This window comes from Coenobita brevimanus, chromosome 81 (assembly GCF_032717465.1).
Source record: "Coenobita brevimanus isolate Jiangsu-jjx chromosome 81, ASM3271746v2, whole genome shotgun sequence".
NCBI classification, from domain to species: Eukaryota; Metazoa; Arthropoda; class Malacostraca; order Decapoda; family Coenobitidae; genus Coenobita; species Coenobita brevimanus.
This window is the reverse complement of record NC_137034.1, coordinates 17639123-17711211: the sequence shown is the minus strand read 5'-3', so window position 1 is coordinate 17711211 and position 72089 is coordinate 17639123. Positions and strand designations below refer to the sequence as shown.

The following is a 72089-nucleotide window of genomic DNA, read 5'->3' as shown; positions in this document are numbered from 1 at the left end:
ACTCACATACAACCCACTGTGCCACCATTGCAGTGCATCCCTCCACACCACACCACACTAACATCATGCACTTCATTGTACCCATACAGACAGTCCCTAAACATATCCATTGAATATATATATATATATATATATATATATATATATATATATATATATATATATATATATATATATATATATATATATATATATATATATATATCAAAAGGCCCAGCTGAAGTGTCCGGTTGCCTGCTGTTCACTGGGTTCACGTCCAGATAAGCCTGGTCTTACAATAACAACAACAACAACAATAGTACTTGGGACAACAGGAGGGTTTAAGGGAAGAGGGAGGTTATGTAGGTAGGTGGAAGTGCCTGATATGTCACGGAGAAGGAAGTGGTGCAGCAAACAAAATGTAACATCACCCATGAAAATGAATTTAGGAACGTCGCTCCTCATTATGTTTGGTATTTTTGAATCGAAATGTTCTAGCCGAGATAATACTGTATGGTATATATTTTTTTTTTACATAACAGTCGGAATAGAAAATAGTTTATCATTACTGAAATAGATCTGTCAGAACAGAAATTATAAACTTTTGCTCCTGTGTTTCAGATAGTTAAAGCAAGTAATGAAACTTTACTTTAACCACTTTCGGTTGCAGTTGATGTCTTTACATTCAGATAACCTTACCCTTAATTACCTTCTTTTCTCTTGCTCCTTTACACTACCGTAAGTTTAGTCAACACTTTTCATCTTTGTGATTATGTAATACTTCTTTTATACACATAAAAGAACTTAGAGAAATACTAACACTATGTCGACGCCACACCTAGAAGGGGATAATAAGAATCTGGGACCATATTTTTATTGTATCGTAGTCAATTTTTAGGATATTCAAATGTCCACAGCAATTATTTATTATCAGGTATCACTGTGTTCTATCGGATATATTACTTCAATAATCAGTCCAATCTGATTGTGATATGTTTAGTAGCTACTGTATGAGTATATGAGTATAGATAAAAGTATAAAGGAAAAATGTAATAAACACCTTGGTCTTAAGAAAGTTTATGAATGTTCCCCTGGCTTTTTATCCGTTGTTATTGTTGTTACAAAGTGAACTGTTGTAAAAAGTCTATCAGGCACTCAGGAAAGTGTTCAAAATTACATGTCCAGAAGGTTTCAGAAAGACAGGGTGAAGTGATAGATAATGTGTATGGTACTGGACCTAGCATCCGGGCATTATCCTAGGTAGGAGGGTAGCATCTTTCATGCTGATTCTCCAGCCTGCTACAAAGTTGCAGGGACAGTGAGTTTCAAAGGTGAGGCGGCTGTAGGAGCCATTTCCTACTCAGCTTCATTGATCTCGCATTCCTTCTCCTCATACAGTTGGCTACATCCCTCCTTTTTCCTCCCGCCACGTTTTTATGATCTAATTCTCCTTCCTTTCCTTAATTATCCATCCTATTATTTCCTGTCTTTCAACATTCTTTTCAGTTATTGTTCTATAACATTCACGGATCATGTCGTTCGACGTGCTTTGTGTACCTGAAAACGGTGGTCTGCGTGGCTCTCATACGTAGGTTGTAAACAAAGGAAGAAAGATGACCATGGCTCAGTTTCTTGTGCATGAGACTCCTTCAAGATCCATTGCTTGCCATGAATACTTGATTTTACTGATCTTTTTACCCCTGGACAATTATGTACTTAAGGAAGGCCAGTCGCAGTGAGGGTGTTGTTTGCGTACCACCAACTGAACTGTAAAAACACTAACTGGACACTTTCAGAGTTTTTAGTGATAATACGAGCCACCATCACGTGCGCGTCGTCAGCAACATCTTGGTTTAAGACGTCACCAAGCATAACATCCGATTTTGAGTGGAGATAGAGGTGAAGAGTCAGTGTCAAATGATGGCTCCACAAGATTGTCAGTTTTGACGTCTGCAGCAAGGTGTCACCGGTAAATGCACACAGTTTGGCTTAAGGTGAGCTTGTTTCTTCTAGTTTTCTTGGCAGCAGGTGTATGTTCACTGTTGCAGGGTTCTGGCCATGCCATTGCCCGTGGTGTAAAGTAGTGGTAGTTACTCGCTGGGGGGCGAAAGTGGGTACAGCCGCACGCATGATGTCAGCTGGACCCGAATCCAGTGACGGACCAACCTCAGTTCAAGGTTGGCACTCAGTCAAGCTAAATCAACCCAGTTTTCTATCATAATTTCTCTGTTTTACCTGGCATATGCCAACCAGTTGTGATGTCTTTCGGTGCTCATTACACTCGCGGAAAAAAAACAAAAGGAGATTTTCCTTTATCGTTTCCCCAGGAATGAGGAACTCTGGCAGAAATAGATTCGTCTGTGTGGAAGACAATATAAGATCAACGCAGGTAAAGCAAGGATATGTAATAAGCATTTCAAACCACGTGCCTTTGCATGGAATCTTGAACATGAATTACGTCATCTGCCAGTACTGCAGAGGCAGAAAATGCTTAAAGATGATGCACATTCAACATTGCCTGTATCACAGAGTAAAACCCTCATTTTTTTAGTATCTGATTAGTTATGAACAAAATTATGCTTGTTCCTCCTTGAAAATAAAGGGAATTATGAAGATATAGAGATACACAGTCGTATGTTGTGGTTGTAGTGGTAGATTCATATGGTGTGATGACATGTGATAGTTACGTTACTATGTTATGTGTATACAAATTACAGTATATGTTTTGATGGTGTGTGTAAAAGAGGTATACTGTGATGGTATATGAAAAGAGTTGTTTGTTGTGATGGCTCGTTGGCGTTGCTAGTAGTTATTTCTGATATGAGTGAGACTAGTTACATTAGTGTATGAAATGAGCAACAAATAATGCATTAAAACAAATGTCATAAAATGACTAAATGTCATAAAAGACTTTGTGGTTCCTTTTGGTTGAGTTATATATATAGACTTATGGACGAGCGGTGTTTATATCTTGGAGTAGCTTCCCATTTGTCATGTAGTATGGGACTATTTTTATTTGTCTTGGAAATATTAACAAGTCTTTCACACGGAGCGGAGTATAGAGTCCAGTCCCGCTAGCTATCTCTCTGTCTCTCTCTCTTTGTCTCTCTCTCTCAAGTTGCCAAGCCCTTCCTTTTTCTGACCTGCCTGTTCTAAGGCTTGTCTCCTTCTGAGCTCTCTTTCCTAAATTCTGGTGTAGCAGGGGTGTGTCACGTGTGTTCCTTGTGAGTGGAAAATTCTAGCAGCCTGTGTGTGAGTATGTGTGTATGTGTGTGTATGGTCACTAGGTCTTTGTTCACGGTTGGACTGCTGACAACTAACTGCATCATCATCTGTCGTCAGCTTTTCCTCAGTGTAACTTGCAAGCTCATTTCCTTTTCCCAGGCTCGCATAGGGCTGTCTATCTATCTATTTATCTATCTATCTATTATTATTTGTAATTATAATACACAAAGATGGACAAGTTGTGGTGGTGTGTGATATGAGTTACATATTTTTACATAAATGGTGGGTGACAGAGTGACTTGGAGGCGTTTTGTCTGTGGCCACCCTTTGCGGGATTAGGGCGTCGGGCTATAGATAGATAGATAGTGCTTAAGTTGTATCTTATTATGTATGGTATAAGTTATAGGCTGTGATGATTTATGGAATAAGCCATTGTTATGTACAGTTATGTTATCAAATAGTATAAAATTGTTGTTCATGCTTGGGTTCGCGTTCATTGGTTTGTGGTAAGTCGGATCCTCAGTGCCTCGAACGTTAACTCGTGGAGCGTCGCGATACAGTTATGTTTCTTTGTGTGGATGTGAGCCGGCCCGAATGTGTGTGTGTGTGTGTGTGTGTGTGTGTGTGTGTGTGTGTGTGTGTGTGTGTGTGTGTGTGTGTGTGTGTGTGTGTGTGTGTGTGTGTGTGTGTGTGTGTGTGTGTGTGTGTGTGTGTGTGTGTGTGTGTGTGTGTGTGTGTGTGTGTGTGTGTGTGTGTGTGTGTGTGTGTGTGTGTGTGTGTGTGTGTGTGTGTGTGTGTGTGTGTGTGTGTGTGTGTGTGTGTGTGTGTGTGTGTGTGTGTGTGTGTGTGTGTGTGTGTGTGTGTGTGTGTGTGTGTGTGTGTGTGTGTGTGTGTGTGTGTGTGTGTGTGTGTGTGTGTGTGTGTGTGTGTGTGTGTGTGTGTGTGTGTGTGTGTGTGTGTGTGTGTGTGTGTGTGTGTGTGTGTGTGTGTGTGTGTGTGTGTGTGTGTGTGTGTGTGTGTGTGTGTGTGTGTGTGTGTGTGTGTGTGTGTGTGTGTGTGTGTGTGTGTGTGTGTGTGTGTGTGTGTGTGTGTGTGTGTGTGTGTGTGTGTGTGTGTGTGTGTGTGTGTGTGTGTGTGTGTGTGTGTGTGTGTGTGTGTGCGTGTGTGTGTGTGTGTGTGTGTGTGTGTGTGTGTGTGTGTGTGTGTGTGTGTGTGTGTGTGTGTGTGTGTGTGTGTGTGTGTGTGTGTGTGTGTGTGTGTGTGTGTGTGTGTGTGTGTGTGTGTGTGTGTGTGCGCGCGTGCGTGCGTGCGTGTGTGTGTGTTTTCAAGTAATTCCCCAAATATCAAACGCTATGAAAACATGTAAAAATGAGAGAAAATGAATTTACTTTGAGCTTGTAATCAATTAAGAGAGAGCCACTGAAACACAATTCATACAACAAACCTTTCTTCAAATTTCATTCACGGTCCAGTGGTGAAAAAATTTTTTTGTTCGGCAAAAAAATTAATTATGTTTGTATTACTACGCTGAACGAGGGTTTTCAGTAACGAACATGTGCAGTAATTATTCATATTGATAAAAAAAAATGAACATGATAATATTTATTTCATTGGTACCTTCGCTTTGAGGGGAGAGAGAGAGAGAGAGAGAGAGAGCAAAACATTCACGTAAGGTAAGGATAAGGGTAATGTAAAACAAGAGCAATCAGTAAACTGTCTTTATTTCCTAGCATTTTTATTTCCTCGTGTCTGTTTCCTAGTGTCTATTTGCTAGTGCCTTATCTGCTAGTGTCTATTTCCTAGCATCTTTACTTATTCATGTCTTTATTTCCTCGTGTCTCCGTCCTAGTGTCTTTATTTGCTGTGCCTTATCTGCTAGTGTCTTTATTTCCTAGCTTCTTTATTTTTTCGTGTCTATTTCCTAGTGTATTTGCTAGTGTGGTAGGTAATGACGACCATTATCCACTCACTTGATGTAGAGCTGCCTACATCTTCCTTCACCTTTATCATTCTTTTTCTGTGTCTGCCCTCCTCTTCTCCTGTCTCCCATTTTTCCTGTCACTTTTTATATCTCCTTTTATCTCTTCGGGTGACTTTACATTGAGTGACAAGCAAAATTGTTTCTCTTAACCCAAGAAACAATTTACAAAGCTGAGTGGTAACCATATAACCGTCTTATACGTGTTCCCTACTTTTCAACAAGTGGGTTGGTGGAGGGTTAGTACCCCTTCCAGTAAAACAACTAACTCAAAGACTAACGACCACCCTTTACGGGATTATGGCGTCTGGCTATAAGTAGATAATCTTTATTTCCTAGTGTATTTCCTCGTACCTATTTCCTAGAGTCTTTATTTCTTAGTGTCTTTACTTCTTGACAAGAAGACAATATTTTGAAATATTGTCGTACTGGGCACAGATTGTTCTTTTCTTTTTTGTTCTTAAAAGTAAAATAACATGGCATCTCTCTCTCTCTCTCTCTCTCTCTCTCTCTCTCTCTCTCTCTCTCGCTCGCTCGCTCGCTCTCTGAAGGTTATCAACTCTCCCTGCTCAAGAAAAAAGTTTACTATAGCCATACTAATGCACCTGAACGTGTCCACATCAACGATTATATTATATCACAACTGTTACTTTAAACACAGGCACCAACTTGGGGCGCACACGTGGTCACGCTGTGTGCTTTGGGTAGAGAAGCTGCGGCGTCCACCAGCAAACCAAACTTCACCAAATTTTAATTTTGCAGTGAGACGATTAATAACGGCCCTTAGGCAACCTAATGCATCTCTCAACACCGCAGAAGATTGCCCTGCGGTAGCAGTAATATAAAATGTAAGACGTCACCGTTTTATAGGGGTTAAGTAATCTGATGCTTGGGTCTTATCTGCCCAACAAACTCACCCGGCTGCAGCTTGGACATTTTTCCAAAGTTCGTTACTGGCAGCCAAAAGGTTAACTCACTTCCTTACCCTTTACTGCCCAAGTTCCCTTCACTCCCTCTGGCTCTCTTTTCTCCATCTCTCCCACAGTTTCCTCCATTGATTCTTTGTGTTCTTCATTTTGTTCTTCCTGTCCATATGAACTAAGATTCCGTATTATTCCCTATTCATGGTCGTTAGTTACAGTACCCTTCTCGTCTATCTTCTTGCACCATTCTCGTTCCTTCTCGTCTCTCTTCTTGCACCATTCTCGTCCCGCTTCTTGCACTATTCTTCATCTCTCTTCTTGCACCATTCTCTTCTCTTCTTGAATCATTCTCGTCTCTCTTCTTGCACCATTCTTGTTTCTCTTCTTGCACTATTCTAGTCTCTCTTTTTGCACCATTCTCATCTCTCTTCTTGCAGCATAATAATAATAATAATAATAATAATAATAATAATAATAATAATAATGGTAGTAGTAGTAGTAGTAGTAGTAGTAGTAATAATAATAATAATAATAATAATAATAATAATAATAATTAATAATAATAATAATAATAATAATAATAATAATAATAATAAAAAAAAATAATAATAATAATTAGAATGGCACTCAGTAGAGAGCATACCTCCGCCAAGGTCGAACATACAGTTCCTTTTAATTCAGTCAAGTCTAATCCAATATGGAAAAAGACTACCCCCCTATAAATGCATATTTAAATCCACTAGATCCGGAATTTTATATGGATCCGCTCCAAACTGTGCACATTCGTAGATACCAACATCCTAAATAAGCCTGTTTTTTTTTTTTTTTTTTTTTCAAGATCCATGAAATATTCACTGAAAAAATTACGAAACTGTCGAAAAGCGCCCTATCACGCAATGTTTAAGAAAGTGAAAAAAAAAAAAAATCCTGGATCTGCACCTTTATACGAATCCGCACTAAAATTTAATGGCGTCTACTCTGGGCTAAGGCCCATTCCTGTACCGAGTTTCGTGTAAATCCGCCCAGTAGGTTTTGTGTAATCTTGCTCACAAACCAACCAACCAACAAACAAACGGAAAGGGGTGAAAACATAACCTCCTTGGCGGAGGTAATAATAATAATGATAATAATAATAATAATAATAATAATAATAATAATAATAATAATAACGATAATAATAATAGTGATAATAATAACCATCCATCCATCATCCAATCCTATGCCGCCCCATGAGAAGTGTAGGAGCCCAGGGCTAGGCAAGTTGGTCCTGACAGTTAAGATGAAAGTGACCAGCCTCACTCATTCCTGAGAGGCATTACGTGAGCAATAAACCACAACCACCCCTTGGATATAAACCTACACAGGCTCAATCCGATTGGAGCACCTTAATTACCCACTAAACCAACGGTGCCATAATTTGGTTATATGGTTACCACAAAAGTGTAGTAAACAGTTTCCTGGTGTACAGGAAACCATTTGGTTTGTCACTCAGGTTAGAGCCACCCATAGGCAGAAGGAAGAGGAAAGAGTGAAGGAAAGAAAGACAGAGGAGGGAGTGTAAAATCACCCGTAGGCAGAAGGAAGAAGAAAAAATGAAAGAAAGACTGAAGAGGAAGGAGGGAAGAGAGGAAATAGTAACTGAAAATAATAATAATAGTACTAGTAATAATAATAATAATAATAATAATAATAATAATAATAATAATAATAACCCGAATGGCACTCAGTAGAGCGCATACCTCCGCCAACGCCCTATCTCGCAATGTTAAAGTGAAAAAAAAAAAAAAATGGATCCGCACCTTTATCCGGATCCGCACCAAAATTTAGGTTAATGAGTGTATTCTGGGCCAAGGCCCATTCTTCTACCAAGTGTCGTGGAAATCCGTCCAGTAGTTTTCGTGCAGTCTTGCTCACAATCCAAGAAACAAACAAACAAACAAACGGACAAGGGTGAAAACATAACCTCCTCGGAGGAGGTAATAATAATAATAATATTATTATTATTATTAATAATAATAATAATAATAATAATAATAATAATAATAATAATAATAATGAGGATGATAATTCCTGCCAGGATTCAGCATACAGTACACGGGAGACTAAAATGTCGATAATTCCTGTCACAGTGCAATGCTCATAACTGCAGTAATATCCCAGACAAACTCGTGATGTAGTTAATAAATCCCCGTGCAACAAACTGCTGCAATACTCGCTTTACATTCCTAAATATTATTCTTACACACCACCCACATGTAAAGTTCCTGTCAATAATTCCATTACACGTCTGAAGTCTCCAAGTAATGAAGATATCCCAGTCCACTTTATTAATTTATTTATTTAGTTTAAGAAAATAATGACATTAGTTTAGACTCGATTTCATGGCAGTGTAAACAGACTATTGACCAAACATGTGTACAGAAGATAAACACCTACTCTCTCTCTTTTACCTCTTTGCTACTAAGGGGCTCTCTTAAATTACAGAAAATCATCTGATATTAACAAAAATGAAGTAAAGCTTATGTCGTCTTCCTTTCCCTACGAGGGATTTAATAACACTTTTTTTTTCAAAGGTTCTTTGCCTCAGGTGAATATTTTGCTTAAAGGTTGCAAGAATATTTAAGAAAAACTGTATAATTTTGTAGGGGTTAAAAAAGTATACTTCTGTCCTCTTCAAAAGCAGAGCAATTTCAAATCCCAATTGATACTGTGTAGATGGACAAAGGAGAAAAAGCTGTCATTGGACTGAAGAGCCTACTATTGCATTTTACGTATAATAACTATTTCTCTTAGGCCGTCTCAGCATTTATTTACCTGACCTGTCCTGTCCTGCACCATCTTTCCCTGTCCTGCCCTGTCCCCTACCACCTTTACCTGCCCTGCCCTGTCCTGCACCACCTTTACCTGCCCTGCCCTGTCCTGCACAACATTTACCTGCCCTGCCCTGTCCTGCACCACCTCTTCCTGTCCTGCCCTGTCCTGCACAACATTTACCTGTCCTGTTTTGTCCTCCTCCACCTTTTCCTGTCCTGCCCTGTCCCCCACCACTTATACCTGCCCTGCCCTGTCCTACGCCACCTTTACCTTCCCTGTCCTCTTCACCACCTTTTCCAGTCATGTCCTCCACCACCTTTACTTGCCCTTCCCTGTCCTCCATCATCTTTACCTGCTCTGACCCCGAATGTACCCGTTTCCCCACTTGGACCTATTTACTCCATGGACCTATTTATTCCATGGGCCTATTTACTCCATGGACCTATTTACACCATGGACCTATTTACCCATTGGACCTATTTACTCCATGGACCTATTTACCAATTGGACCTATTTACACCATGGACCAATTTACATCATGGATCTATTTACTCCATGGACCTATTTACACCATGGACCTATTTACGCCATGGACCTATTTACTACATGGACCTTTTTCACCATGGACCTATTTACACCATGGTCTTTACATCATGGATCTATTTACTCCATGGACCTGTTCCCCAGTGAGCCATATTCTTCACCACCAATTTACCCACCCACCAACCACCCCACATACCCACCCACACACTTGGTAATAGAATGGCGACCTGAAATTTCCTCTCCCCCTCTCCACTTTGTACACACCCACACACACACACACACACACACACACACACACACACAAAGAGAGAGAGAGAGAGAGAGAGAGAGAGAGAGAGAGAGAGAGAGTTAATGACATGTGAAGGACGAAAGAAGATGGTAACGAGTGACAGAGGAAAAAGGAAGGAGACGGGAAGAAAGAGCATGGAAGGATGAAGAATGAACATAGAATGATGAAGGAAGAAAGGAAGAACAAGGATGGAAGGAAGGAGAAAAAGGAAGGGAGGAGGGAGGCAGGAAAGGAAAGAGAGGGTGATGGCGAGAGGTAGTCATTACAGATTTGGACATCTGGTGTGGACTGAGTTACTGCCTCATGAAACATGCAAAGGTCAAGCAGGAGGATGGCAAGGAGGGAGGAGGTGAGATAGGGAGGAAAAGAGGAAGTGGAACAGGGAAGGAAGAAGGGAGGATGGGGGCAAGAGGGAGGCAGGAAAGACGGGCAGGGTGAGAGGGAAGACAATGAGAACTGACGAGGAGGTAGGACAGTGAGATGTCAGTGACTGCTGTAGGTAGGAGCAGAAGTAGACGAGTTGTAAGCATAGGGAATGAGGAAATTCGGGAGACTATACTCTTTTTATTTTAACTTGGCATAAAATTTCCATCTCTCCACCTTGACTGCTGTGTTCTTAACCACAGATTAACACAAAAATATGGTACTAGTCACAAAGAGGTGCTGTGGAACGGATGTGGAGCCGTAGTACCGTCATTTTTTCTACCACTGAGGTACGTGAAATAGGCTCCAAAAGGGCGAGAATAAGGTCAGCTTAAAGCAAAAGCAGTACTGTATAGCAGATACGAGAAGGTGACTAGGGGAGAGGAGGTGTGGCAGGAATACAAGTGGACAGTGAGGTAGGTGGTGGACAGGCATGTAAGGTATAAGAGCATGAGGCTAGAGTGTTGTGGGCAAGAATGTTGAACGTGGGTGACTATCGTTCACCCAAGCTTCCAGAAGCTTATTACGGATTATTCATAGTTCAAGACCATCATCCCGAAAAAGGCCTCAGACCACTTGACAGCCAGGCAATACATCATGTCAAAACCACACGTAAAATAGGTATGTTCGTCTCCAGATTTACATTGGCGCTGCACACAGTACTGTAATATTCCGTTATATTACTAGGATTCATTTGATTTGGGGACATATTTTTACGTTACACCTTTGTAGCTTCCTCTATAAGTCAAGCGATTCATGTGAAAATTTGTACTGTTTCAGTTTAAAAGTGACAACGGTGAAGGACAAATAGTCCAATAGGAGTTAATTGAACCATTCATTACGGTGACGTCTGTAATTCTATTCTTACCTCGAGGTTATTTTCTGCACCCTTGAGCGAACCTCTCGTAGTGAAGAGGCTAGAAGCAAGTTCCTTGGTGATAATAATACTGGAGATGATGATGATGATCCATTCTGCTGCTATAAAAATCTATTAAGTTGGGTAAAACCTCTCGTACTCAAAGGGTCACATCTCTGAGTCAGCATTTAGAATTGTGTGTGTGTGTGTGTGTGTGTGTGTGTGTGTGTGTGTGTGTGTGTGTGTGTGTGTGTGTGTGTGTGTGTGTCAATCTTTGTCTGCCAGTCTGTCTTTATATTTCTTTCTGTCTGACTTTGTGTCTGTCTGTCTCTCTGTTTGTGTCTTTCTGTCTCTGTTGTTTTGTGTCAGTTTTTGTTTGTCTTTATCATTGTTTTTGTCTGTCTGTCAGTCTGTCTCTTTTTCTGCCTCTCTGCCAGTCAGTTTATGGGGATAGGAGGAAGACAATCGAAATGGAGAGTGAGAGGGAAAAGACACAGGAAAGAGAGGCAGGTAGCATTAGTAGGAATAGAGGGTGTAAGATAGGAAAGGTCAAAGGAAAACGTGTACTTCGGAGATAGGAAAGGCTCGGGACGAAGGCTGGAAACTGGGAAAAGTGAAGATACAGTAAATGATGGATGAGAGAAAATAGTGCAATGACATACTGTAGAAGAGATGACTAAAAGGCAGGGGATATATAAGGTATTGAATTTACACACACACACACACACACACACACACACACACACACGAGAGAGAGAGAGAGAGAGAGAGAGAGAGAGAGAGAGAGAGAGAGCAAGGCTTCACGTGTTATGTAGACTCAGTAATCATCTACAACTCACTGATGGTGAAAGGCTAAGATCTTTAATCTGGTCGGTTAAGGAAACTCTCTAACACCGTAAATGATTAATTTACTTATTACGCCTTAGTCTCTTCAATTATGTTACGTAAATCCTTCTATTGTCGCCGTACTCTGCATAAATAACGCACAAAATCATATTAGCCTGCCATATCTAAAAATAAGTCGCTAAAGATTAAGTGTTAGGGAGGTTCCTTAACCGCCTTGATTACGAACCATAATGTTACGCTACATTGCCACTGACGCCTTCACGTCCTTCATCATATATAATTAACTCCAGGTTATTTGACCCACCAAAAGAATTTATCACTCCAAGAGATTAAAACGTAACTCCCTAGAGTTTGACAGCCTGTACCTTTCCATCTCGCTGAGCAAGTAATCACCAGGGGTGATCGTGTTCTAGGAGACTCCTTAATATCGCTACCCTAACGATTTGTTTTCTAAACTGCCCTCTAACATCTACGTTTCTTTGCTTCTTATATCCTTTTACTCTCAGCACAAAATGCATGAATAAAACACAAAATTCTAGTCATGGAGAAGAATCAGAAACGAATCGGTAAGGAAGAGGTGTTAGTCTGTTAGTAAGCTTCCTAATCGCACCAGAATACCGCCCCAGGAGTCACGGGAGCAGTGCAGCACGATTTATTTGTTTAATTGTTTATTCATTTTATAACTGGATCACAGATTTTGTTTTCCATGACCTTCATCATTTTCTTTTTGTATTGATATGGCTTTCATCAATTGAATGGAATATGCTGGGGGCCCAGAATTTTCTTTTTTACTTATGCATAGCCTTCATTAATGTGCACAGTATTCAAAATGGGCAGGTATTTTATGTCAGGGCTGGAAAAAAATATACATTTGTCTCTATCCTCAACTATGATATTATTTACTTTCTATATCGTTAGGATTAATAATGACGCTTGTTAAACATGTGATGAGTTGTTTACACACTCACACACACACACACACACACACACACACGCACGGATAAACTATGTTTATATATATATATATATATATATATATATATATATATATATATATATATATATATATTGCCAGACGCCTCAATCCCGTTTGGGGTGCCACAAACAAATCGCCTCCATGTCGCCCTTTCCCCCGCCATTTCACTGCCCTGCTCCCAACTCACACCCACCTCTCTCATATACCTCTCCACCCCATCCCTCCATCTCATCCTCGGCCTCCCTCTCCCTCTTCCCCCCTCCACCTCACTCACATACACTCTCTTCGTCAGACTCTCACCCTCCATCCTCTCCACATAGCCAAACCACCTCAGTGTGTTCCTCATAACGCTTCCTATCACATCCACATCCACACCACAACTCTCCTTTATATCCTCATTCGTCAGCCTGTCTCTCCATGTGACTCCACAGGCTCCTCTTAAATAACTCATTTTCACTGCTCTCACTCTTGACTTGTATCCTTCCAACAACGTCCAAGCTTCACTTCCATAAGTTAGAGTTGGTATCACAATACTGTCATGTAGTAACTTTTTCAATTCCATGCTCACTTCCCTGTTTCTTATTACTGCTTTCAAAGAACCAGCAACCTTTCTTCCCTGCTGTACCCTTTCAAGCACTTCACCCTCCAAACCTCCATCCTTACTCATCACGCTACCCAAGTACTTAAACGTACTCACATTTTCGAATTCCTCACCATCCAACCTCGCTGTACATTCACTGACTTCACTTCTCTCAAAGACCATCACTTTACTCTTCCCTACATTCACCTTTAGATTCCGTTTCTTACACACTCTCCCAAACTCATCCATCAAGCCTTGCAGCTCCCCTTCGTCTTCACTCAACAACACAGTATCATCTGCAAACAACAGTACAGGGAGTTTCCAAACACTATCCTCTCTCACCAGGGCCACTCCAACATCCACTACCCTACCTTGTACCTCTCTCATTACCTCATCCATGTACATTTTGAACAACCATGGAGACATGACACATCCCTGTTTCAACCCAACCTTCAAAGAGAAAAATTCACTTAGTTCACCATCCACACGCACGGCAGCCTTAGCACCATCATACATACTCTTCACAGCATTCGACAACTTCCCATCTACTCCATATTTTATTAATACTTTCCACAATCCTTGTCTATTCACCCTGTCATATGCTTTCTCCAAATCCATGAAAGCCGCATACAACTTCTTTCCCTTCTCTAGAAACTTTTCCACTAAAGATCTAAGAATGAATGTCTGATCTACACAACCTCTTCCCTTCCTAAAGCCTCCCTGTTCTTCTCCAACTATTTCCTCTGTTCGTTCTCTAACTCTGTCAATAAGTATCCTACCATACACTTTTCCTATTATACTAAGAAGACAAATGCCCCTGTGATTACCACACACTTCTTTTTCCCCTTTTCCTTTGTACAAGGGAATAATTATACCTGACTTCCAATCCTCCGGGACTCTACCTTCCTCCCAGGCCAATCTGCACATCTTCCACATCCATTCTACTACTATCTCTCCCCCATGCTTCAGCATTTCACCACACACTCCATCAATTCCTGGGGCTTTCCCCAATTTAACTTTTTTCATTGCTTCCACAAATTCTATCCTACTGATTTCTTCCTGTCTTCTCACCTCCCCCCTTCTCCCAGCCATTCTCCAGCCACTTATACTCGCATTACTTCCATCCTGTATAGAGAGAGAGAGAGAGAGAGAGAGAGAGAGAGAGAGAGAGAGAGAGAGAGAGAGAGAGAGAGAGAGAGAGAGAGAGAGAGCATTTTTTTAACGATATGTTTGTTTGCTTTACAAGGATGCAGTTCTTACTAGTTTGGTGGAAACATTGTTACATCCACTGACTCTAAGAAGAATGTGTGATACATCCACCCAGCAACATGTCAATAGATAGATAGGTAGATAAACAGATGATAGTTAGATAGGTAGGTATAGACAGATAGATATTGATACACACAGGTGGATAGATAGGTAGGTAAGTAAGTACTGTATAGGTAGATAGATGGGAATAGATAGGTAGATAGATACAGTTAGATAGGGAGGTAGAAACAGATAGATAGGAATAGACAGAATGGTAGATAGATACAGAGAGAAATATAGGCGATACCTGGCTGGGTAGATAAATAGATAAAATATACTAGAGAGAACTAAAGCTTATTGTCGGGATGATGAAGGAGAGGGAAAGTAGGTGAATCAGTTTGTAGGTTCGTTCGTTCTTTCGTTCGTTTAAAGTTTTCTGCACCTATAGTGCAGGCCGGGCCATATATTGGCCCGGTCAGTGGGGTGTGGGTTGACTTTAAAAATATTATCTCATCATAAAATTAATAAGGTACAGTTTACACCATTGTTACGAACATTATCGATGTTGTGGTATGTTCTCAATACACATATATTCATCCCAGAACAGAGAATACCATAATTTGGTATGTTTGAATACAGAATTTACTTATTTATCAAAATGAATTATATGCTCTTGGGCAGGACAGCTTCTCCTCACTCAACAGCTTGTTGTGGACGGGTATGGCACGGTTTGTCTCGAGAAGGAGGAGAGGAGGAGGTTCTAACCACGTGTTTTTTTTTTTTATGCGAGGAAGAACGAACCAAAGGCCATGAGCCCGCAGTAACAGTTCCCTCCAAGAGAAAAACAAAATACAATAGAGAGCCAAATTCAAGATCCGATCATTTTGAGATGCCTGGACACACTGCGTTTGAAAGACTGGAGATCATAGGCAGCAGGAAATACAGACAGAGGGAGACAGTTCCAGAGCTGACCTGTTGCATAAATGAAAGACTGGGAGTAACGGTTAACTCTTGCATTAGAGAGTTGAACAGAAAAGGGATGAGAGTTTGCTGCCAGACGGGTGCTACGCGCCCGTCGTAGAGGAATGCAAGCAGACAGTTCAGAGGAGCAGTGACCATTAAAGTAGCGATAGAAAAGAGATAAAGATGCAACAGTGCGGTGAAGAGACAGAGGTTGAAGGGAGTCAGTTAGAGGAGGAGAGTTAATGAGACGAAAAGCCTTTGACTCCACCCTATTGAGAAGAGCTGTATGTGGGGAGCCTCCCCACACATGAGAGTTGTACTCCACACAGGGGCGGATAAAACCCCTGTATAGAGTCAACAATTGTGCAGGGGTAAAGAAAGAGCGGAGTCGGCTTAGCACACCCAATCTCTTGGAAGCAGATTTTACAAGAGATGTAATATGATCTTTCCAAGATAAGTCCCGAGTAAATGAAACCCAAAGCATGTTCAAGGATGATGCAGGATTAAGCTGAATATTATTAAACATTAGTGGGTATACTGTGGAAGATTTTGTCGGGTTGATAGGTGTAAGAACTGAGTCTTAGATGCATTAAAAACAATCATATTATTTTTACCCCAGTCAGAGATACGAACCAAGTCAGACATTAGGTGTGCCATAGCCTCATCCCTTGTTTGTTGAAGTAACTGTTGAGATGGGCGTTGCGGGAACCGAATGGAAAGGTGAAGGGTGGAGTCATCAGCGTATGAGTGGATAGGGTTAGATGTACAGCTTAGAAGATCATTGATGAATAAAAGGAAGAGAGTTGGTGATAGGACAGAGCCCTGAGGAACACCACTGTTGATAGATCTAGGAGAAGAACGATGGCCGTCTACAACAGCGGCTATAGAACGACCAGAAAGGAAGCTAGCGATGAAGGCACAGATAGAAGAATAGAAACCGTAGGAGGGTAGTTTGGAAATAAAAGATTTATGCCAGACTCGATCGCAAGCCTTTGAGATGTCAAGTGCAATGGCAAAGCTTTCGCCAAAATCCCGAAAGCAGGATGACCAGGAGTCTGAAAGGTAGGTGAGAACAAGGTCCAAGGAGAGAAGGTCTGTCCAGCCCGGGCGAGAATTCCACCTGGTTGGCGCATGACGTCACGTGGGAGACAGCTACTCACTCCACTCCACTCAGTCACTTAGTTTCCCTAGGCCGCAATGGTGGAGAGCTCGGTGTTCCCATATATTTATCTACTAGGACAGTTATCAGAAGATGCCACTTAACTGTGCAGTATTTGGATGCTGTTCAGTCACCAGAAAAGACAGTGACATCAAATTCTTCAGGTTCCCTCAAGATGAAGACACTAGAAAGAAATGGGTCCAGCTGTGTAAGAGACAAGACCTGGTTAACACAAAGCAAGCCCGTGTCTGCAGTCTACATTTTGAGCAAAGTTCGTTCAAAAGATTACTGAAATACGAAGTACTCAAGCTACCGATCCCACCACAAATGGGAGCTAGTTATGATCATCCTTCTCCTGTAAGTGTTAAGCACAGAGTGAGAACATTCCTCTTAGGAAGAAACATTGCTTTGGTTGGTAGGAATCATAACTTTGTTGCAGAGTGCACAGAAAGAAATCTATCTCAGGGTTCATTTTCTGCACAGGAAGGTGATAATGACAGCTCAGGTGATGAGTCCCTAGAACGTGAGTTATGTCTGTCAGCCATGATATTTTCCTCCCTGGAAATAGAGGACACTAGTAGAACAGATAATGAACCAGACCAACCACTCATACAGGATTTTGAGCATGAGGTTGAGAAGGAAGGTTTAGTGTATGTTGCAGGATACATTGCTAGAAAGTTTCCTCAGTATGAATACTTAGCTGCTGAAAACAACACCAGTGGTACGTGGACAGAATTTGTGAGTAGAGAAAAAGGAAAATTAATTGTCCCCAGTGATGCATTTCAGAAACAGCTGAAAGTTATGGAAAACCTGTTTCAGTGCTATCACGGGAAACAGTTAAAAGCAGGGAAAGGAGCCATATCTAAAGTTGCCAAAGACATTGCCAATTTTGTTTCACTGCCAGAGGAGGTGATAGTATTCTTTGTTCGGTGTCGTACGTTTTTTAGAATAAGAGCATTAAATGCTGACGCAAATAAAATACGACAACACAATAAGAAAGCAAAGAAACTGGCAAAGTAATATTCATGTACAGTGAAGTGCATATGAATTTGTATTCATGTGTGTGCGGATGTTTGTATACAGTATGCAGTATGTATATCAATACGGTATATACAGTTTATATGTTTTTGTTCTTTAAATACTTGTTCTGTTATCACATGAATTTTAATATTTTTATGGGAATATAAACAAATAGACACATTATTTTCACCATCCCTTTCAGCAATTCATATGATGATATATACCGCTTTTGACTAAAACGAGAAGACAGATGATTTGCATGCCTATAAATAAATACATTATAAAAAAAGATATCATTTTTTTATTAGCAGTACTAGTAGAAATGTTAATTTTACAATGAAAACACTTTAACCATAATATGATCAGCTAAAAGTTCTGGTGGCGAAGCTATAGAACATTACATTGCCTCAGAAAAACAGCAGTATACCCTAAAAGAAAACGGAAGTCACCTTCGGCCGCCCGTTTATCTCCCACCTGACGTCATCAGAATGTGCGCATGAAGAGACCTTCTATCCTTGGACCTTGGGTGAGAAGATCGCCAGTGGAGCGTCCCAGACGGAACCCATACTGACGATCGGAAAGAAGGTTGTGAGAGGAAAGATGCCTTGCAGAGACCGGTTTTAGAGCAACTGTTGTATTGTGAAGGAGAGAGAGAGAGAGAGAGAGAGAGAGAGAGAGAGAGAGAGAGAAAGGAGGAGGAGGAGGAGGAGGAGGAGGAGGTTTTAACGAAAGATGCTGCAGAGACCGATTTTAGGGCTATCTGTGGTATTCTTACGAAAATCATTTTAGATCAGACTGTGGTATTATTTGCCTTTGGTGGGAGTTTTTAGGATCTGTACATTCTTCTACTGTGGATGGGGCTGTACATTTCTGTTTGCTGGTTAGATCACTTCCACAGCGCCTGTCTCATTGGATTTAGTTAGTGAACTGTAACATCTTATATATCGGGATCTTTTAATGATTCAGAGATACGGTAACTAACACACATATGACCTCATCGTGCTGAAGGGATTGTTAAGAGATGGATACCCTCAATTGTGAGACATAAAAAGAGGGATTAGTGACGTTGAAGGAAAGGGAAAATAAAGAAGAGCCTACCAAGAAAACGAGAATTATATATGAGACGACTGAGGCTAAAAGAATGTCAGGGAGTGGACGGTAGAAGGTGGGGAGGAGGGGTGGAGAGGCTGGTGGAGGAGAAAGGGTAGAGAGGATGGTGGAAGAGGAGGGGAGGAGGAATGGAAAGACTTGTGGAGAAGGGATGAACGGGCTAGTGGAGGAGGAGGGGTGGAAGGAATGGTGAAAGAGCAGTGGTGGAGGAGACACTGGTGAGGGAGGGATGGAGAAGCTGGAGGAGGCGGAGGAGAATGAGGAGTAAAGGAAATGATGGAAGAGGAAGAGTGGAGGGATTCTTGGAGGAGGAATTGAGAGAGCTGGTGGAGAAAGGGTGGAGAAGCTGGTGGAAAAGATGTGGAGGGGGTGGTGGAGGAGGAATGGTGGAGTGGCTGTCTGTTGTGAGGTGTCTGCCAATAAACGCTTCCAGGCAAAGAATATTTCTTTCAGGACTAAAGATAGATGGTCTATGGTGCCACTATTGCTTCGGTCTCTCTCTCTCTCTCTCTCTCTCTCTCTCTCTCTCTCTCTCTCTCTCTCTCTCTCTCTCTCTCTCTCTCATAGTTTTGAATACAGAGGCATATATCATTTAATATTAAGACTGCAGCACCTAGAAAGATTGCTGAGGATTATGTGATCTGTGTATCAGTCTAATGCTCTCATGTTAACATAATTTTCCTCCTTTCTCTGTCTCCCCTTTCTGTCTTTCTCTTTCTTGGATATCAGTGACACCGGCTGTGCAGAAACTGATGGTGCCAGATATGAACACATAAACTGAATAGGCCTGGATGTGTCACATCAGCAAGTGTGGTGGATATTGTGCAATGCGGCAGGGTGGGGCGGGGTGTGCTGGTGTGATGGCAGGGGTGGCCAGGGTGACAAAGGTGGCAGAGTCTGTAGATTCTGGTGGTAGACACAGTGGTATCGCTGTTGCCCCAGATTCATATCAGTGTGAACCCAGAGGACTGCAGAATGAAGCTGCCCTCTTCCTACAATCCACCATCCTGCTTTAATGGGATAAAGAGGGAGCTGAGGGACGTTTGTATAACCAGGTAGTGGAGAAGCTCAATTATATCAATGCCACCACAAGAAGGCGTCCTTCTCCAGCACAGGAGGGTGGTAAGGGCAGTAGTAAGTGTTGACAATTAGGGGGAGATGGTAAAAATTTATGGTAATTGTGATGGCACATGAAGCAGGTGGTGACACTGAGGGTGGCAAGGGTAGAAGTACGGGGTGTAGATATTGGGATGGTGGTGGAGAGGGAAGCCTTCACGAGGTGGCACCGATATAGCCGGGTGATGGAGCTGCCCTCCCTTCCCACTGAAAGGGGGATGGTGGACTGCAGGAGAGGTACATTTCCAACGTGCTATCCTTTGGGTTCACATTCAGATGGACCTTGGATTTAAACAACAACAACAACAACTACTACTACTACTACCACTGCTGCTGCTGCTGCTGCTGCTGCTGCTGCTACCACTGCTGCTGCTGCTGCTGCTGCTGCTGCTGCTACCACTGCTGCTGCTGCTGCTGCTGCTACCACTGCTGCTGCTGCTGCTGCTGCTGCTGCTGCTGCTGCTGCTACCACTGCTGCTGCTGCTGCTGCTGCTGCTGCTGCTGCTACCACTGCTGCTGCTGCTGCTGCTGCTGCTACCACTGCTGCTGCTGCTGCTGCTGCTGCTGCTGCTACCACTGCTGCTGCTGCTGCTGCTGCTGCTGCTACCACTGCTGCTGCTGCTGCTGCTGCTACCACTGCTGCTGCTGCTGCTGCTGCTGCTACCACTGCTGCTGCTGCTGCTGCTGCTGCTGCTGCTACCACTGCTGCTGCTGCTGCTGCTGCTGCTACCACTGCTGCTGCTGCTGCTGATGATGATGATGGGTATAAACGGAGGAATTGTTTGGCCTATGTAATGGCAGGTGTTAAAATTGGTGTATTGTCATCAGTCACAAAACTACTTCCTCTCCATATCGCATGTGGAGCAGTTATAAATGGATTGTGATATGTGATGCTAGCAGGGAAAGAAAAAGGAAAATTATGTATGCATGTAGTATTATCTTCCATTAAATAAGTAAATTGGCTTAAAGTGGACGCACATCTGTCAGGTACGACCAACCAGACTACAATAAACACGATATAGTGGTAAAAACTAAGTGTAAACTGAACCTTGATGTTTCACAGAATAAAAATCATGTATGGAAAAAAAAAAAAAACGGACATGGCAAATGCATATCTTTTCCACATAAAGAAAATAGCTCCCACTAATGTTTTGACTGACCAACTCAATGACTCTTGTTCAACATAATTACATAATTATAAACAACCACACATTGTAACGTTTGGCCTCGAGTACATCTCATGGTCGATGGACGTCTATCTATCTATCTATCTATTGCCAGACGCCTCAATCCCGTTCGGGGTGGCCACAAACAAATCGCCTCAACTTCCCCCTGTCCCCCGCCATTTCACTGCCCCGCTCCCAACTCACACCCCCCTCTCTCATATACTTCACCCCATCCCTCCATCTCATCCTCGGCCTCCCCCTCCCTCTTCCCCCCTCCACCTCACTCACATACACTCTCTTCGTTAGTCTTTCACCCTGCATCCTCTCCACATGGCCAAACCACCTCAGTGTATTCCTCCTAACGCTTCCTATCACATCCACATCCACACCACAACGCTCCTTTATATCCTCATTTGTCAGCCTGTCTCTCCATGTGATTCCACAGGCTCCTCTTAAATAACTCATTTCACGTACCGGGACTAATTAATCAGTTTTAATGCTTATTTCGGCAAAATGTAGTGTTTCGCAGTTTCGTTGAGATTATATAAGAATCACTGCCATAAATTGCTATATCAGGCGGTAGAAAAAAAAAAAAAAAAACTATGTAGCCCCGTCTACAGCACGCAACTCCATGAAACGTAGAGGCTTACAGCCAGCACAAAAAAATACTAGCCTTTAAAAAATGTATATAACAACTACATAGTTTGCCCTAAAACAGTTCTCATTTAGGGATCGCCTGTCAGTGCTTTCTTTATAAACCTCCTCTGTTCTCCTCCTCCTCCTCCTAGAAAATGGATGTGCTTTGTCTCCTCGCACACGGCGTGGAGTGGGGAAAAAAAAAAATGTCATAATACTGACGCCGTAAGGCATGCACAGGATATTAAGGCAAATATATCACTTCTTTATTCAACTGTTTCCCATGAACATAGACAGAGATCAGGCCTGGGTGCAGGTCGTCGCTAAAACAATAAAGGCATCAGTTATTGCGTAAACACCTCTGTCTGTCTGTCTGTCTGTCTGTCTGTCTCATTGTTCAAAGTATGTTACATATTTTTGAATATAGTACATAAAATATAACCGTGTGTGTGTGTGTGTGTGTGTGTGTGTGTGTGATCATTACACAGAGCACTCTGTTGACAGCTTTTCAATGACGCATTTTTCTTAATATTCCGGGATTACAACTACATTATTTATCAAAGACATATATATATATATATATATATATATATATATATATATATATAGTGATGAACACGTCTATGAATAGATTTACTAAGGTTTCTTTCGTCTTGCTTACGCTGAGTCAGTGATGATGAGACTAGGTTAAGATGAAGTAGTTCAGGTTAGGTATGGACTGGTTCATTTCACTTAAACCTGGTAAATTATGTCAACATAACATTCAGTTATGTTAGCTTAAGATACTTTGGATGTTACGGTACTTTGGATGTTTGTCACTTATAAGCTTTGATTAGATTAAGCTTGTTTAAGTAGGTTATGGTTAGGTTTCTTTATAGTAGGTTAGATAGAATTAGGTCCACCCAGTGTGCAGTATATTACTATAAAGAGTTGCATCTTGATGTAGACTTCACGCTGTGGTTGGGTTGTCTAGTCACGTGTGCTGGGTGGAGACTGAGATGCACTAGATTACTGCAGATGACGTCATGAGAGAGAGAGGGAGAAAGACCAAAGAGTAACAACGGGTTACCATAAAAAACACAAATACGAGTCATTTGCATCTAGAGAATAATACTTTCAAAGATCACATGGATACGTAAGTTTCACATTTCATTGTTTCATCTCTACACCCCATGTAATTTTATGATGCATCACCCATCACCACAAAGGCAAAACATCAAACAGCTTCCCAACATTACACAGGAAGCCTTAACAGTATCCCTTCAGCTCTACACATCACTTTACTTCACAAACGTATAGATGTGCACATAGTCACCACGGTCATACAAACCTCCAGCCATGCAGCCATCATGAAACGCCGCCTGACATTCAACCCACGTGAAACCAGACAGACACGAATACACTTATGCTGACTGCGATGCGGCCACCACTCGTTCCTAGCTTCAGTACCAGCGCAAAATATATCTCACATATGATCCACTGTGCCACCACTGCAATATATTCCCCTCCCCCTCCCCACACCACAGTACAACAATTCACTTCATGCACACAAACAGTCTCTTAACGTAACCGCTACAAAAGATTCTAAAAAAGCCGAGCTAAAGTTGCTAGTTTCCTGCTGTTCATTGGGTTCACGTCCAGATGCGCCTGGTCTTGCAGTAGCAACAACAACAGCAGCAATAGAAAACAGTAACTGTACGTGGGGCAACAGTAACAGTACGTGGGGCAACATGAGAGTTTATGGGGAGAGGGATGTTATGTACGTGGAGGTGCCTGATATGTCATGGAGGAGGGAGTGGTGCAGTCATCAAAAAGTATCATTGCCCATGGGTCTAACGAAAATGATCTTGAAAAACGTTCCTTCACTGGTTTCATTCTATCTCAAAATATTGAGGTCGAGGCAAATTGTTTACATAAAACGACAAGATAGAGAATATTTTATCGTAACTGAAGCAGATCTGACAGAACAGTAATTCGGAGTTCTTGCTCTTGAATTTTTGGTTGTTAAAGATTTTTTTTTTTCTTTGCTAACCAAGTTGGTTTGCAAGGGATCACTTCAGATTCAAATAACCTTGCCCTTAATAACCTATTTTTTCCTAAAAACCCTCCCTTTTCATTGTTTTAAACTTAACATTTTTGTGTGTCTGTGAATGTGTAACACTTATTGTTTACAAACATGAGAACTAGGAGAAACACAAACACTGTCACATCTACTACAGTACACCTCGAAGGGCCTGGCTTTTTATAAGTTATTATTGTTGTCATAAAATGAACTTTTGCAAAAGATATGGCAAACATTCAGGACAGGGTTCAAAATTACACGTCCAGAAGATTCCTCAAAAAGACTGGGAGATGTGACAGATGTATGATACAGACACATCCTGACATTACCGCAGGCAGGAGGGTTGTGTCTCTTATGCTGATTCTCCAGCCTCATACAAAGAGGCAGGGAGAGGGAATTTCAAAGGTGAGCGGCTGTAGGAGGCTTTTCCTTCTCACCTTCATTGATTTCACATTCCCTCTCCACCCACAGTTGACTACATCTCTCCCTTTTCCTCTCCCCCCATTTTATCACCTTAGTCTTCTTCCTTTCCTAAATATTGCAGCTTACTATTCCCTACCTCTCATCGTTCTTTTTTTAGTTATTGTTTAGCAGCATATTCAGGAAACATGTGCAATGTAGTGCTTAGTTTACCTGAAAATGTTGGTGTGCGTGGCATTCATACATAGGCTGTAAACAATGGAGGGAAGATTAAGATGGTATAATTTCCAGTGCATGAGACATTCTTTATTACCCATTATACGAGATAGTGCTTAACTAATGGCCTATCCTAATGTTTGCTAATACCATTATCTTTGTTCCCATTCCGTTATTAAGCCCACAATGACCAATTTTGATGAAAAAGTCGAAAAAACGATTTTCGCATATTTTTGCTTGTTGCAATATCTGACAATTTCGCGCCATCGCGTACCATGTAATGGCAACTTTTTTTATTTTTCATTTTTTGGCACTCCCTGCAAACAGAATTAGGTGACATCTATTACCGTTCTTGTGAAAGAATGGAACAAACTCACACACATATAACAGCTTGACTTTATTATTTAGTTAACGACTGGATATAACTGTTCTTTCTACCCATGAACATTTACATACTACTGTAAGGGGAGACGGCTTTTAGTGACAGTGTTGTATGCGTCCCACCATGTGTACCATAAAAACACCAACTGGACAATTCCTAAGGTTTTAGTGCCAAGGAGTGTCACCACTGCGTGTGCATTGTCTGAACCATTTAATTTAAGACTCCATCGTGCACAACAGTTGATTATAGTGGAGAAAAATGTAAATAGTAAATGTTATAGGATGATTCCTCCAGGCTGTCATAGTATTGTTGTCTGAAGAAAGGTGTCACCGATAAGCACATACAGTTTCATGTGAGATGAGCTCGTTTCTTCTAGCTTTCTTGGCAGTAGGTGCAAGTTCACTGTGCCGGGCTCTGGCCTTGTCATTGTTCTTCATTCCATGATATAGTGTACAGTTGCGATTTTTTTTTTTTTTTTGCCCCTTAAACCGCGGGGTTGTTTTGGCTCGGCTTGCGTGTCCCACTCGGATATTCACGCTCCAACAGACATTCTAAAAATATTTGCAAAAAATCAGTTATTAGTCCTAGAATATTATAATTACATATGCTTATGGCACATACCTTCAGCTTTCTCCTGGGATGTTTTTTGAGCCTTCGTCGATTACCGTAGGACTTGTGGAGACTTCTGAAGTTGGGTAACGAAGTCTATACTATACACTTCCCGATACCCCTTAATGGTTACCACTGGCTGATATTATAACTACAAACAGTATTCTATGAATTTCAAGTAGTTTGGAATCCATATTCCCCCCAAAAAAACACTGTGGAAGCAATGTAAATCACGAGCGCATATGAGCTTTCCTCCCGTGCTAGTTCCCCGATGATATTCTGAGGCAGAGCTCTCATTTATTATTTATAAACACACTCACCCTTTATATTCCCAGTACTTTATTACACTTATTTATATATACAATATTTATCTACAAGTTTCTTTCAGTACTAGTAGTTTATTTTCATTCCAGGCATTCACTTTCTCGTCCAGTATACTAGCGTTTAGAGCGAATCTGTCACTTTCACTTTCATAACTAATAGTATTCATACATGCTAGAATGAAACTTCCCCTTTCATTACTCCTAGTATATACAGTATACTAGTATTCTTATATTACTACTCATTTACATTTCTATTTACATTCTCTATTTTATTTACATTTTTTACATTTCTATTTTATTTACACTATGTTATGCACTGTCACTTGCGGTAACTTATAAAACTATTTTCTACTGTTCACGTATATTTACATTCATTGCTTTCACTTGCTGTTTACACATTATTTACACATTATTTACATTTCCACTTGCACTGTTTTAGAGTCACCAGAAAGATCGTAGTCACTGTCCATCATTATCATTGATAAATTAGCCAGTTCACGTTCCACAGCAGTCACTTAGCCCTTTACCCCTTTCCACACGAGGTTCAGTAGGGGTAGAGGTCACAGGGCCCTTTGCATGGGGCTAAAAAGTGGCGGAATTGTACAGGCGTGAATCCGACGTGCTTTCACCTTGAAAGACGACAGTAAACTGAATGTTGTTGCCTAGGGGCAGTGAAGGGCTGCCAATGTCAGCGTGGTGACAGCTGCTACTATATACGCTATGAAATGATTGGCAGGAAATCTAGACAATACATAATAGATTAGGTCATTCCAGGTGAATGTAAATATCACTTAGGCTTCTCCCTTCCTTTCTTATATGTATTTTTATTATGAGAACAGGTCATACAACATATTTCAAGGGGAAATAAACTGGGAAAATTAGCGAACGAGTGTGCGTGAGGTGTTGCCAGGTGATAATTAGCCCATTCCAGATGTATGGCAGTATCAATTACCTTATCTCTTGCTTTTATATATTATTTTGTATAAGAATAGGGAAAAGGGCACATTTCAAAGGATAAAATGAGTGGAAAAATCCGTCCAGCATTTGTGTAGCACAGCGCAGTTGGTCAGGTGGGAGGAGAGGGTAATGGAGGGGAGGTAAGGAGGGGGGGAGTCAAGGGCAGGAGAAAAATGGCTAAATTGTCAACAATGGATGAGAGTACAGGTGACATTAACAGAACTGAGTAGAGCTTGACACTGGTGGTACTGATAGGTGATACAAGCCACCACTTGAAAGCCCGGGCAAATTCAAAATAACACAGAATCACAAAAGTGACGCCCTGTGCTATGATCCCTTGCTCCCAAGCATCACGAAAGTGATGCCCCATGGTTAAGGGGTTAATGTGGCCAGGATTAAGATTTGTAATTAACTCAGCTGTACTGTACATCTTTTGGTGTTATAATTGCATAGCAGAGAGCAAAGAACTTAAACTAAAGATTAGAAAGCGGTCATTTCATGTTCTGTTGTAAACACACATTTGAAATGTATGTCATCCAACATTTCATCATATAGCTGTGCTGCATTTTCTATATGGTAAGCAGTGATATGTGGACTGCATCAAATGACACTAACAATCAAGGTATTTTATTTAGTGTCATTTACATTTTATGTGCAGTAATAAAGATACTGGATATTTTCTTCAAATAGCCATGTTGTGTAACGACTGAAGATGCCATTCAGGATAAGTCATGTTGCATCCATAAGCTCTGAAACCCAACAGGCAACTGATAGTTTTCTAGGTCATGTAATGGCATCAGGGATGCGCGCTCAGTCACCGACCCTTAATTGTTCTGAACGACTTTAGCCTAGCCTCGGACCCCTACACCTGGAAGGGAGTATTGTGACACTAACAGTTACAGTTTTACTTAAATTTAGTTCATAGCTGATTTCATGTGGCTGTTTACACTTCAGATTTTAAGTGATATAAATCCACTGGTTACAGATTGTTAAACTGCCGAATCCTGGGGCATGTTGACGTGGTATTCAGCCATCAGTGAGGTAAGTTCTCTTGCCAAGTTATATAATATTTCATACCAAGTGTTGCACGGTGATTGCTTTGTTGTTGTTATTATATTTAGTTTATTTATATGCTCAGTAACTATACATACTTTGGAATAGGTTTATTTCATTGTAACTCATACTGATTACTACAAAGTCAAAACGTGTTGACATTTCTGGGTAGTGTATTAGATTTTATTGTATATAATGAATGATGTTTAAAACTCAAGATCATATGTCACTCATTTGAGAAGAAAGTTGTTTGCTCGTACTGTTCATTTTCTTTCGTGTTATAGTAGTAGAATAGTAATGGAAAAGATGTGAGGCAGATACATGGCTGGGTCAGAGAAAAGCTTGTGGATCTGAAATGTCATTAAATCACTGGAAGCTGATCTACCCAAAGACCCACCGACGTAGGGGAAAATCACAAATTCAATTTCAAAAGCCTTCAGTGTTTCAGCCTGAACGGATCGATAATTGCGCCCAGGTGGTGATCTGTGAAGGTGTATGTTGCCATCTGCTACACGTAGGACTGCTGGGTCTTAGTCGAGTGCACAGGAATTGGACTATGGCTGGATTTCAAACTTTTGGTTGGAAATTCAGACTTTTAATGCTGGCAACCGAAGCTCGGGGTTTATGAAAACCACAGGATACAAAATTCATTATTGTAAAGACACACGACTGCATTTAACTCTTCACTCTCCCTAACCCGCGGCGTCCCGGGGACGTACTTCCACGTCCTCACGTTTTGTCGCAGCTAATCCCGGGGACGTACTTCAACGTCCTGCAATTGCAAGGTTCATAATTTCCACAATTTTCAAAATTCGCGCGAGATTTTCGTATCGCCCGGGTACCCAAGCCTCCCCTACCTGCCGCCAGGCGGGCAGTGTCCTAGACCCCGCATGACCGGCGCTTGCCCTTGTCTCGGTCACTCACCTGCTAGCAGTGACCCAGGTCAGACATGGCGCAGAAAGGTCTCTCAGACGAGGAAATCGCATCCGTCCTGGAAGCCTTCACTGGAGACAGTGATCCTCCACTCGATGATGATGTGGTGGATAGCGATTACGTCCAGCCAGAGGAAGAAATAAGTAGCAGTGATGAGGAGATCCCTTCGCCCCGAAAAACGCGGTATGTGACATACCGTAAAGCAAGGGAAGGCCAGCCTGCTCACCAACCACGTGCACAGCTATCTCTCCATCCCGAATCTGATGAGGACGAGGATGAGGACGATGAGGATGACGGAGGCCTAGGACGTGATATCGCCGCGTGGTTGGGAAAAGAGAAAATATCACCACGAGGATCAGAAGGTGGGGCGAGACGACACATAAAGTATGGTCAAAGTACTTTGTCTGGGGAAGTAGCAAGTGGTGTGGTGGGATTGCTGGGAGAAAGGGAAAGTGTTGTGGCGGCAGCGCAGGGTGAAAGTGAGAGTGGTGTGGGGGTAGTGCGGGGTGAAGGGGCCAGTGGTGTGAGGGAGGCAGCACGAGCACGTGGTGCTCGTAGGCCTAGGGGAGAGGAGGTTGAGTCACTCCCCAGCACTTCTTTCACCCCTGAATATTCCCAAACTTCCTCCCCACAGCCCCAGGATGTGGGGAAAGGAAAGAAAGGGAAGGGAAAGGGTAAAGGAAAAGGAAGAGGGAAGAGAAGTGCGAGTGATGAGAGGCGCTGCTCTCCACCTCCCCAACCTCCCCCACCACCCTCACCTCCCCACCCTGACGAAGGGGACGATGGTGACGTGGCTGGAGACGGTGGTGTCACGTGGAACTGGGAAGATGGGAGTAATTTTACTCCCATCATTCACCCTTTCACTGAGGAGTGGCAGTCAGGTTGCACGGCTCCAGGTGTAAATGCAGGTTCGTCAAGTTTGGATTCTTTCAACTTGTTCTTTGGTGAGGCGTTTGTTGGGCGCATAGTAGAACAAACTAATATTTTTTCACAATCCCAGCGCCGTGAAAGTGAACGTCTAGGAACCACGAGCAGGCATTCCGAACAGTATGACTATCCTGTGACTATTTCAGAGATGTTCCTATTTTTGGCCCTGGTTATCTTGATGGGTGTGGTGAGGAAAAACCAAATTCCTGCCTACTGGACAACTGACCCAATCATCCTCACACCTTTCTTTGGAAAGGTGATGGGTCGTAACCGATTTCAGTATATTCTCGGCCGCCTCCACTTTTTTGATGCAGATGATCCAGCCAATGCAAATAACACCGATAAAATGAGGAGAATTAGGCTGGTATTTGATCATTTACGGGAAATGTTCCGCTCCTCATTTTATCCCTACAGAGACTTCGTCATAGACGAGAGTCTTGTGTTGTGGAGAGGCAATATTTCCTTTAGGCAGTACATACCCAGCAAGAGACACCGTTTCGGGTTCAAGATCTTTGTTATGTGTGACTGTAAGACTGGTTATGTGCAAGACATAGTCTTGTACACGGACGCACAGACAGATATAATAGAAGATCGGAGTATAGGACTCTCTGGGGCCGTGGTGAAGACAATGATAGAAGAGTACCTTCATCGTGGTCATGTGTTGTACCTGGACAACTGGTACACTAGCCCTCTTCTCGCTAGGTTCCTCCACCAACACGACACCGGAGTCTGTGGTACAGTCAAGAGAAACCGTTGCCATATGGTCAAGATAGGGAGGAAACTTGACAAGAACGAGGTGGTTTTCTTCCAGGCCAATAACATCCTTGCAACCCTGTGGAACCACAACAGGGAAGTTTGCCTCCTATCAACTGTTCACAGCCCCCTGATGCACCGCACAGACTCCGTGGATCACCGTAACGAGAGGAGGCGCAACGTATGGAAACCAGATTCTGTACTTGCCTATAATCTGAACATGAGGCAAGTTGATCAGTCAGACTCGATGATTTCAAGTGTTGACTGTGCCAGGACCACGATGAAGTGGTACAAGAAACTCTTTTTCCACTTGCTCGACATCACGGTCCTGAACGCCCACTACCTGCACGCAATGACCACCGGAGTATCCGAGACCTTGGAGGGGTTTGTGAGGGAGCTGGCACGTGAAATAATCGCCAAGCATGCCCAGGACAGACCCACACACCGCACCCGCACCCCCCGGGCTGCTCAGACTCCCCTACGTCTTGCAGGACGCCACTACCCCAGCGCAATCCCTTCCGAACCAAACCGTCGTAAACCCCAGCGTCGCTGCCATGTATGTAGGCACTCGACAGTCAGACCATCCACTCAGAGAAAAGACACAAGATACGAGTGTGTCGAGTGCAATGTTGCGTTGTGCCTTCAGCCTTGTTTCAAGGAATATCATAATTTCCTACACTACTGAAACTGTGTGGGAAGGCGAAATGACGCTCATGATAATGGTAAGGCCAGTCAGTAGGTGCTAAGTCAAATTTAAAGTTGAAACGGGTGTTATTTTTTCAGAAAAGTAATGTATAAGATGAGAATTAGTGTAAGTGGAAAGAATTGTTATCAAAACTACACCCACTGTGTAAATCTGGTCAGTAAATATGTGATAGCAAGGAAATAAAGTGGAAACGGGTGTAATGTTAGCATGAATAAAACGTATAAGTTGAACATTACTGTAAGTTGTCATAATTGATGTCACGAGTACACCCACATTCTGGTCAGTAAGTATGTGATAGGAATTATATACAGTGGAAGATGTAATGTTAGTAGTAAGGTATTTTATATGTTGATTACTAGTGTAAGATGAAACAAATGATATCGCGATAACACTCCCTGTGTAAGTACGCGCAAATATGACGCTCAGTTCCATCATAAGTTCAAAAATGATGTGATATCAGTTATATCAAGTGTTTACACGTGCAATGTTAGTGGAGAATTATTATATAAGTACAAAAATAGGTTGTAAGTTGAAATAGTTGTCATAGCGACTTCACCGTGTGTGTTATTATGCGCTATTATTACGCTATATATTTACCTAAGGCCTGAAATAATCTCAAAACAGTTCTATAAAGTTGAAAAGTGTATAATAATATTAGAAAAGTATTATGTAAGTAGAAAGAGCACAATACAAGTTGAAACAACAGTCACAGCAAGTTCACTCACTACTTAAATAAGCGCTAACATTACGCTAAATGTTATCAAAAGGCCTGTGAATACGTAAAAACAGTTCAATAAAATGTAAAATGGTATAATGTTATTGTAGAAGTATTATGTAAGTAAAAAAAATTATATGTAGCATGATTTTAGAATGTTAGCGATTCATCGTGACCAAGTTGGCCGATTTTGCTCGTTTCGCACGATGGTACAATGCTTATTTCTGCTCTATTTTTGTATAAAATCCAATATACTCTTTTATCACATGTTTTTATGTTTGTAATAATAACATTTCTACTTACTTTCATTGGTTTCCCAGACTTATAATACCATAGAAAACGTTTGAGGCTCAGACCGCTTAGGGAGAAAACGGGGCTAGGTGGGACCAAGGCATACCTGGTTAAGCTAATTAGGGACCCCAGGGACCAATTTTTTTGCCACCGACCATTGTTTCTGACCAAAAGCGAAAGTTTAAGCAAAAAAAAAAAAGGTCGAAAAATGGTCGGGATTGGGGGGTACCAGTGGTCGAAAAGTGGTCGGGACGGGGCGGGTTAAACCAGCCACAGTAACTTGGCTGCTGCGAAGATAATAACAGTGAAGTCTAGTTCTGTAGTGAGACGGGATTTGATGGAATACTCTTAAACTTTAATGAGACTCTTTATTAGTTGTGAATTAGATGTGTGTGTGTGTGTGTGTGTGTGTGTGTGTGTGTGTCTGTGTGTGTGTGTGTGTGTGTGTGTGTGTGTGTAGTTAGTCACAAACGCATGTTTAAATAATATGTATGTGTGTGCATGTGTCCATGTGCGTATATTTGCTTCTAATATGTATAGTATGTGAGTGTGCGTGATTTGTATGTGTGTACGTGTCTCCTTTCCATCACTGTCCTGTCTGTGAATGTGCATCTTAGGGGACAAATCTTATCCCATTCCTCTACCTCTTCCTCCGCGTGCCTCTCACACTGGGCAGACTCAATAAACCTGCGGACACTGAAGCAGGAGTGAGTTATGATGCCAATAAATACTAAGTTTTAGGTTGGAGTCAGGACGGAGGGGTGACGGATGAGTGCCATCGCGTGGCAGCCTAAGTTAATGTTGTCATTATCATCATGACAATCATCATTACCTTGCTCCTCCATCATCATCATCATTACCTCCTTCCTCTATAAAATCCTCCTTCCTTCTCATCATCCTCATCCTCATCATGATCACCATTATCTCGCTTTTCCATTATCATCACTATCTTCCTCATCTATCCTCATCATCAACATCACATTACTTCCTCCTCATAAACGTGATATAAATGGCAGCTGTAGACACTGGCCTGATCTTTAAGGGCATTGTTAGTAAGAAAATCAATATAACTTCACTGTAAACCGGAGTTTAAAATAATTTCGACGATTTTAAAAAAAAATAAATAATTAATTAAAATCAGACCAGTAAGTGGGGATTTGGAGAGAGGGACGAAGTGCATAGGAAAGGTAATTGACTAAGAGTGGAGAGAGACGGATCATTAGAAGGACAAGGAGAGACAAATATGGAGGAAATTACGAAAACACGATTATTTACCGTGATTGAGGATTAATGAACTGAAATTTTTCCTTCAGTTCGAGGACCTCTCTCTCTCTCTCTCTCTCTCTCTCTCTCTGTTTTAATCCCATCATTTGGTTTTATTCAACTAAGAAAATACCTGTTGTAGTGAGAGATTATAAGGTTTTACTTAATTTATGGCCACAGGTATCATAGGAGGTTTCCTAACAGTTCTTCCTTAGCGATTTATTCCTCGCATTGAACCCATGTCATGTTGTTTGTCGGGCTCAAACTATATCTACATTACAGTAGTTAAACTAGCGTAAAACGGATTTTAAGGTGTAATATGTTGAATAAATAGCTTAAAAAGATGTGTTACGAAGCCTGCTGATGTCGCAACATTGCGGTGCGTAAAAGGCAGGTGTATTGGTGTGGGTCGGGTGGGTGCCGTATCAGTGCATGGCGTTGTTGTGGCTTAAGTGTTCCTTCTGCCACACGATTTCCTTCACCCCTTGTGGTGAAGGGGTTACATATAGTCTGCATTAAGCCCTTCACCACTGCCATGGCTTTAATTAGGCTCTTGCACCCACTACAGTAACACCTTCACTACCATGACGATGTTTGTGTTTTGTTCATGTTGCCGTCAGATCATATTTACTCAACTAGGGAATGATGTCATAAAATGACTAAATGTCATAAAATACTTTATGGTTCCTTTGTGGTTGAGTTATATATATATATATATATATATATATATATATATATTAGACTTGTAGACGAGCGGTTTTTATATCTTGGAGTAGCTTCCCATTTGTCATGTAGTGACAGGAGAGGTAAAGAATAGTATGGGACTATTTTTATTTGTCTTGGAAATATTAACAAGTCTCTCACACAGAGCGGAGTATAGAGTCCCGCTAGCTATCTCTCTGTCTCGCTCTGGCTCCCTCTCTCTCTCTCTCAAGTTGCTAAGCCCTTTCTTTTTCTGACCTGCCTGTTCTAAGGCTTGTCTCCTTCTGAGCTCTCTTTCCTAAATTCTGGTGAAACAGGAGACGTATCACGTGCGTTCCTCGTGGATGGAAAGTTTAAGAAGCCTGTGTGTGAGTATGTGTGTATGTGTGTGTATGGTCACCAGGGCTTTGTTCCCGGGTGGTTTGCTGACAACTAACTGCATCATCTCCTTACTGGCCGCTGTCGTCAGCTTTCCTCAGTGTAATTTGCAAGCTCATTTCCTTTTCCCAGGCTCGCATAGGGCTGTCTATCTATCTATTTATCTATCTATCTAATATGATTTGTAATTATAATACATTGCTCGGTCAAGCGAAAATGGCGCACCATCGACAGTTAATAGTCCTAACATATTAATACACATTATATATACATTATAATGAACTTATAAACTAATTAAGTGAAATACATAATATTGTAAAAGTAACATAATTGTATGAACATTGTATACATATAATATTCATAGTAAATAGTGATTATTCAGTAATATTACATTTTAAACAAGTTGTATACATATTTGAATAAATGCATTAAAGTAAATTATTTAACTGTAATACAGTATGTACTTGGGTTATTATAGTGAAATGCATACATGCAAGAATAAAAAATAGTTTAAAATTAAGATTATGGTAAGAGTTATTAATATTTCATTTGAAGATAATGGTACTGGTCTGCCATATATGGGTCATTCTTCTTTGTATTATATATATATATATATATATATATATATATATATATATATATATATATATATATATATATATATATATATATATATATATATTTAATACTATATACAAAATATATACACTTCATTCAGGGTGGTTAACTTTGATGTTAACTCTCCCCCCACTAAATAATGACTCCAAATTAGCAATTCTCGCATGCATTCTGTGCATTGCGAACAGCAGTACTGCAGCTACAATGCAGACGATTATAAAGACAGTAGGTGCTGGGCTATACACATAATATGGGTTGAACATACTCAAACTCAAATCTTCCCAGGGCTTCATTGTTTCATTGATCAGCTGCATAGTTTCAAACTTAGGTGAAGTCAGCTTAATACTTGTGCTCATGTTTAAGTTCATATCAGGCAGTGGGTGGAAATGTTTGTGTGTATGATTGAGAATGGCGTAGTGATTGATGGTGGATAAAGTAGACATGGCTGGTGTAAATACCGCACAGTAGTCTGGTGCTATGTATAATCCTGATGCTGATGTATGAGATGGTGGTATATCTGGACAGACTATGTAAACTGATGTGTTATGAGGGAAATAAAAAAACTGTTAGTGTCCAATGCGTTGATGGTGTACAAGTTTATCTGGAGCAAAAGTGAAGTTGCAATGATGATGAATATTGTCATTTCTGATGATAGCCATTTCACAAGGGACTGTATCAGTAGGCTGAAACGTGAAAATGTACGCAGGACAAAGATGAACAGCATGTAAGGATGTGCGGCACTTTCGTTCAATCGTTGACTCAGTTGCGAAAGTGACAGTGTCCCGTCTCTTGGAGACCATGATGAGTTCGGTGTCTGTGTTGATGTTGATGATGACCAAAGTGTTGTTATTTTTATAGGGGAAGGGGTGTATTTGGTATACTGTGAACAGGTCTTCAGTGATGAATGGTACATGAACTACCACTGATGTTGGTGTTAGTGTTGCTTCTAAATATGGGTAGTATTGCATAAATTCCCTACTGCGGAACAACGGCTTCAATTTATGTTTATGTATGCCCTGACTAACTATCTGACGTAGCTCATGAACTGGGAGTAAGTCAATTGTGATCTTGCCATCACCAGCATTCGAAATTCCTTGCATAAGTGCCCTGAAACGATCTCTAGTGTTCTCTAATTGTAGTAGAATCGTGTCAATATGTTCTGTGATGATGGAGAAGTGCTGGAAAAGAGTAACGTTTCCCTCTAATTCATTTATTTTATCTACACTCTCGAGAGCTACGTTATCAGCTTGTTTCAGATTTTTCACAATTGTCTTCATTGCTGAGTTCTGTCCTGTGATGAATTTATCTTGGTATGTTAGTACCTGAGCTATCTTATTAAATTTGTTGTTTATTTCTTTAAGGTCATCCTCTGTAGCCAATCCAAAGATGTTCCCAAGAACTGCGCCGCCCAGGTCGAACAAACCGCGCTTTTGGCGAGTACGTGTGATGTTGTTCCTGTCGCTCAGTACCTCCGTTCCATAAGATGGGAGATCTTGGATCATGACGAGCATAGTTGACTTCGCCTGTTCTAGTTTCCATTTCGCTAACTTCACCATCTCATTCACTTCCTTGGTGTTATGTGCTTGTGAAACATAATTTCCTATCATGAAGTTCAGAGTTCGCATCGGCGTCACAAGTCTGTCTAGATAAGTAGGTAAGTCATACAAGTAATCTAGACTTATTTCAGTACTCATGACGTCCTTAACGATTGTAGTCGTGGCCGTTGGAGCTATGAGGCATCCTTGTCGTACTATATGTATGGGGTCTAAGTGCGCATATCCTCTTGCTATGTAGAGGAGAATCCATAGCATAAGTCCCTTCATCGTAACCTACTGAAAAAAAAAATCTATTAATTTCCTATAATGCTGTGGTCGATGATAGTGATGATGTGCGTTACGGTTGATTGTTATTTCATTTATAGAAGGAGTTTAAATCGATATTTAATTCTCGTAAATGATGTACTGTAGATTTTATTGGAACAGTTGCACCTATGTTCGATTGTTTGGTATATGACCTTAATTTCTTTTCGTAATCATTGTTGTGTTCTTGCTTGGTTTCTTGAGGTACGTTCACCTGTTCGGTTGTATCCGAGGCTGAATAATTACGTGATAATTCCCTTGAAACTCGTTTTAAATGGTCAATATGAACTTGTTTCTCCTCGCCACTTGAAAGTGACTTTATTAAAACTTTGTTTGCTTTTATGTTAATTACTCTTTATGGGCCCTCAAATTTTGGGGATAATTTATTGTCTCTCGTATGAATGACACCGTAAACAATGTCTCCTAAGCTGATAGGTGAATCTTTTGCCTTCTTGTTAAATGCCTCCGTCATTTCTTCCTTGGACATCGTTAATTGTTTTTTGACTCTTTTGTGAATGTCCTGGAATTCACGTAAACGGAGTTTATAGTAATCATCGTAATTGTATATAGGCATGCTGTCACCTTCTAGGAGCTCATATGGTAATTTTTTATCTGTGCCATATATAATGAAATGTGGTGTGTCACCGATGGATTTATTTATAGACCCATTAATTGAGGCCTCTACTCTGGGAATCCAATCATCCCAGCTTGCATAATTTTCACTGAGAATGTGTCGTAGCACATCTAATACCTTTTTATTTTGTCTCTCTACCAACCCATTCGATGCTGGGTGATAGGCCAAAACGTTAACCTTTTTGATGTTGTATTGTTTACATATTTCTTGTAAGATCTCAGAATTAAATTCTCCTCCATTATCACTTATTAATACCTTTGGGGTAGTAAAGCGACATATTACATTATCTGTTATTGCCTTTGCTACTGTCTCTGCTGTCTTATCTTTAATTGGAGCTAAAATGACATAACGGGAAAAATGATCCGTTGCAACGAATAAGTATAGGTTATTATTGTATGATAATGGCATCTTGAGTAAATCAACAGCAACAACGTCCCATGGTTGATGTGGTACAAGGTAATTACTCATCGGTGCAGATGTGATTGGGTATCCTTTGTGTTTTGCACATGATTCGCATCTGTCTATATGATTGTTTATATCTTTTCGTAATGAAGGCCAGTAATATAATAGTTGGGCTTGGTTGAATGTCTTATCCTTTCCAGGATGTCCTGCATGTGGGCTGTCGTGTATCAATCGTAATACTTGGGGTATCATGTCATTAGGTACTACCAACTGGTTAGTATTTCTTTGGCGTTTTGGTTGTTTAGAGTTAATTTTGTATAATGTATTATTGACCATTGTGAATTGTTCAAGTGGGACATGCAGTTTGGGTAATTGTATGTCATCTCCACTTTCTAACTTGTATATTACTTTAGACCATATTGGGTCAAGTCTTTGTGCCTTTGCGATATCCTCGTGGTTTGGGATATTTCCTTTGAGATCTAACGCCACGACCTGAATTGTGTTCGGGTTCCTAGATAATGCGTCAGCTACTATGTTCATTTTACCTTGTATATAATGAATTTGTACATTGTAGTTTTCAACTGTACACTTCCACCTTGCTCTCCTCCCAGAAAGGAGTTTTTCTTTAAACATACCCACCAGTGGTTTATGGTCGGTGAATAAGTGGATTTCGTAACCATATACCAAATCTCGAAACTTTTGTAATGCAAAAACCACTGCAAGTGCCTCTAAGTCTGTAGTGCAATAATTTTTTTCCGCACCTCTTGTTTGTCTGCTGGCAAATGCAATTGGTTGATTCTTTCCTCTTTTATCTTCCTGCATCAGTACAGCCCCTAATCCTTTAACTGATGCGTCTGTACAAATAAGAAATGATTTTGTGTAATCCGGATATGCTAAACAAGGTGCTTTTGTTAGTTTAATTTTTAGAGTGTTAAATGCCCTTTTTTGTTCTTCTTCCCATTGGAATACAGCATCTTTTTTGAGTAGTTGGAATAGAGGAAAGGCTATATGAGAGAACTGTGGTACGAATGACCTATAGTACCCAGCCAGACCTAAAAATTGTCTAACTTCGTCAGTCGTAGTGGGTTCAGGAAAATCTCTCACTGCCTGTATTTTGTCATCAGTGGTGTGAATACCATCAGAACTTAATTTGTGGGCTAAGAAATTTATTTCCTTAAAGCAAAATTTGCATTTAGAAAGTTTAATTTTTAATCCAGCATCAATAAGCTTTTGTAAGAGTAAGTCTAATTTCCTGAGATGATCCTTAATATTCTTCGTTGCGATTATATCAAGATAAACAAATATTCCTTGTTCTAAAATTCCGGACAATACGTAATTCATAAGATGCTGGAATGTGCCTGGGGCTGTCCTCAGTCCCATTGGCATTCTTGTATATTGATAATGGCCTCTGTTTGTTGAAAAGGCAGTGTATTTACGTGACTCCTTAGATACCGGAATCTGATAGTAGCCGTTTAGGAGATCGATGGTCGAGAATATATTATTCTCAGGACCAATATTCTGTAGAACATCGCTTAGCAATGGCATGGGAAATCTGTCTGGTATTGTGTGATTATTTAGTTTACGGTAATCTACTACCGCACGCATTTCTCCATTTCGTTTGGGCACGAAGAATAGGGGGGCATTCCATGGGGAGACTGAAGGCTCAATAATTCCAAGTTTTAACATTTCATCGACATACTGATTTGCAAGTGTACGTTGGGAGTGTGGTATGCGGTAAGCTGGTACGAAAATTGGTGGTGTTTCTGGGTGCACATTAATCATGTGATTAATCAAGTTAGTACACCCTAATTGTTCTCCGGGCAGTGCTACGGTGTCCCTGTGTGTTTCCAGCAGGGTTAACAAATCATTTTCTTCATCAAATTCACCTGAGTGAATTAAATTCTCTTTTATTCTTTCTCTATCCATAGATTTTATCTCACTTGTTACTCCAGCTATAACTATTTCCTTCACCAGGGCGGGACATTTTTCAATATTAACTATGCAAGTTCCCTTTTTCAACTGAACTTCCCCATTCATGTGATTAATTATGAATATCTGAGTTTGCCCTTCGTCGTTCGTATGACATAATGCGTTTTCTACTGACAATCCCTTTACTTTACATAATTCTTCTAAGACAAGAACAGTACTATTCCGTAATTTGCTCTTTATGGTAACCTTCATGTATGAATTAGGTGGTATAACTAAATCATTAGTGAGATGGGCTGGAAAAATTGATAAATCAGTACTGTTATCTGGGTCACTAATTCTGGAGGATGGGGTTGTTGGTGGGAGTGGATCTATACACGCATCTGTTTGTGTATGTTTGTTTAAGCCTTTAATATTACCAATTCTTTTTGGCTCTCTTCTACCAATCGGTGAGGGCTCTGAAGTTATTTCCTCTATGAATTCATTATCAAAGTCTATTCCATTCATTTGAGGGAGTATAGTTATGTTCTCAGCTCTCATGGATCTTAAGCCCAGTAACATATGAGCTTTAATTGCTAAGTTTTCAACGATATAGAAAAATGCAGAGAATGGTCTTGTAGTTTCTGTGAAACTGAGATTTAATCTTATCATACCCTTCACTGTAATCTCTTGTCCATCTACTGTGTATAAATCTAAATCAGCTTCATCCAGAAAAGTTACCTACTTTTTATTTTTAAGAATTCTATTTAGTTCTTCATGTGTTATTAAGTTCACTGGAGAACCTGTATCTAAAAATAAGGAAACATTTTGATCCTCACATACAGCTGGTATCAAGATACACTCATTTCCCAACATGCCTCCTATGTGAAGTTTAGCCTTGTTCTTCTTTACGTTTGTTCGTTTTTTGTCATGACCTGGTCTTCCCCCGATGTGAACATAGACACAATTTTTTCTACTGTTTTGCAATCACTAGTCCAGTGCCCTTGGTATCTATGATGCCTACAGTAAGGACCAAATCCTTGTGTCTTTTGTTTGTCCTCTTTTGCCTTGATAAAGCATTCATACCTTGTGTGTCCTGGTTTTGCACAATAATGACATAGAATGGACCTATCCCTTGACTGTGACCTACGAGGTGATTTCCCATAAGAAGTGTTGTTTATGGCGCGAGACCTGCTCGGGCTGCGCGAAAACTTATGAAACTGCCTGTAGGAAGGCGTCTGGGAACGAGGTCTAGGCGTTTTTGTTTGTTTGGGCTGCCTCATTTCTGGTCGTGATTGATCTTGTTCTCTGTTTGGGGTCGGTGTAGATGTTTTCACAGCTGATACTGTCTCAGGTACCCTGATTCTACCAGAATGTGCATGTGTGTCGACCACACCTGCTTTACTGCACTGCATCTCTACCTCGTTCATTAAGTCTAGCAAGCACATTCCTGGGGTGTACGCGATCGTCTTGGCGATCTTAAGGGTCCTATCAGGTAATTTACACAAGGCAGCTACATAACCAATGATGTCCACGACGAGGTCTAGGGACATCATTCCATCATCTGTTATCCAATTAGAATTCTCCAATGTAGCTAACAAAGTTCTCTTGATTGTGGAGACATCAGCAGTTATTTCACTAAGCACATGGTTTGTAGTGTGCTCCCTTACAAGATCTACAATTTTATGTAATTCTGGAATTATACCTGGCAAGAGGTTCATACCTCCAGGAAATTTCTTCAGAAATTCAGTTTTAAATTCATCATATGTCCTAGCACGATGGAGCTTATCTGAGCGCAATAAATTGCTTGCTGGACATCTTTCCTGGCTTATGCAAGATGAAAAAATAGCAATTTTCTCTTGTTCATCTAGTATGTGGCGCTTGATGAACATTTGTTCGCACTGACTGACTAATGAAATGACATCAATGCGATCTTTGTCTGTGCCAGAGAATTTTGGGGCAGTTTTATCCTCGTGATACACAAACACGTGAGGTGTGGTTGTTAGATCAGCGGTATTTGTTTCTTGATCCATTTTCACTGATTGCCCTGTTAATTCAACTTGGACGTGTTTATCGTTGTGTGAGGGAATAGTGGAATATGTACGACCGGACCGGTGAACCCTGTTAAGTGTACTGGCATACGTGTGCAAGGCAGCGGCAAAGTCCGCACTTCCTACGTCAGAGGTGGTTTCCCACTTATCATCTGAAACTGCCGTATTTGTTTCTCGATATTTAGTGTGTGTTGATGGTTGTACAAGGGGTGGGCTGCCTTGAGGCTCTCTTAATTGTGAGTCTGATGTTGTGGCAATTTGTGTGTTATCTGGTGTGTTGCCTTGAGGCTCTCTTAATTGTGAATCTGTTGTTGTGGCAAATTGTGTGTCATCTGGTATTAACATGGGGGGTGGCGAAAATATTCCTGTCATTAAGATATGGTGTTATGAAATACGCCTCTTGTTTATTTATGTCCTAGCAAAATAGATGAGTAAATAAGTTGAATATAGCTAATTTTAGCACTTAGAAGAAATGAGCAAGTATAATTTTACCCACTTGATACAGATCGTAGAGGTGTGTCGATACAAAAGTCGATCTCGGAAGAAAAATACAGGTTTGATTGAAGATCTCTTGATAATTCTAGTGGTGTGTTGATGGACGATATTACTCAGGAAATTCCATGGCCTGGTGCTTGTGGTGGTTAACGGCTGTCCCAGGCAAACCTCAGCATAGAACGTCGAATTTCCAACTTAACTGTGAAAATAAATGAGTATGAGTAGGAGCTATGTGAATAATGAGTAATGAGTAGTGGGTGAGAAGTGCCTGGTGTCAGTCACACGTTGCTTGGTATGGCAGACTCGCGTTGTGATGTCATCTCAGGACATGGTGACGTCGGCTTCCCACACTGGTAGCTGTGGTGAGTGAAAATGTAGCGATGAGTAACTTGAGTGAAGACGGGTGAGTAAGATGAGTTGTGAATATGGACTTGGTGTTTTGCTGCGTGTCTTGACCTCTGGGTCAGCATAAGCGGGAGAGAGTGGTGGGGGCTAGTGTGCTTGTTGCTTCGGTCTTTCCTCTTCTTTACTTGCTTTGTTTTATATTCTTCTTGTTGTTGCTTGAAGTTACGTGAAGATTATAGAGTTGTTTTGCAGGCTGTATTTTGTAGGAATCACTGTAGAACTGAAGCTAATCTTGTAGAGTTTCGCCTGCTTTTGTAGAAATTTGCTTTTAATTCGGAGACGATGTCCGTAGATTCGCTGGTTCGTCGTAGAAGTTGCAAGATCGTATCAATATTTTGTTAAACTACTTGCAAGGCTTTGTGTGATGTCTTCTCCTCTGCATCAGCATGATGATCGGGGAGACGGAGGGGGCTGGGTGGAGGGAATACTGTCACGAGCTGGTTGTGTTGTTGGTTGTGAGAGGTATTCTTTTTGTTTTCAATCTTGATATTTTGTAGGGATTCAATGTTGATTCGTAGACGAGATTCGTATACGTTCGCTGCTACCAAATGTCATAAAATGACTGTCATAAAATACTTTGTGGTTCCTTTGTGGTTGAGTTATATATATATATATATATATATATATATATTAGACTTGTAGACGAGCGGTTTTTATATCTTGGAGTAGCTTCCCATTTGTCATGTAGTGACAGGAGAGGTAAAGAATAGTATGGGGCTATTTTTATTTGTCTTGGAAATATTAACAAGTTTCTCACACAGAGCGGAGTATAGAGTCCCGCTAGCTATCTCTCTGTCTCGCTCTGGCTCCTTCTCTCTCTCTCTCTCAAGTTGCTAAGCCCTTTCTTTTTCTGACCTGCCTGTTCTAAGGCTTGTCTCCTTCTGAGCCCTCTTTCCTAAATTCTGGTGAAACAGGAGACGTATCACGTGTGTTTCTCGTGGATGGAAAGTTTAAGAAGCCTGTGTGTGAGTATGTGTGTATGTGTGTGTATGGTCACCAGGGCTTTGTTCTCGGGTGGTTTGCTGACAACTAACTGCATCATCTCCTTACTGGCCGCTGTCGTCAGCTTTCCTCAGTGTAATTTGCAAGCTCATTTCCTTTTCCCAGGCTCGCATAGGGCTGTATATCTATCTATTTATCTATCTATCTATTATGATTTGTAATTATAATACAATGACATCAAGTAGTGAAAAGTTTAACTAAGACTGTAGTTTACCCTTCCAGTTCGATAAGTCTCACCAAAGGTAAAGAAGAATGGTATCAAGGTAGCAAGAACTATTTAAACGGCTGCGTCGTCAGAGAGAAGAGATTAAGCTTATCCTGGAAGACTCGTGGTGAAGTGGACAAAACAACCAAAAACATTTATGAAAAACAAACGAATGAAGTCAAGGTGTGCTTTTGTGACTCAAGGCTTATCTCTAAATGAAGACGGTGGACTGTAGGCTGAACTGACCCTTTACCTGAAGCCCACCATCTTACTTCTGGGAGACAGGGAGGAATCCATCCAGTTCGACAAGTCTCATCTTCTTCAGGCCCACAGCTGGGGGCGGAGGGACGTTGGTTACAAGATAGTGACAATGTGAGATAAACTTTTACTTGGTCGTGGTGTAATGGTATGCTGCCTGGCTCTCACCTGAGAGTCCCGGGTTCGATTCCCGGCATTTGGTAATATATTGGATGATTTTTCCTGTGTACAAAACAGTTTTCTCTCCTCAAACAGGAAGGAAGTTGAAGATATCTGCATAACCGGGAAGAAGAGTCGCCCGGTTATATCAGTGCCACTGCGTGAAGGCGTCCCTACCCAGCACCTTAAGATAGATGGGAAGAGTAAACTAATAAAGCAAACGGTCATATTATCGTGTGGTTTCTTGGCTCCCTAGAACATCTAATACAATATCTACATAATGCATCTGCATATACTCTTTTATGTAGGTTGTACATATCTCAAGAAACATTGAGTAAGTAACATACAAGACAGTCTCGGAACGTCATCTATACCCATAAGCAGCAACAGTAATAGTAAGGAAAAAGTACAGTGGGGCTTCCTACTTCCACAATAATATGAGTCGAGATATGCTTAGTCAAGATGAAGAAAGAGAAATCGGAAAAATAAAGCAAGAGCAGAAGCCATGGAGGAAAGATTAGTAAATGAAAACAAAATGTAATACTGTTAGTCTTTATGGGGGTATACTCGTATTACAAGGTGAAAAACAAGAAAAGAAAGGTTAGATGCTTTGTGATCTAATGATCAAAGGCTCCAGATGGATGGATGTCTTATGATCTGCATATATATATATATATATATATATACCCCCTGGGGGTAGGGGGGTTTCAAGAATACTCCCCCAGTATCCCTGCTTGTCGTACGAGGCGACTAAATGGGTTGGTGGTGGGTTAGTGCCCCACCCCGTAAGAAGAACTAACTAAAAAAGCGAATAAAGCGCCTCGGACCCGGACGGACCATACGTTGACGACTAAGGAACGGACAAAGGACATTCCTAGAGTGGGAAAGTGGAATGTGAGAGGAGTGAATGATGAAGTGAAAGAGAGAGAGATTGTTCAGGTGCTTGAGGATGCAAAAGTGGATATATGTGGATTGACTGAAACTATATGGGAAGGTGAAAGGGTGAGAGAATGGAAATATGGTTTAGGTATATGTGCGGGAGTCAGTGAGAATGAGAAGGCAAGAGAGGGAGTATGTCTGATGATAAGCAAGAAGTGGAAGGAGAATATAAGAGAGTATGGAACAGTGGGTGCAAGGATTGTATGGGTGAGGATGAAAGTAGGTATACAAGCGTGGGCGATTGTATGTGTGTATCCCCCGACAGAAGACTGAGTGGCAAGAGTGAAAGATGAGTTTTGGGCGAGAGTAGTAGCGTGTATGGACAAGTTTGAGAGGAGCGAGAGAGTGCTGTTGATTGGAGACATGAATGGCAAAGTTGGGAATGTACTAGTGGATGGAGTGGTTGGTCAGTGGGGTGTGCCAGCTGAAATAGATGGGAATGGAAGTGCTTTCGTGGACATCTGTGCTTGGAAGGGATTGGCAATAGCCAACACCTACTTTCGTCATAAGATGATCCACCAGTATACATGGATAGTAATGAGGAGGATGGATGGTGAACTTGTTGAGCGAAAGGCAATGATACACTAGGTGTGTGTCGATGAGCGAATGAGAAGACAAGTGTTGGATGCAAGAGTGTGGAGAGGGTGGGGGAATGGAGTCTCGGACCATCACTTAGTGATGGCCAAGGTAGAGCTGCAAAGAAAGTGGTTGAGGAGACGAAGGGGAACACAGGAGGACGCAGCTCCTGTGAGAAGAGTGGAGAAATTGCAAGATAGTGAGAAAATGACAGAGTATAAGAGCATAGTGGAAGAAAGATTGGGAAGGTATAAGCTAGAGCAGATGGAAGGGGTGGAAGACGTATGTAAGATATTCACGGAAGAGATAGGCGCAGCATGTGAGGCGGTTTGTGGAGTGAGGAGGAGATGCAAGGGTGTGCAAGGGACAGCATGGTGGAATGATGAGGTGAAACGAACGTTGAACAAAAGAAGAAGGCATATAGCGAATGGTTAGTGAGTAGAGGTAGGGGAGAAGATGAGAGAGAGAGAAGAGAGAGGTATATGTGAGCAGGAGAAGGGAGGTTCAGAGACTGGTGAAGAAGAGTAAGAAGAAAGTGGATGGAGAGTTTGGGAGGAATCTGAGTGTGAAATGGAGGGAGAGTAAGAAATTGTTTTGGAAGAAGGTAAATAAAGTAAGGCAGTATGAAAGGGAAAGTAGTAGGGGAGTGAAAGATAGGAATAATAGATTGCTGGTGGAGAAGAGAGAGAAATTGAGGAGATGGAAGGAGCACTTTGAGGATTTGTTGAATGTAGAGATTGAGAACAGTGCGAGTATAAGTGGTTGGGGAATGGCTGGGAGAAGAAGAGATGAGAGGAGGGAGAAGGAGATCAGTAGGGTGGAAGTAGTGGAAGCGATGAAGAAGATTAAGTTGGGAAAGGCCCCAGGAATTGATGAAGTGTGTGGTGAAATGCTTAGGTATGGGGGTAAGATTGTTGTGGAGTGGATATGGAAGTTGTGTAGATTGGCTTGAGAAGAGGGAAGGGTTCCAGAGGACTGGAAATCAGGTATAATTGTTCCTTTTTACAAAGAAAAAGGGGAGAGAGAAGTATGTGGTAACCATAGGGGTATTTGCCTTCTTAGTGTGACTGGTAAAATATATGGTAGAATACTCATTGATAGGGTTAGGCATATGACAGAGGAGTTAGTTGCAGAAGAACAAGGGGGATTTAGGAAGGGAAAAGGGTGTGTAGATCAGATATTTGTTCTGTTCTAAGATGTTTAATGGGGAAGTATCTAGAGAAGGGAAGGAAAGTGTATGCTGCCTTCATAGACTTGGAGACAGCTTATTACAGAATAGATAGGCAAGGTATGTGGAAGGTATTAAGAATATTTGGAGTGGAGAGGAAATTGTTGAGTGCTGTGAAGAGTATGTACGAGGGAGCTAGGGCTACGGTGAGAGTGGATTTTTTTTTTTTTTATGCGAGGAAGAAGGAACCAAAGGCCATGAGCCCGCATTAACAGTTCCCTCCAAGAGAAAAACAAAATACAATAGAGAGCCAAATTCTAGATCCGATCATTTTGAGACGCCTGGACACACTGCGTTTGAATAACTGGAGATCATAGGCAGCAGGAAATACAGACAGAGGGAGACAGTTCCAGAGTTGACCTGTTGCATAAATGAAAGACTGGGAGTAACCGTTAACTCTTGCACTAAAGAGTTGGACAGAAAAGGGATGAGAGTTTGCTGCCAGACGGGTGCTACGCGCCCATCATAGAGGTGGAGGAATGGAAGCAGACAGTTCTGAGGAGCAGTGTCCATTAAAGTAGCGATAGAAAAGAGATAAAGATGCAACAGCACAGCGAAGAGACAGAGGTTGAAGGGAGCCAGTAAGAGGAGGAGAGTTAATGAGACAAAAAGCCATCGACTCCACCCTATTGAGAAGAGCTGTATGTGGGGAGCCTCCCCACACATGAGAGTTGTACTCCACACAGGGGCAGATAAAACCCCTGTATAGAGTCAACAATTGTGCAGGGGTAAAAGAAAGAGCGGAGTCGGTTTAGCACACCCAATCTTTTGGAAGCAGATTTTACAAGAGATGTAATATGATCTTTTCAAGATAAGTCCCGAGTAAATGAAACCCGAAGCATGTTCAAGGATGACGCAGGATTAAGGTGAATATTATTAAACATTAGTGGGTATACCTGTGGAAGATTTTGTCGGGTTGATAGGTGTAAGAACTGAGTCTTAGATGCATTAAAAACAACCATATTATTTTTACCCCAGTCAGAGATACGAGCCAAGTCAGACATTAGGTGTGCCATAGCCTCATCCCTTCCCTGTTGAAGTAACTGCTGAGATGGGCGTTGCGGGAACCGAATGGAAAGGTGAAGGGTGGAGTCATCAGCGTATGAGTGGATAGGGTTAGATGTACAGCTTAGAAGATCATTGATGAATAAAAGGAAGAGAGTTGGTGATAGGACAGAGCCCTGAGGAACACCGCTGTTGATTGATCTAGGAGAAGAACGATGGCCGTCTACAACAGCGGCTATAGAACAACCAGAAAGGAAGCTAGCGATGAAGGCACAGATAGAAGGATAGAGAACGTAGGAGGGCAGTTTGGAAATTAAAAATTTATGCCAGACTCGATCGAAAGCCTTTGAGATGCCAAGTACAATGGCAAAGCTTTCGCCAAACTCCCGAAAGGAGGATGACCTGGAGTCTGAAAGGTAGGTGAGAAGATCGCTAGTAGAGCGTCCCTGACGGAACCCGTACTGATGATCGGAAAGAAGGTTGCGATAGGAAAGATGCCTTAAAATTTTTCTATTAAGAATTGACTCGAAAACTTTTGAAATACAGGACGTTAAAGCAATTGGACCATAGTTGGAGGGTTGGGAGTGGTCACCCTTCTATGGGACTGGCTGAATGAGAGCAAACTTCCAGCAAGAAGGAAAGGTACAAGTTGACAGACAAAGGCGAAAGAGTTTGACTAGGCAGGATGTAAGCACAGAAGCACAGTTCTTGAGAACAACAGGAGGGACCCCATCAGGCCCATATGCCTTGTTAGTACTGAGGCCAGTGATGGCAGAAAATACATCAGCTGAAGAAATTTTAATGTCAGCCATGAGGAAATCAGAGGGGGGAAGTGATGGAGGAACAGCACCGGAATCGTCTAAGGTGAAATTGGAGGAGAAAGACTATGTGAAGAGATCTGCTTTATCAGTAGAAGAAATAGCTACAGAACCATCAGAGTAGAAAAGAGGAGGGAAGGATGATGAGGTAAAGTTGTTAGAAAGGTTTTTGGCAAGGTGCCAAAAGGAGCGGGAAGAATTCGAGTTGGAGAGTTGAGAGCATTTAGTATGGATGAAATTATATTTAGCAGAGCGAAGAACAGACTTAGCACGATTCCAGGCAGAAACGTAAAGATGATTCAGTGGTGGGTTGGCTCCGGTACCTTTTGTAGGCCCTCTCCTTGTTGCGGACAGCATTAGAACAAGCGTGATTAAACCAAGGCTTTCTTGCATTAGTCAAAGGATATGAGAAAGGAATGTATGCTTCCATGCCCGAGAGAATAACCTCCGTAATGCGCAAGGCACACTCAGATGGCTCACGGCCATGGAAGCAATAATCATTCCAGGGAAAATCAAAGAACTACTGCTTGAGGGCCTCCCAGTCCCCGGCTCCAAAATGCCACAGATGACGTTTCCCTGGAGGGTCCACAGGCCATACCGGAGTGATAGGACAGGTTAAGATGATAAGGTTGTGATCGGAGGAGCCCAACGGAGAGAAAAGATTAACAGAGTAAGCAGAAGGATTAGTTGTGAGGAAGAGGTCAAGTATGTTGGAGCTCTCTCCAAGGCGGTCAGGGATATGGGTAGGGTGCTGTACAAGCTGCTCTAGGTCATTAAGGATAGAAATGATGTAGGCTTGTTCACCAGGTGGATCAGTGAAAGGAGAGGAGAGCTAAAGGTGGTGGTGAACATTGAAATCTCCTAGAATGGAGATTTCTGAGAAAGGAGAAATGGATAGAATGTGTTCTCATCATAGAAGTAAGATAGTCAAAGAATTTTTGATAGTCAGTAGAATTAGGGGATAAGTAAACAGCACAGATATATTTAGTCAGTGAATGACAGGAAAGCCGAAGCCAGAGTGTAGAGAATTCAGAAGAATCGAATTCAGGAACACGAGAGCAAGATAAGTCATTGCGTATATATACACAACAGCCACCTTTAGCTTTGAAATGAATATACAGAAAGTAGGAGGATACAGAAAAGGGTTTGCTGTCAGTTGCCTCAGACAGCTGAGTCTCAGTTAGAAAAAGAAGGTGAGGTTTAGAGGAGGAGAGGTGGTGCTCAACAGAGCGAAAGTTGGAGGAAAAGCCGCGAATGTTGCAGAAATGAAGAAGAAGTGAGTCAGACAGTGGTTCCAGGCACCTCGAGTCATCACCGGGAGAGGGGCGGATGGTGGGGGCATTTATGTTCCCCCCCCCCTGGGGACTCTGAGTCTTGGTGAAGAGAAGCCATAATTTTTTACATTTTGGTAAGGGAAGTGTAGTGTGTACTGTGCATGTAGTTTGGTGTAGATAGTTAGAGAAATTTGTACTGGAGAGCATGCTGGCCTACTCTCTGTGTAACTGAGACACTGAAAAAGTTCAGCAAAGAGGGATGGTCAGGAACTAGTCCTGAGGGCTGATGAAATGGGAGCTCCAGCACTCCCTGTCATCAGCTTTCTATCCACCTCGGTGGTACTGCCCTGCTCGACTGGTGCTACAGTTCTTTGATCTCAATGTGGGACTGAAACAGGGTTGTGTGATGTCTCCATGGCCGTTTAATATATACATGGATGGAGTTGTAAAGGAGATGCAAGGTAGGGTGGTGGATGTGGGGCTGGCTTTAATGAATGAGGGTGAGATTTGGAAGCTTCCGGTGTTGCTGTTTGCTGATGATACAGTATTGCTGAGTGAAGATGAATGGGAGTTGCAAGGTTTGGTGAATGAATCTGGGACAGTGTGTAGGAGGAGGAATCTGAAAGTTAATGTAAACTAAAGTAAAGTTCTGGTGTTTGAGAGGAATGAAGTCACAGAGTGTGCAGTGAGGCTGGATGGTGAGGATATGGAGAATGTGAGTGCATTCAAGTACTTGGGTTGTGTGATGAGTAAGGATGGAACTTTGGGGGATGAAGTGCATCAAAGGGTACAGCAGGGACGGAAGGTTGTTGGTACACTGAACGCAGTGATGAGAAATAGGGAGGTGAGTGTGGAAGTTAAGAAGTCACTGCATGATAGTATTGTGATCCCTGCCCTGACGTATGGAAGCGAGGCGTGGACCTTGCAAGAGGGGAACCAGTCAAGAGTGAGAGCAGTGGAAATGAGTTACTTGAGAGGAGCATGTGGAATGACGTGGAGGAACAGGTTGACGAATGAAGAAGTGAAGGAATGCTGTGGGGTGGATGTGGATGTGGTTGAGAAGATTAGGAGAAATACACTGAGGTGGTTTGGACATGTGAAGAGAATGGAGAATGAAAGACCGACTAAGAGGGTGTATGTAAGTGAGGTGGAGGGAGGGAGATGGAGAGGTAGACCAAGGATGAGGTGGAGGGATGGAGTTGAGAGGTATATGAGGGAGGGGGGGTGAGTTGGGGGGAGGGTAGTCAAATGGTGGGTGACAGAGCGAGTTGGAGGCGTTTTGTCTGCGGCCACCCTTTGCGGGAATAGGGCTTCGGGTTATAGACATATATACTGTGTGTATATATATATATATATATATATATATATATATATATATATATATATATATATATATATATATATATTCCAAAGAGACGAACGTGTTTTTTTTTCTTTTTTATCGTGTAACGGCACTAGGGCATAAAACGATCTCTATCCCTTAACTCTTTGGTTGTCAATACCCACTTTTTGGTCTGTTTTGGGTAACGTCAGATGATTTTACTATGCTCATGAAAATAAAACTAGAATATCTGAAAGTTAACACATGATGCTTTTGATGGTCGCACACATCCTTAACCTGCCCCGTCCCGACCACTTTTCGACCACTGGTACCCCCCAATCCCGACCATTTTTCGACCTCTTTTTTTTTTTGCTTAAACTTTCGCTTTTGGTCAGAAACAATGGTCGGTGGCAAAGAAATTGGTCCCTGGGGTCCCTAATTAGCTTAACCAGGTATGCCTTGGTCCCACCTAGCCCCGTGTTCTCCCTAAGCGGTCTGAGCCTCAAACGTTTTCTATGGTATTATAAGTCTGGGAAACCAATGAAAGTAAGTAGAAATGAATTTATTACAAACATGAAAACATGTGATAAAAGAGTATATTGGATTTTATACAAAAATTGAGCAGAAATAAGCATTGTACCATCGTGCAAAACGAGCAAAATCGGCCAACTTGGTCACGATGAATCGCTAACATTCTAAAATCATGCTACATATAATTTTTTTTACTTACATAATACTTCTACAATAACATTATACCATTTTACATTTTATTGAACTGTTTTTACGTATTCACAGGCCTTTTGATAACATTTAGCGTAATGTTAGCGCTTATTTAAGTAGTGAGTGAACTTGCTGTGACTGTTGTTTCAACTTGTATTGTGCTTTTTCTACTTACATAATACTTTTCTAATATTATTATACACTTTTCAACTTTATAGAACTGTTTTGAGATTATTTCAGGCCTTAGGTAAATATATAGCGTAATAATAGCGCATAATAACACACACGGTGAAGTCGCTATGACAACTATTTCAACTTACAACCTATTTTTGTACTTATATAATAATTCTCCACTAACATTGCACATGTTTACACTTGATATAATTGATGTCACATAATTTCTGAACTTACGATGGAACTGAGCGTCATATTTGCGCGTACTTACACAGGGAGTGTTATCGCGATATCATTTGTTTCATCTTACACTAGTATTCAACTTATAAAATACCTTACTACTAACATTACAACATCTTCCACTGTATATAATTCCTATCACATACTTACTGACCAGAATGTGGGTGTACTCGTGACATTAATTATTACAACTTACACTATTGTTCAACTTATACGTTTTATTCATGCTAACATTACACCTGTTTCCACTTTATTTCCTTGCTATCACATATTTACTGACCAGATTTACACAGTGGGTGTAGTTTTGATAACAATTCTTTCCACTTACACTAATTCTCAACTTATACATTACTTTTCTGAAAAAATAACACCCGTTTCAACTTTATATTTGACTTAGCACCTACTGACTGGCCTTACCATTATCATGAGCGTCATTTCGCCTTCCCACACAGTTTCAGTAGTGTAGGAAATTATGATACTCCTTGAAACAAGGCTGAAGGCACAACGCAACATTGCACTCGACACACTCGTATCTTGTGTCTTTTCTCTGAGTGGATGGTCTGACTGCCGAGTGCCTACATACATGGCAGCGACACTGGGGTTTACGACGGTTTGGTTCGGAAGGGATTGCGCTGGGATAGTGGCGTCCTGCAAGACGTAGGGGAGTCTGAGCAGCCATGGGGGTGCGGGTGCAGTGTGTGGGTCTGTCCTGGGCATGCTTGGCGATTATTTCACGTGCCAGCTCCCTCACAAACCCCTCAAAGGTCTTGGATACTCCGGTGGTCATTGCGTGCAGGTAGTGGGCGTTCAGGACCGTGATGTCGAGCAAGTGGAAAAAGAGTTTCTTGTACCACTTCATCGTGGTCCTGGCACAGTCAACACTTGAAATCATCGAGTCTGACTGATCAACTTGCCTCATGTTCAGATTATAGGTAAGTACAGACTCTGGTTTCCATACGTTGCTCCTCCTCTCGCTACGGTGATCCACGGAGTCTGTGCGGTGCATCAGGGGGCTGTGAACAGTTGATAGGAGGCAAACTTCCCTGTTGTGGTTCCACAGGGTTGCAAGGATGTTATTGGCCTGGAAGAAAACCACCTCGTTCTTGTCAAGTTTCCTCCCTATCTTGACCATATGGCGACGGATTCTCTTGACTGTACCACAGACTCTGGTGTCGTGTTGGTGGAGGAACCTAGCGGGAAGAGGGCTAGTGTACCAGTTGTCCAGGTACAACACATGACCACGATGAAGGTACTCTTCTATCATTGTCTTCACCACGGCCCCAGAGAGTCCTATACTCCGATCTTCTATTATATCTGTCTGTGCGCCCGTGTACAAGACTATGTCTTGCACATAACCAGTCTTACAGTCACACATAACAAAGATCTTGAACCCGAAACGGTGTCTCTTGCTGGGTATGTACTGCCTAAAGAAAATATTGCCTCTCCACAAGACTCGTCTATGACGAGGTCTCTGTAGGGATAAAATGAGGAGCGGAACATTTCCCGTAAATGATCAAATACCAGCCTAATTCTCCTCATTTTATCGGTGTTATTTGCATTGGCTGGATCTTCTGCATCAAAAAAGTGGAGGCGGCCGAGAATATACTGAAATCGGTTACGACTCATCACCTTTCCAAAGAAAGGTGTGAGGATGATTGGGTCAGTTGTCCAGTGGGCAGGAATTTGGTTTTTCCTCACCACACCCATCAAGATAACCAGGGCCAAAAATAGGAACATCTCTGAAATAGTCACGGGATAGTCATACTGTTGGGAATGCCTGCTCATGGTTCCCAAACGTTCACTTTCACGGCGCTGTGATTGTGAAAAAATATTAGTTTGTTCAACTATGCACCCCACAAACGCCTCACCAAAGAACAAGTTGAAAAAATCCACCTGTGACGAACCTGCATTTACACCTGGAGCCGTGCAACCTGACCGCCACTCCTCAGTGAAAGGGTGAATGATGGGAGTAAAATTACTCCCATCTTCCCAGTTCCACGTGACACCACCGTCTCCAGCCACGTCACCATCGTCCCCTTCGTCAGGGTGGGGAGGTGAGGGTGGTGGGGGAGGTTGGGGAGGTGGAGAGCGGCGCCTCTCATCACTCGCACTTCTCTTCCCTCTCCCTTTTCCTTTACCCTTTCCCTTCCCTTTCTTTCCTTTCCCCACATCCTGGGGCTGTGGGGAGGAAGTTTGGGAATATTCAGGGGTGAAAGAAGTGCTGGGGAGTGACTCAACCTCGTCTCCCCTAGGCCTACGAGCACCACGTGCTCGTGCTGCCTCCCTCACACCACTGGCCCCTTCACCCCGCACTACCCCCACACCACTCTCACTTTCACCCTGCGCTGCCGCCACAACACTTTCCCTTTCTCCCAGCAATCCCACCACACCACTTGCTACTTCCCCAGACAAAGTACTTTGACCATACTTTATGTGTCGTCTCGCCCCACCTTCTGATCCTCGTGGTGATATTTTCTCTTTTCCCAACCACGCGGCGATATCACGTCTTAAGCCTCCGTCATCCTCATCGTCCTCATCCTCATCCTCATCAGATTCGGGATGGAGAGATAGCTGTGCATGGGGTTGGGGAGCAGGCTGGCCTTCCCTTGCCTTACGGTATGTCACATACCGCGTTTTTCGGGGCGAAGGGACCTCCTCATCAATGCTACTTATTTCTTCCTCTGGCTGCACGTAATCACGATCCACCACATCATCATCGAGTGGAGAATCACTGTCTCCAGTGAAGGCTTCCAGGACGGATGCGATTTCCTCGTCTGAGAGACCTTTCCGCGCCATGTCTGACCTGGGTCACTGCTAGCAGGTGAGTGACCGAGACAAGGGCGAGCGCAGGTCACGCGGGGTCTAGGACGCTGCCCGCCTGGCGGCAGGTAGGGGAGGCTTGGGTACGTGGGCGAATCGAAAATCTCGCGCGAATTTTGAAAATTGAGGAAATTATGAACCTTGCAATTGCAGGACGTTGAAGTACGTTGACGGGATTGGCAGTGACAAAACGTGAGGACGTGGAAGTACGTCGACGGGACGCCGTGGGTTAAAGTATCGTTAAAGAAATAAGTTGCTAGTGATTGATTCCTTAAATGCCACCCATCAAACTCACAAGCTTTTCCAGTATGGTTAACTGTCCAATGCTCTGCCCTGCCCGTTTGTGTCATTTACGGCTATTACGGCACGACACAGGTAGTGGTTAACTAGAAGCAAATTACACGTGCCTCAGACACGCCCCAGACACACACCAGACACACCACCTGTACCCTCCTTTCCTCAACATTCCCTCCTTACCCGGTAATAAACACGTCCTTCACAAAGGTTAAGTGACCAAGTGAGTTAGTGAGTGACTGGGTTTGCCCTCCTTCCCCCGCACGTGCGGCAGAAGCTCAGGATGAACAAAGTCGAGAATAAAGACCTTCTTATTTATACCCAGCCAACATACGTATTTTTTTATTTAATTCATATGATTTTGGTGCCGCCATAAAGATGATGCCTTGGGGTAGGGTTGCCTATTATCGGGCCGTATACCAAGCAGGTGGTAGAACTGTGCTAATTTTTTTAAGCTTTTACAATTTGTTGAACCTGAAACTAGAATATGGAGAGGGAGTACGCAATGTTTTAATAAATGAGAATACAGTGCATGAAAATAACTGAACACACACACACACACACACACACACACACACACACACACACACACACACACACACTGTCAAGGAGTAGGACATAAACACAAACACAACCACACTCACACGCACAAGAACGTTTCTGTTTCTTGTTTATGTAGAGAAAACGCCCTAGGAATTTAATACCCTTGTGAACAGCGCTTCAGAAATGTTTATATGAAACTCCAGCAAGTTAGGTGTATGGATATGTGTGTGTGTGTGTGTGTGTGTGTGTGTGTGTGTGTGTGTGTGTGTGTGTGTGTGTTCCTAACCGTTTCAGTGCAATGACGTATTCTTATTTGATTCAGTGTGATGATAATTTCTTAATTTGTTCTTGCTTATACCAGACGATTTTATTCAGCATAGGAGAGATCCCATGTGGAGAGATCAGACATTGGCCTGCATTCTTGTCAGCTAAGGAAGCTCCCTAAAACCTCTTCCTAAGCAGTTTATTTGGCATACACCTTAATGTCCTCTTCTTTGTTATATAAATTCCTTTGTTATACAATAATGGTCATACTCTGCATAGATAAGGTGTAGAAGGATATTTACAAGCCACATTCAAAAATAAATATCTTAAGGACGAGGTGTTAGGGGGCTTCCTTAACGGACAAGAATACAGCCCATCATCTCTACTGACTTAGGAGCAGTATAGTTCCTACTTTTATTCATTTATTTGCTAGTCAGATGGTATTATTTATACTAAGAGAGATCATTCCTAGTGAAGGGGTTAGATGCAGACTCCTTTACCCCAGTAACACACTGATGTCATTATTTATTATTATTATTATTATTATTATCATTGTTGTTGTTGTTGTTTATTGTAATTATTACTACTACTACTACTATTACTACGGTAGACACTTTTATAGCTGCTCCAGCACGACATCTTTCTTCCAATCCTACTAACGTCAGACTATTACCTTTAGCTTGGAGAGACAAGTCAAAGTATTAGAACAATTTGCGTGGACTCTTTCAGCAGCATCTTTTCCTCCTTAGCTTCCTTTTAATGCCATCGGCTTATATTTAACGACATATGCTCGGACTTATTCATGCCAAAGCCATTACTGTTTATTTTATTTTACATTTTTGGGGCCTATAGCTGGACCTGGGTCCAATTTCACCCACAATTTAAACAGATGATCTGAAGGTCACAGCCATCATCCATGTGATCTTAGTCAAAATTACATCAGCACTTTTCGCGTAAAGTTGTTAAGAGACAGACAGACAAACAGACAAACCGAGTGAAAACAATACCCGTCCCCGAGCCCTTCCGGATCAGTTACAGGTAAAAATAAAGGTAAAAAAATTATTATTTTCTTTTCCTCCATAACTCCTTTCAGATTAGCCATATCGACATGAAACCAAAACCTAAAGGTGCATCTTTCAAATTTGCATCCTATAACATAACTCATTACATCAGGGGGATCACCCTTCAATTAGCGGTAGGGAGATCACTGTCAGGTGAGTCGGGCCAAAAATTTCATATGGACATAAAATCGTAAATTTTCACCCGATTTACGCCAAATCTGATATGTGAAATATTAGACTAGATATCCAGTTGTGCTTATACATCAGCACTAAAATGACTGCCGGGAAAGAGTTTGCCATGCCTTTTCGCCGCTTCTTGTCTATGACTCTCAGAAGGGGTAAGTTAGTTTACGGTATGATCCAGTCACCGTCAATCGATTTTATTCCACTTTAAAATTCTTTCTCAGTGACGAAATTAGAAGCATCCATTAACCCCGCCAGCACATTATAGAGCTTCTTTTTAAGTATATGTGTTTTGTTACCACTAATGGATTTCCTTCAGCTTACAAAAAACTTATATAATAAAGGCGTTATCTTAGACCAAGAGAGTGGAGGATGGAGGATGACAACTGAATGGAGAGGGTGTGATGCGTGAACGTTGGGTGTAGAGTTGCGAAAGGCAGACCGAAAAAGACCCAGGACGAGGTCATAAAATGTGACTTCAGGGATAAGGGACTGAACAGAGACTGATAGAAGTTGAACAGCGTGGAGTGCCTCAGTTATGCGCAAGCATGATGGAGCCTTTTTAAACGGAAAAAAAAAAGAAAAAGACAAGTTTGGCTGTTTTTCAGACAGTCAAACAGATTAAAGTTGTAATGTACAGTATGCTGCCGTAAACAAATAATATGTATATCAGAGAATTTTAATATCAAGTTCAGCTCAGCACCTTAAAAAAAAAAAAAAAAAATCACTAAACAGAACCATCCATGAACAGTCATTGAGAGACATATTGTTAACCGTAAGCGTGATGTAAATAATTATTGTTGCCCGAAAGCTAGATGATATAAAAGAATTGTTGTTGCCCGTAAGGTGGATGATATAAAAGAGTTATTGTTAACCGTAACCTGGATGATATAAAAGAATTACTGTTGATCGTAAGCTGGATGATAATAGGGCTAAGCGATGTCCACCCATCCATTTCAGTGTATGTACAGATATCAGCAAAAGTTTCCCCCCCGAGTCCTGTGCAGCATCGAGTTTACTCCCGTATTTCTCAATCCGCACCAAACGGCGGAGAGTATCCTACCAATTCATACTGTTTTATGTGCTTAATATTGCCCTCACATAAAAGTAGTTCAAGTAACATCTTCCCTTGTCGCAGCCGACGGATCAAATGCTGTTGTGTGCTTCATATTGTCCTAACGTAAAATAGCTCAAGTAACATCTTCCATTGTCACAGACGATGGAGAAGTGTGGCGAACTTTTACTCAAGGATGAACATGGGAAATATTACTTAATATTCGTGCCGAAGACACTATTTTGTTTGAGAAATGATACGTATAATATAATTCACGATTCTTAAAACACATCATGGCAATGTTTCAGGGCTTTTCGTCAAACGTTTCAGGGTGCTAATTACGAACGAGTAACGTCATCCTTTTGTTGATTACCCAGTGGAAAATACTGATGATGATGATGATGATGATGAAAACTAAGAAAATGCTTAATGTCCCATACCTTGGATGTCTCTTTGTTTTAATTCTTCTGCAACTTTTCTCTTCCGGACTTCCGCCTACTACATGTTGACATCTTTCCCTCCTCTCCTTCATTTTTTTCCCCATACATGTTCCTCCCTTCCTTCCTCTTCCCAGCGTGTCTTCCTTCACAGAACTTATCATTCTTCTCTCCTCTCCTCTCCCATATTCATGTTTATTTTTTTCTATTTCATTCCTTTTTATTTTCCCCATTTTCCCTTACATAATCTTACACTCTCCCGTTTACCTAACCGTATCTCTTCCCCTTCCTCGGCTTTCTGGTTTAGGTCCTCTCTCTTCCTCCCTTCTTTCTGATTACGTAAGTGTTCACCCTCCTCCCTCCTGCCTTTCCTCATTTTGCTTTTGATAGTTTCCACCTTTCTTTCCCTCTATTCCCCTCAGTACCTCCTTGCATCCATAGGGGTCACTGTTCTGTAAATACTTGTAACAATCTTGTGTCCACCTCTAGTGTCATAGCACACGAGGAGCTTAATATTAGATAATCGTGGATTGTATTCCAGCCGGTGTACAGACAACTACTCGGCTGGATAGTTTATACAGTTGCAGTGCGGGAGAGAGAAGCAATCACGTGGTGGCACATATGTAATGGGGCGGCTCCAGGGACAAGTTTTACAAATGTCCCTCAATTCCCTCCCTATCCCCCAAAAGGAAAATGGTGGACTGAAGGAAAAAGTAATTACGGCCTGCGGTACACTACTGTAGGTTCACAGCTGCAATCATTAATCCCATTAAACTCTGTTGAATCAATGTGACAACTTAGATCCTTCTGAAATACCCATTAACTCCACTTGTACATAACATTTCATCGAAGCAGAAAGAGCTCTATTGGCGAATGTAAGAATTAAACTAATATTTTCACCACGTAGAAAAAATTACTAGAAGCTGTTATTTATCTACTAAGGTGTCATCTCTGAACTGAAAGAAATCATCATAACGTATCTAAAATAATACCCATAGAACACCTTTTCCGAGGGGTAAATTTTCTCAGCTATATTATAATAGAAACTGTGTTCCTAGTTATATAACATACATGACGCAATTTACAATGTCATAATGTTTGGTGACTAAAATTTGTCTCTAAGCCAATTTATCTCCAGAAAATATGATTGATAATGTGATCTTTAAAAGTGTTCAGATATTTATGTTGCCGGGATCTACGTATTTTCATTAAAATGTTCCGTTGTCCATAAATTAGATGAAACTTGGCCTGACTGATGTTTGTCCATGTTGTACATGTTCAGCCGAATGTTTTTGTGTAATAAAATAACAACTACTAAGGTCAACAAGATTATGATCAAAAGCAATATGTTTTAGAATATAACAAGGGTATATAAGAGTGGTGTCAGGGGTGGTGGAGGTGTCAGGGGTGGTGATGGTGTCAGGGGTTATCAAGTTAGAAGTGGTGGTGGTGTCAGGGGAGGTTGTAGTGTCAGTTATTGTCATGTCAAGGGTGATGGTGGTGGTGTCAGGGGTGGTGGTGGTGTCAGGGGTGGTCGTGGCGTCAGGGGTTGTCATGTTAGAAGTGGTGGTGGTGTCAGGGGTGGTGGTGGTGTCAGGGGTTGTCATGTTAGAAGTGATGGTTGTGTCAGGGGAGGTTGTTGTGTCAGTTATTGTCATGTCAAGGGTGATGGTGGTGGTGTCAGAGGTGGTGGTGGCGTCAAGGGTTGTCATGTTAGAAGTGGTGGTGGTGTCAGGGGAGGCTGTAGTATCAGTTGTTGTCATGTCAGGGGTGATGTTGGTGTTAGGGGTTGTCAAGTTAGAAGTGGTGGTGGTGTCAGGGGAGGTTGTAGTGTCAGTTGTTGTCATGTCAGAGGTGATGGTGGTGGTGTCAGGGATGGTGGTGGTGTCAGGGGTTGTCACGTTAGAAGTGGTGGTGGTGTCATGGGTGGTGGATTGTTGTCATGTTAGGGGTGATGGTGGTGGTGTCAGGGATGGTGGTGGTGTCAGGGGTTGTCATGTTAGAAGTGGTGGTGGTGTCAGGGGTGGTGGTGGTGTCAGAGGTGGTGGTGGTGTCAGGGGTTGTCATGATAGAAGTGGTGGTGGTGTCAAGGGAGGTTGAAGTGTCAGTTGTTGTCATGTCAGGGGTGGTGGTGGTGTCAGGGGTTGTCAAGTTAGAAGTGGTGATGGTGTCAGGGGAGGTTGTAGTGTCAGTTGTTGTCAGGGGTGGTGGTGGTGTCAGGGGTTGCGGTGGTGTCAGGGGTGGTGGTGGTGTCAGGGGTTGTCAAGTTAGAAGTGGTGGTGGTGTCAGGGGAGGTTGTAGTGTCAGTTGTTGTCAGGGGTGGTGGTGGTGTCAGGGGTTGCGGTGGTGTCTAGGGTGGTGGTGGTGTCAGGGTTTGTCAAGTTAGAAGTGGTGGTGGTGTCAGGGGTGGTGGTGGTGTCAGGGGGTGTTAAGTTAGAAGTGGTGGTGGTGTCAGGGGTGGTGGTGTCAGGGGTGGTGGTGGTGTCAGGGGTTGTCATGTTAGAAGTGGTGGTGGTTCAGGGGTTGTCGTGTTAGAAGTGGTCGTGGTGTCAGGGGTGGTGGTGGTGTCAGAGGTTGTCATGTTAGAAGTAGTGGTGGTGTCAGGGGAGGTTGTAGTGTCAGTTGTTGTCATGTCAGGGGTGGTGGTGATGTCAGGGGTTGTCAAGTTAGAAGTGGTGGTGGTGTCAGGGGAGTTTGTAGCGTCAGTTGTTGTCAGGGGTGGTGGTGGTGTCAGGGGAGGTTGTAGTGTCAGTTGTTGTCATGTCAGGGGTGGTGGTGATGTCAGGGGTTGTCAAGTTAGAAGTGGTGGTGGTGTCAGGGGAGTTTGTAGCGTCAGTTGTTGTCAGGGGTGGTGGTGGTGTCAGGGGAGGTTGTAGTGTCAGTTGTTGTCATGTCAGGGGTGGTGGTGATGTCAGGGGTTGTCAAGTTAGAAGTGGTGGTGGTGTCAGGGGAGTTTGTAGTGTCAGTTGTTGTCAGGGGTGGTGGTGGTGTCAGGGGTTGCGGTGGTGTCTAGGGTGGTGGTGGTGTCAGGGTTGTCAAGTTAGAAGTGGTGGTGGTGTCAGGGGTGGTGGTGGTGTCAGGGGTGGTGGTGGTGTCAGGGGTTGTGGTGGTGTCTTGGGTGGTGGTGGTGTCAGGGTTGTCAAGTTAGAAGTGGTGGTGGTGTCAGGGGTGGTGGTGGTGTCAGGGGTGGTGATGGTGTCAGGGGTTGTCATGTTAGAAGTGGTGGTGGTTCAGGGGTGATGGTGGTGTCAGGGGTTGTCATGTTAGAAGTGGTGGTGGTGTCAGGGGTGGTTGTAGTGTCAGTTGTTGTCATGTCAGGGGTGATGGTTGTGGTGTCAGGGGAGGTGGTGGTGTCAGGGGTTGTCATGTTAGAAGTGGTGGTGGTGTCAGGGGTTGTCGTGTTAGAAGTGGTCTTGGTGTCAGGGGTGGTGGTGGTGTCAGAGGTTGTCATGTTAGAAGTAGTGGTGGTGTCAGGGGAGGTTGTAGTGTCAGTTGTTGTCATGTCAGGGGAAGTGGTGGTGTCAGGGGTTGTCAAGGTAGAAGTGGTGGTGGTGTCAGGGGAGGTAGTAGTGTCAGTTGTTGTCAGGGGTGGTGGTGGTGTCAGGGGTGATGGTGGTGTCAGGGGTGGTGGTGGTTGTATGTATAGCATGTATGATCTCATATGCCTGTAATTAATTTATTTGTAATGCATGCATGTACCACTTATATTATTACTGACGTGTGCCATTACTATATGCCTGTGTACACACTCGTTCTATAGGCCACGCATCCCTACCCTTATATGTTTTGTCCGCCCCTAGCTGCGCGTCATGCAACTAAATTAGTGTGTGTTTACAAGTCTAGCTGCGTGCAGACTTACGGTGTACCCATTCAGCTTAATATAAGGACCTACTTTAAGTGACTTCGCACATCCTTCCGTCCCCTCCTAGTGATAAGGGAATTGCTCTAAGGTGACGAATCTGTTAACACCATACAGTGGTGTCAGGGGTTGTCATGTTAGAAGTGGTGGTGATGTCAGGGGTGATGGTGGTGTCAGGGGTTGCCAAGTTAGATGTGGTGGTGGTGTCAGGGGTGGTTTTAATGTCAGTAGTTGTCATGTCAGGGGTGGTGGTGGTGTCAGGGGTGATGGTGGTGTCAGGGGTGATGGTGGTGTCAGGGGTGGCCAAGTTAGATCTGGTGGTGGTGTCAGGAGTGGTTGTAATGTCAGTTGTTGTCATGTCAGGGGTGGTGGTGGTGTCAGGTGTGGTTGTGATGTCAGTGGCTGTCATGTCAGGGGTGATGGTGGTGTCAGGGATGGTGGTGGTGTCAGGGGTGGTTGTGGTGTCAGGTGTAGTTGTGGTATTAGAGGTTGTGATGTCAGGGATGGTGGTGGTGTCAGGGGTGGTGGTGGTGTCAGGGGTTTTGATGTCAGGGATGGTGGTGGTGGTGACAAGGGTGGTTGTGGTGTTAGTGATTTGGTGGTATTAGGGGTTTAGGTAATAGAGGTAGTGGTGTTGGGGATGGTAATGGTGTCAGGGGGTGTGGTGTCAGGTGTGGTGGTGTCAGAAGCGGTGGTGTCAGGGGTGTGGGAGTGAGGCGTGAGGGAGTAATGGAATGATGTGACGTGGAAGTTATTAAGTCCAGCAGAGGGAAACGAGAGCCTGACATGGGTGTTGCCAGGTAATAATATACTACACTGACTTCACTTAAAGTAGCATCAGTACTGCAGCCAATTAGTCATAGAATTACATTACCGAGAGAACCAAGAGTATTTAACAATCATTAAAGTTCCATTACATTTTTGACAGCACAGTACGGTACAGTAGGTTAGGGTGGGCAGGGAGAAGTGATGACAGTGAGCAGAGGTAGCAAAGGTTGGGTTTGGCAGACAGAAGTTGGTTGGAAATGTTGGTAGAGTCGTTGGTAAAGAAATATACCGGTATAAGTTAATCTTACTGAACCTTGAACACAATAGTATAAGGTTTACTACAACGTACACTCTATAACGTTTCCGCAACTCTTCATTGGTTGGCGGGCTATATTTCCATAAGGCTGTACTAAAACATACACCTTACAAAATTTTCTCCAGTATTTCATCATTTCATGTTCTACATTTCCTGGATTCCAAGAGCTTTCACATATTATCTTGCCATTGTTGGTGAGACTGTTTTTCCGTCTGGCCACTCTCCACCACCACCCAGGTACCACAGTCTCCAACATATTCCATTCGCCATCACTTTCCTCTTGAACTGGCTGTCTGACCCGGACATAACCTAATCTACCCTAATGTCCCTCCTCCCTCACTACTGCTCTCATACCCATCCTCACATTTTCACCTTCGGTCCCTTACTCTTCTTACACCAGTGCTCCATCTTGTGTTTCATCCTTCGGTAAATACAACCATTCTTATTCTTCTGGTGGTCTGGTGGTTAGAACACACCAGGCTGAGGGATTGCTTCGTTGGACGTGACAAATGATTTAGGACAAGGTTAAGTTTAGTTTGGTTATGATAGATTAGTTAGACTAGTTAGGTTCGACTCGGGTCGATTTGTAACATACTTCGATCGATTTTTATTTTAATCCGTATCCGACTTTATGCAATTTTTGGTGATTTTATTCCGCATCTGACTTCACACTCCTGTAGGGGTAAGAGTCAGTTGCAACAAAATTGTCTCAGATTTGATCGAAATGCGGGAAAAACTCGTTAATGAAAAAGTAAAAGTGAAAACCGAAGGAATATTAGGCCAAAGCAGGTTACCTCAGGAAGAAGGTGTAGTTCAGGCATGTTCAGCAGTCTCGGCACCGCTAGGAATGACGGATATCGCAGGGTGGAGGTCGTGCGTCACGATCGGAGAAATTACTTACGGAACGATATTGAAACCTCCACAAAGGCACATGCGATGGGAGTGCCACCGAGAAGACCCCACTATCATGGGATATAGTGTCAACGAGCACACTGAAATAACTAACGGATGTCGATGCAACGAAGGAAAATTAAACCCCTTTTTCATCCTACATTTTTATTTTCTCTTGATATAGGTGTGTGGGAAGGCAGGTGAGCTATATGCATAATTAATTACACCATCACTAGCTGTAAGGGTGTTTGATAGCCACGGCAACTTTCTCCTCCAACAGTTTACATATCTAAAGACTGAAGTAGAGCCAGCGAACTTCATATCCTCACCAGTTTTTACAAAAGTTGCCCCTTCATGTTTGATTCTTTACCATTTTCAGTCTTTCTTTCTAAGATTATTATTATTGTTATTATTATTATTATTATTATTATTATTATTATTAATATTATTATTATTAACAGTAGTAGTAGTAGTAGTAGTAGTGGTAGTTGTTGTTGTTGTAGTAGTAGTTGTGGTGGTGGTGGTGGTACTAGTAGTAGTAGTACAAGTATTATTATTATTATTATTATTGCTGTTGTTGTTCTTTTCATCATTATCTTCTTCTTCTTCTTCTTCTTCTTCTTCTTTCTATTATTGATCTCCACCTATTACCATCAGTTGAAATCTTGGTATATTCTTATTCTTATTATTATTATTGGTATTATTATTATTATTATTTCTCCATGGTTGTTCAATAAATATATGGATGGGGTGGTGAGAGAAGTAAAAATATGAGTAATGGAGAGAGGGATGGCGTTGGTAATGAATAGTGATGGATGGAATATCTTAAAATTGTTGTAGGCTATGCTGATGATTCAGTGCTACCTGCAAATACCAGACAAGAGCTCGGTAGACTAGTGCAGAGTTTTGTGCCTATCTGTGAACGTCGTGCCTTGAGAGTTAAAATAGAAAAGAGTAATGTGATGGCTATTGAGAGAGAAGGTGACTCCGAGTGTGATGTTACAGTGAATGGAGAGAAACTGGAATTGGTGAGAGAGTTCAAATACCTGGGTACAGTGATGGAAAAGAGAGGAAGATGTGCAAACGGTGTGGAAAGTAGTGGCACAAGGACGAAAAGTAGCTGGTGCTATGAAGCCCTTGATAAGAAACAGAGGCTTGAGTGTTGCAGCTGCACGAGGCTTACATGAAAGAGTGTTAACGCCAACTTTAACATTTGGATATGAGACCATAGTGTGGCATGAAAATGAAAAGTCAAGAGTAAGAGAAGTGGAGATGAGACTGTTGAGGAATGTATAGAGTACAGAGAGCTCATAGGATACGGAATAATGTGATAAGAGAAAGATACAGAGTGAGGAAGTCTGTGGACACCAGAATCGAAGAGGGAGTACAGAGATGGTTTGGTCATGTGGAGAGAATGGATGACAATAGAATGGTAAAAAAGGTACGGTATATCTGAGCGAATTAGAAGAAGGGAGGAGGGGAGGTAGGCCAAGAAGGTGTAGGGATATGTGGATGAGTGTGTCAGGAAGAGGTATGGAAGCTGGTGAGGCTAAGGGACTGACAGGAGACCGAGCTGGATGGACAAATTTTGTTCAGAGAAACGCATATCCAGGGATTTGTCACTCCTATCAGATAGATATATGTGAAGCTACAGAACTTTTTTTTTTTTTCCTATTTGATGAAGCCGGGATTTCAAGAGCATCAGTGAAGAGTGAATGGAAGCGTGGCCCATTGAACTGGGCAAACTTTGGCTGTCTGGACGTTGCTACCCCTTACCCTGCCCTAGGGTGGGAAAGGAGGTCCGGATGATGATGATGATGATGATGATGATGATGATGATAATTTTATTCTATCAGTATTGTTATTACTTTTATAATTTATTCTGATACACTTACTCTTGACAAGTTTTAAGACATTCCCCTTTCTTTTCGACTTGGGAACCTTTTTTTATTTTTTTTTTAAATCCAGGAAAACTGCATCTGTGCTTTCGGGTTGTGTAACAAGAACAATAAGATCCATATTGCAATGGAACCTTGATTTTAGGAATCCATTAGAAACAAAGGAGTTTCATCACTGTTTGAAAGAAAATTGAACAAATGTATTGCCTTGTGGTTTTTTGCGTGCTCTGAAACGAAATAAAACGGAAAATTACTGTGTCCTGTGGTTAGTGGCGAGACATGAATGAACACGTTGATGAATGAAGTCCATCAAAAGAAGAAAGGATGATCAATTATTAACGTGTTTAGGTAAAATCAAGGTAATATCCAGTTCCATCCACCTGTTACGAGATACATGGATCCTGACTAGCCACTGCACTACATAACATCAGTATGGCAGATGACTGGCCTACGTCCCTGGTGGCATTACATGACTTAAACATTTCTAGTCTCTTTTGGAGTTCAAACCTGACATCTTTTGATCTGTACACCAAAAAATGAAATTGTTGGGAAGATATAATTATAAACTAGGCCGCATACACTGTGAATATGTCATCTATCTGGCCAGCATAGAAGTACAAACACTATTCAGATCAGCAGCGCGAAAGATAGTAAACACCAAGGTAACATACTGGGTAATGGTCGGAGAGAGAGAGAGAGAGAGAGAGAGAGAGAGAGAGAGAGAGAGAGAGAGATGTTTACGATAAAGAAAATACAATAATTCCAGTCAAAACTTCTAATATACCAACGATAGAGAGAGAGAGAGAGAGAGAGAGAGAGAGAGAGAGAGAAAATATATATATATATATATATATATATATATATAGATATATATATATATATATATATATATATATATATATATATATATATATATATATATATATATATATATATATATATATATATATATATATATATATATATATATTTTTTTTTTTTTTCTTCGATAAAGAAAAAGTCATTCATCACAGTCAAAAATCTCTGACATAAAAACCATTCCCACACCAATCAGGCAGCTTTATCCTCTTCCGCCAGGGGTGGTTCCGGATTTTTTCTCCATTTCATTTATATTTTCTTTTTGGCGAAGGGAGGGGGGGAGTTCAAAAAGCAGAGATATATAAGGATTCATCCTGTCCCATGCTTTGTTTATTTTAATTTGTATTTAGCTTGAGGGAGATCTTGTAGTGAAGGGATTAATGAAAGGTATACTATAGGTATGTTTAAAGCATATTAAAGTCTTATACAGTATAGTCTTCCCTAAAATTATAAAGAGATTAAGATTGTTCCAAGGTATAATAATAATAATAAGATTCAAGTGAAGTTTTGGGGCTGAAGGAGTGACGCCTGAATATGTAGCTACCAATGCCCACCATAAATGCCAGCCACAGGTAAATTCAGGCCCCCAATCAGAACACCGAAGATCAAGAAACACACCTTAGTGCGAAAGACAGTGAACACCAAGGCAGCATGAGAGAGAGAGAGAGAGAGAGAGAGAGAGAGAGAGAGAGAGGTACTTTTTCGATAAAGAAAAAGTCAGTCATCACAGACAAAAATCTCTGACATAAAAACCATTCCCACACCAATCAGGCAGCTTTACCCTCTTCCGCCAGGGGTGGTTCCGGATTTTTTCTCTATTTCATTTCTATTTTATTTTTGGCGAAGGGAGGGGGGGGGGAGTTCAAAAAGCAGAGATATATAAGGATTCATCCTGTCCCATACTTTTTTTTTTATTTGTATTTAGCTTGAGGGAGATCTTGTAGTGAGGGGATTAATGAAAGGTATACTATAGGTATGTTTAAAGCATATTAAAGTCTTATACAGTAGTCTACCCTAAAATTATAAAGAGATTAAGATTATTCCAAGGTATAACAATAATAATAATAATAATAATAATAATAACAAGATTCAAGTGAAGGTTTTGGGTTGAAGGAGTGACGCCTGAATATGTAGCTACCAACGCCCACCATAAATGCCCGCCACAGGTAAATTCAGGCCCCCAATCAGAACACCGAAGATCAAGAAACACACCTTAGTGCGAAAGACAGTGAACATCAAGGCAGCATGAGAGAGAGAGAGAGAGAGAGAGAGAGAGAGAGAGAGAGAGAATCGAAAGACGGAAGAATTACGTTTGCGATAAAGAAATATACTTAATACTTGTAATTGGTAATCCATACATTTCATCTTAAAAGTACAGAATTTCATAATATTAGTAACTAAGTCCATCAAAAGTCCCCTAAGCCAATAACCTGCCTCATTTTCATTCGTACATCTTAAGAAATACGACTACTTTCCTGTCTGCAAAAAATATTGTGAGTAATTTCAGCAACAACAGCAAATCCTTCATTACTTTACAAGGGGCAAAAATAGTGGAGTTTTTCCCTCACAAGTAAGTTTCCGTCCCACCTGTGTGGAGAGTGTGTGTGTGTGTGTGTATGTGTGTGTGTGTGTGTGTGTGTGTGTGTGTGTGTGTGTGTGTGTGTGTGTGTGTGTGTGTGTGTGTGTGTGTGTGTGATATAACCCCGTCAATCGTAGCTGTCCTTGAGCCTAGTATACTCATTTGTCAGAAAGCAGAATATCATAAAATTATCAGCAAAGTGGTACGAGCATGTGAGGTGGTGCGTGAGGTGAAAAGAAGAGATGCAAGAAACAACATGGAATGAGAAGGTGAGACAAGCTATGGTGCAGAAGAAGAAAGCATGTATCGAGTGGATGGGAAGCAGAGAAAGAAGGAAGTTGAGAGACGGATGACAGAGAGATGTAGAGAGGAAGAGACAGGTGAAAAGATTAGAGACAGTAAGGAGAGAGTGGATGGGTAATTTGGAAGGAATTTGAGTGTGAAGTGGAGGGAATGTAAGAAAATGTTCTAGAAGGAGGTAAAGAGAGTTAGACAGGGTGATGAAGAGTTAGTAGAAAAGTGAAATATAAAAATAGTAGACTGATAGTCGAACTGTGAGAAAAACTGAGCAGATGGATAGAACATTTTAAGGAACTGTCAAACATAGAGAATGAAAATAATGCGAGTATAAGTGGGTGAGTAATGGATGGGAAAATGAGGGAGCTGAGAAAGTAGGAAGAGATCTGTTGGATGAAAGTAGTGGAAGTAATAGAGAAAGTCAAAGCGGGGAAACCCCAGGAACTGATGGAGTGTGTGGTGAAATGCTGCAGCATGGGAGATAGTAGTAGAAAGGATATGGAAGATGTACAGATTGGCATGGGAGGAAGGTAGAGTCCAGAATGGATGAAAGTCAGGTATAATTATTCTCTTGAACAAAGGAAAAAGGGAGAAAAGGGTGTGGTAATCATAGGAGCATTTGTCTTCTGAGTGTAATAGGAAAAGTATATGGTAGGTTACTTATTGATAGAGTTAGGGAATTATCAAGAGGAATTAATTGGAGAAGAACAAGGAGGTTTTAGGAAGGGAAGCGTGGTGTAAATCAGATATTCATCCTTAGGTGTTTTGCGATAACGTTTCTAGAGCAGGGAAAGACGTTGTATGCAACCTTCATGGATCTGGAGGAAGTTTATGACAGCCTGTATAGACACGGAATGTGGAAAATATTAAAAACTTATGGAGCAAATGGGAAGTAGTTGAACGTTGTGATGAGTACGTATAAAAGTGCTAAGGCTGCAGTGCATGGGGATAGTGAACTGAATGGATTTTTCTGTCTGAATGTTGGATTGAAAAAGGGATGTGTCATGTCTTCATGGCTGTTCAATCTGTATATGGATGGCATTATAAATGCGGTACAGTGTGGGACACTGGATGTTGGAACAGCCCTAATGAGAGAGGGCAGCGTTTGAAAAGTTCCTGTATCGTTTTTTGTAGATGATACTGTATTGTAAGATGAAGACGAAGGGAAACTGCAAGGCTTAATGAATGAGTCTGGAAGAGTGTGTAAGAAACGGAATCTAAAGGTGAATGTATGGAAGAGTAAATTTATGGTCTTCGAAAGAAACGAAGTCATTGAATGTACAGTGAGGTTGTGTGATGACAGAATGGAAAATGTGAGTGCATTGAAGTACGAGAGTTGTGTGATGAATAAGGATGGAAGTTTCGAGGATGAAAGGCTTGAAAAGGTGAAACAAGGAAGAAAGGCTGCTGATTCTTTGAAAGCAGTGATTGGAAATAGGGAAGTGAGCATGAAAATAAAAAGATCGCTGAGGGATATTATTGTATTACGATGTATAACGTATGGAAGTGAAGCTTTGACATTGTTGAAAGGACACAAGTCAAGAGGAAGAGCAGTGGAAATGAATTATTTGAAAGGAGCATGCGAAGTTGCATGAAGAAACAGACTGACAAGTGTGGAAGTGAATGAGTGTCGTGGTGTGGATGTGGATGTGATAGAAAGCGTTAGGAGAAATACATTGATGTGGTTTGGTCATGTGGAGAGTATGGAGAGTGAAAGACTAATTAGGAGAGTGTATTTGAATGAGGTGGAGGGCGGAAAGAGGGAAGGTGAGGCCGAGGATAAGATGGAGGGATGGGTGGAGAGATATATGAGAGAGGGGGGTGTGAGCTGTGCGGAGGTGAGGGAAATGGCGGAGGGCAGGGCGACATGGATGCGATTTGTTTGTGGCCACTCCTTTCGAGATTTCTTCATAATCCATTTTCTTGATAATCCCTTCAAAGTAATGACCAGGTTTGTACTGTTTTCACTCTGTTGTATTTTCCAGCACCATGAAGATTTCTATTATATTTTCCATAACCACTAAGATTTTGAATTAGTAGTGATGATTGCCTTCTCAATTACAAATAAAAAAATTTTCATATAACATTTTTTATATACCCAAACACCCTAGGGATATTCATCATCTAATTTCCTCAAAA

The 72089-nt window shown here is 41.8% G+C and overlaps 1 protein-coding gene across 1 annotated transcript; it reads right to left on the bottom strand.

The window, feature by feature from the left end:
• Nucleotides 1–19728: 19728 nt before the first annotated feature.
• On the bottom strand, nucleotides 19729–61602 carry LOC145409496 (uncharacterized). The gene is made up of 3 exons (XM_080279887.1): nucleotides 61459–61602; nucleotides 60848–61403; nucleotides 19729–19862 (listed from the first exon to the last, which is right to left on the bottom strand). Exons 1-3 carry the CDS (start codon nucleotides 61600–61602, stop codon nucleotides 19729–19731), a joined length of 834 nt encoding a protein of 277 aa, XP_080136013.1.
• Between the last annotated feature and the right edge of the window lie 10487 nt (nucleotides 61603–72089).

Excerpts from the sequence above, each read along its gene's own strand:
- LOC145409496 (XM_080279887.1), bottom strand. The coding sequence starts at position 61,602 with ATGACAACAACTGACACTTCAACCTCCCTTGACACCACCACCACTTCT. Across the intron at positions 61,404-61,458 it reads CAACCCCTGACACCACCACC|ACCACCACCACTTCTAACGT; the intron begins ATCCCTGACACC and ends ACCACCCATGAC. Across the intron at positions 19,863-60,847 it reads CACCACTCTTATATACCCTT|CGATACCACTGTGTCTACCA; the intron begins GTTATATTCTAA and ends CTGGGGCAACAG.